General features: G+C 41.1%; 1 protein-coding gene across 1 annotated transcript; it reads right to left on the bottom strand.

The window, feature by feature from the left end:
* Positions 1 to 36,157: 36,157 nt before the first annotated feature.
* Positions 36,158 to 42,215, bottom strand: LOC124869527 (cytochrome P450 7A1). Its single transcript, XM_047367416.1, has 8 exons — positions 41,708 to 42,215; positions 40,447 to 40,687; positions 40,148 to 40,357; positions 39,786 to 39,980; positions 39,489 to 39,688; positions 37,061 to 37,191; positions 36,728 to 36,906; positions 36,158 to 36,624 (listed from the first exon to the last, which is right to left on the bottom strand). The coding sequence occupies exons 1-8, from the start codon at positions 41,788 to 41,790 to the stop codon at positions 36,322 to 36,324; spliced, it is 1,542 nt and encodes a 513-aa protein (XP_047223372.1). The 5' UTR covers positions 41,791 to 42,215; the 3' UTR covers positions 36,158 to 36,321.
* Between the last annotated feature and the right edge of the window lie 29,874 nt (positions 42,216 to 72,089).

The following is a 72,089-nucleotide window of genomic DNA, read 5'->3' as shown; positions in this document are numbered from 1 at the left end:
TATCCGGTTACGTCACAGGAAGGCCCAGCCACCGGAAGTCCCGCCCTAGGATGTCCCAGCCACCGGAAGTCCCGCCCACCTGTCAAAATTTTCACACCTCGTTTGATTGAAGGATGTCCTTAATGTCTTTGACGTGCCTGCATTAAGGTGATTGTATCTTTAAAGTGGAGAAACTGCATGTAAAAACATCTAAAAACATACAATTCCATAATACAGTAAAATAATACATTTAAATAATAACAGCCTTAAACACATCCCTCAGTTTTAATTGGTTGGTTCTAGATTCGTCCCCTTGGGATGACAACATCCGGTTAATGACGACATACGGTTACGCCACCGGAAGTCCCGCCCTAGGAAGTCCCGCACCCACCTGTCAAGATTTTCACACCTCATTTGATTGAAGGATGTCCATTTAGTCTCTTGTGGTATGTCAGGTAAACAGGTCCATAGTCATTGAGAACCGATTGATGAGTTTTATTTGGTTTTTGGAACAAGACAGAAGGTCTTCCACAACACTGGAACTCCTGGGTCAGGCTAAGGTTGAAGAGGTGCTGTAGAATCCTAAAGAGGTGCTCTGCACAGGCCTTTACAACTTTAGGGCTGACACAGTCTGGACCTGCAGCCTTATTCTGTTTCAGTCTTTCCAGTTTCCTCTTCACTTGACTTCTTGAGAAACACAGGTAGAAGGGGAAGGCAAAGGAAGCAATAGCATCTTCTGATTTGGTTGAAGACAGACATGTCCATGGCTGAGGTGGACGATAAAATATTTGAGTTGTGTCAGGAAAGCTGTGGGTCAAAGGAGGGTGGAATGTCTGTTTGGTTGGGGGCAGTAGAGAAGGATGCTGAGCTTGCTTCTAAACTGAACTTATTGAAGAATGTGTTTAGTTTATTGGCTCTGTCCAGAGATCCATCTATCCAATCGTCCTTTTGATTGAAACTTGTGATCTTCTTGATTCCTGACCACACATCTGATATTGGAGCTGGTCACCATTAGAGCTTACTCTCCAGCTTTTTCTTGTAAACCTACTTGCAGTCTCTTATCTTGACTTTAAGTCTCTTCTGTATGCTTCTCAATAATTCCCTCTGTGACCTCTCTGAAGCAGGCCCTTTAGGTCACTGGTAATCTAGGGTTTGTTATTGGGAAAGCATCTCACCGTTCTGGTGAAAATGGTTTTATCCAAACAGATGTTTCTCTTGTCGGCCACAAACACAGCATAGATGTCCTCTCCATGTGGCTGTATCCCATTCTGTAGCCTCTAAGCAACCTGACAGGGCTTCTTCAACTTCCCTTGACCATCTTCTCACAGTTCTCTTTATTACAGGTTGCCACTGAACAAGGGGCTTATATTTCAAGCAGAGACAACAAGATTGTGATCTGATTTGCCAAGATGAGGTCTTGCTTTAGAGATGTATGAGTCCTTGACATTTGTATAAAACAAATCAAACCATTTGTTTTCTCTGGTAGAGTAGCTGACAAACTGTTGAAACATTGGAAATGTAGCAATGAGTGATGCATGGTTAAAATCATGGTGGAATTTAAACCGTTACAAAAATAACACTGGTGAACTCTCTGGGTGAATAAGGAAGAAAACCTATGGCCAACAGTTCAGTATCTGGGCTACAGACCCTATACAATCTGTTGTTCGCAAACACAGTTAATCAACCTCCTTTGCATTTGTCGCTTTTCTTTAAATCTATACCTGCTCGTATGTTCAGAAAGCCTGGCAGGGAGACGCTGGAATTGGGGATATTCCCAATGCTCTGGTTGTGTCCTTTGTAGGGCTTGGAGTGTTAACACTTTAAGCCTCAACAGGAGTTCATCCAACTTATTTCCAAATTATCTCACATTGCCCATCATAGTCGATGGGAGAGATGACAACCAAACAAAAAGTTATCTCAGGTTCAGTTTGCACATACTGAGCAAGACACTCACCTTTGCATTGCTCTAACCACTTTGACTAAACAGCTCTCACAACAGATGGCAGCCATACAACAGCAGCTTGCTGCTCTAACAGCAAGTCAGAACATTGTCAAACTGCCTGTCCCTGCCACTCAAAAACTCTATGAGAAAAATAAATCTGTTAAGAATTTGAAACCCTCTGCTTCTAGCCCTAAACCTGGGTTCTGTTTCTGCTGTGGAGAGGATGGCCACATTAAACTGCAATGTGACATATGAGCCTAATTCAGCATTAGTCGGTATAAAGCGGTACCAATTTAATGATAAATGACACGAGTGGCTAAAGCAAAATTTCTTGACCCCAGAACATTTAAACTAGTCCCAGTTCCTGTTGGGGGGCGAACGGGAGCTGAGCCGGACCAACCTTGTCCCGCAGAAAATCAGACATCTGTCAAGTGTTTAGAATTGCAGTCAAAAACAAGACCAGATTACCAAAGGGATTAATCGGATCCAGATGTATAGCAAAAGTCAACATTGCTGGTCACAAGTGTCAATGTCTTCTGGATAGTGGTTCTCAAGTCACCACAATTTCAGTTTCATTTTTTAATGAGCATCTCACTGATCAGTCAGTCCACCCACTGAATGAACTGCTTCATGTTGAGGGGGCCGTAGGTCAGCGTGTCCCATGCCTTGGTTATGTTGAAACAGCTGTGATGTTTCCAAAAGATTTCCTTGGGAGTGACTTAGCAGTTAAAACCCTTGCTCTTGTTGTTCCTGATGTGAGACCCAGATCTCAGACTTCTGTACTCATTGGCATGAATACACTTGAGGTTCTGTATGAACAGTTTTGCTCCAGTGACTGTCCAACATTTTATCCTTCCTTAAATAGATTCAGAACAGTTCTGCAGACCCTCCAATTAACACACCAACAGAACTGTAGTGATCATTTGGGTGTTGTGACCCTCCTTAGCAAAACTCCTGTGCTTGTTCCAACTGGCAGCACAGTTGTGGTTAAGGGCTCTGCCAAACTTTCCAGTCCAACCAGTCAGTGTGCTGTTATTCAGCACCCAGTTTCAGGCCTGCCGGGTGGCATGTGTGTCAGTAACTGTCTTGTTGCCCTTCAAGCTGGCTCATTCAATAAAGTTCCAGTTGTCATGTCTAATGAAACAGAGAAATACAGCTTTATACCAGCTTCAAGTGTTATTGCTGAGCTTGGGGCTTATGCATGTATCATTTCAGAGCATCATGTAACCAACCCTAAAGCTCAGAAAATGGCAACAGTACCTCTGAACAGCACCTTTGGTGAATCACCAATACCATCAGAGTGGAAAGAACGGATCATAACAAGATTGAATGCCATTTCTGAAGTTTTCTCCCACCATGACTTGGATTTTGGGTGTACCAAACAAGTAAAACATCACATCAACCTTCACGACAATACTCCTTTTAAACAATGAGCAAGACCCATTCATCCACAAGACATAGAGCCTGTGCGTAAACACCTCTGTGAACTTTTGGATGCAGGTGTTATTAGACAATCAGAGTCACCATTCTCATCACCAATAGTTGTTTTTCCGGAACAAGAATGGAGACATTCGTTTATGTATCGATTATCGCAAACTGAATTTACAAGCAGTTAAAGATGCCTATGCCTTGCCTAATTTGGAGGAATCATTCACAGCACTCACTGGATCAAAATGGTTTTTGGTGCTTGATCTAAAATCTGGTTATTATCAGATAGAAGTGAATGAAGCAGATAAAGCCAAAACTGCCTTTGTTACTCCACTTGGATTCTGGGAATTCAATCGGATGCCTCAGGGAGTTACTAAACCACCATCAACTTTTCAGAGACTAATGGAGAAGTGGATGGGTGACTTACACTTGAAAGAGGTCCTAGTGTTTTTGAACAACCTGATCATATTCTCAAACTCCTTGGAGGAGCACAAAAATCGTCTGCTGAAAGTTTTAAACCGGTTGAAATTCAATTCAATTCAAAGATACTTTATTAATCCCCGACGGGAAATTAACTAAAAGAGTTTGGGTTAAAACTTTCTCTGGAAAAATGTAAGTTCTGTCAGACATCTGTATGATATTTGGGCCACATTGTTTCAGAGAAAGGAGTTGAGACACACCCAGAAAAGGTTGCCGCCCTGCAATTGTGGCCAGTTCCGACTAACTTGAAGACCTTGAGATCTTTTCTGGGCTTTGCCAGCTATTATAGACGGTTCATAAAGGGATATGCTACAATCGCTGAGCCTCTCAATAATCTCACTCGTGGATACTCATCAACTCAAAAACCCTCTAGAACTCAAAGCTCTAAGAGCCCAAAGTTTGATCCAAAGCAATCTTTTGGTTCCAGGTGGAGTCCTGCGTGTCAGCTGGCTTTCACCACCCTGATAGACAAACTCACCACCGCACCAGTCTTGGGTTTTGCTGACCCTGCATTGCCTTACATCCTCCATACAGATGCCAGCACCACAGGACTGGGTGCTGCCCTCTATCAAGAACAAGAAGGAAAACGCAGGGTGATTGCCTATGCCAGGAGAGGATTGTGATCCAGTGAAAGTCGTTATCCAGCTCATAAACTTGAGTTTTTAGCACTAAAGTGGAGCATAACTGAAAAGTTTCAAGATTATTTGTATGGAGCAAACTTTATAGCCGTCACAGATAGTAACCCACTTGCTTACATCTTGACTTCGGCTAAACTGGATGCTACCAGCCCATCGTTGGCTGGCTGCTCTCTCCACGTTCTCCTTCAAGTTACAATATCGAGCTGGAAAACAAAATCTGGATGCTGATGCCCTTTCACATCGTCTCTATGAAGACACGTCCCCGGATGAATCTGCTCAGAAAGATAAAGAACTTCTCATTATTTTTCTCAACATCATCTTGTAGACAACAGCAGTGATGAGCTACCACCTGAAGTCATTGATGCAATTTGTCAAAGCTGTCTGTTTCGGACTCAGGATGAGAGTGTTCTGATTGAATCCCTTTCCATCAAAACAGCTGTACTTCCTGAAAGCTACTCAGAAGAATTACATGGCCTTCCCATTGTTTCTGCTATACCTCAATCTGAACTCCAAGAAAAGCAGAGAGCAGATCCTAGTATCCGGGAGGTCATTTATCAGTTGGAATCTGGTGAAAAGGTTCATCCAACAGCCAGAAAAGAGCTTCCTGAACTTTCTCTCTTCCTCAGGGAATTAAACAAATTGGAGCTGATTGACTTCTCTATAGGATGCGGTGTGATAAAGAACAATCGTCATATCAGCTGGTTCTTCCAGCAGAACTGCCTCCCTCTATTCTCCATAGCCTACATACAGGGGTTGGACAATGAAACTGAAACACCTGGATTTAGACCACAATAATTTATTAGTATGGGCCTCCTTTTGCGACCAATACAGCATCAATTCATCTTGGGAATAACATATACAAGTCCTGCACAGTGGTCAGAGGGATTTTAAGCCATTCTTCTTGTAGGATAGTGGCCAGGTCACTACGTGATACTGGTGGAGGAAAACGTTTCCTGACTCGCTCCTCCAAAACACCCCAAAGTGGCTCAATAATATTTCAATCTGGTGACTGTGCAGGTCATGGGAGATGTTCAACTTCACTTTCATGTTCATAAAACCAATCTTTCACCAGTCTTGCTGTGTGTATTGGTGCATTGTCATCCTGATACACGGCACCGCCTTCAGGATACAATGTTTAAACCATTGGATGTACATGGTCCTCAAGAATGGTTCGGTAGTCCTTGGCAGTGACGCGCCCATCTAGCACAAGTATTGGGCCAAGGGAATGCCATGATATGGCAGCCCAGACTATCACTGATCCACCTCCATGTTTCACTCTGGGCATGCAACAGTCTGGGTGGTATGCTTCTTTGGGGCTTCTCCACACCGTAACTCTCCCGGATGTGGGGAAAACAGTAAAGGTGGACTCATCAGAGAACAATACATGTTTCACATTGTCCACAGCCCCAGATTTGCGCTCCTTGCACCATTGAAACCGACGTTTGGCATTGGCATAAGTGACCAAAGGTATGGCTATAGCAGCCCGGCCGTGTATATTGACCCTGTGGAGCTCCCGACGGACAGTTCTGGTGGAAACAGGAGAGTTGAGGTGCACACTTAATTCTGCCGTGATTTGGGCAGCCGTGGTTTTATGTTTTTTGGATACAATCTGGGTTAGCACCCGAACATCCCTTTCAGACAGCTTCCTCTTGGGTCCACAGTTAATCCTGTTGGATGTGGTTCGTCCTTCTTGGTGGTATGCTGACATTACCCTGGATACCGTGGCTCTTGATACATCACAAAGACTTGCTGTCTTGGTCACAGAAGCGCCAGCAAGACGTGCATCAACAATTTGTCCTCTTTTGAACTCTTGTATGTCACCCATAATGTTGTGTGCATTTCAATATTTTGAGCAAAACTGTGCTCTTACCCTGCTAATTGAACCTTCACACTCTGCTCTTACTGGTGCAATGTGCAATCAATGAAGACTGGCTACCAGGCTGGTCCAATTTAGCCATGAAACCTCCCACACTAAAATGACAGGTGTTTCAGTTTCATTGTCCAACCCCTGTAAAAACATGGGCCACCTGGGAATGGATCAAACCCTTGACCTCATTAGGACCTGATTTTATTGGCCCAGAATGGCCATGGATGTGGAGAGAAAGATAAAAATGTGTGGTCGTTGTGTTTGTCAGAAAAGCTTGCCAGAAAGAGCTGCTCCTCTTGTTAACATACGAACCTCACGCCCATTGGAACTTATCTGCATGGATTTTCTCAGTCTTGAGTGTGACACCAGCAATACTAAAGACATTCTTGTGTTGATAGATCATTTCACCAAGTTTGCCATTGCCATTCCCACACCAAATCAAAAGGCAAGAACAGTAGCGAAATGTCTTTGGGATAATTTTATGGTGTATTACGGAATTCCGGAAAGACTACATACAGATCAAGGGCCGGACTTTGAGTCCATACTAATAAAAGAGCTGTGTGTTATGACTGGAATCCAACAGTGTCACACAACACCATAACACCCCAGAGGAAACCCTGTTGAAAGGTTTAATCGCACACTATTGTCAATGTTGGGAACTCTGGAATTGAAACAGAAATCAAAATGAAAGGAGTATGTTAAGCCTCTCGTTCATACATGCATACAACTGTACCAAAAATGAAGAGAACTGGATATACTCCTCATGATCTCATGTTTGGTCGCTGTCCTCGTCTCCCAATTGATCTTGCCTTTGGAATCCCTGTGCGTACGGAGAAATGTGAACCACATTTGCAGTATGTACAAAGCCTGAAATCATGATTAAGAGAGAGCTATCAACTGGCCTCAAAGAATGCTAAAAGAAGTGCTGAACGAAACAAGATTCAATTTGATTAGCGTGTTATACCATCCAAACTGGAAGTTGGAGACAGAGTGTTGGTGCGAAATGTGCAACTCAGAGGTAAACGCAAACTCTATGATAAATGGGAACAAGATGTTTTTGTGGTTGTGAAATGTGCTGGGGATCTTCCAGTCTACACAGTAAAACCAGAATGCAGAGACGGCCCAACCTGTACATTGCACAGAGATCTTATCCTCCCATGTGGCTTTCTCCCTGCAGCAGAAGCTGAAACATCCGCTGAGACAATTCCAGTAAGAAAACTCCAAACATGTCAACAAACCAGAAAACGGCAAGAATTATCTGACTCTGAAGAAGAGGATACATCAGGAAGGACCCCTGCCAATTTTGTCTCTCAGCCAATAAAGTTTACGGTTGAGAAAGCTTTCAAAAAGATATCATCCCACAGCGGTGAAGAGAACTCTCTTACCCCAATACCTTTACCAATAAGTGAACCAGCTATTCACATTCTATCAACTCCTGAGAGAGAGAAATCATCAGAGTCAGTTGTTGAAGAGCCACTTGAGTCAGAGTCAGTTGTTGAAGAGGAACCTGTTGTATTTGGAGAAGAAAGTTCACTTGAACACTCAACTGCAGACTTGCATGATCCTGCAAACCCTGTAGCCCTTGAAGTTCCATTGGATGAGGGATCTGTTCCTGAGATGGGCCCAAGCAGATCACCAACCTTTGATAGTTCAAATATGATCAATAATGACCACCCTCCGAGGCATTCAACACGTCATAGAACTCCACCTAAACGACTTCAATATGCTACTCTAGGCAATACACTGATATCAGTCGTTCAAACTTTATTGCACAGTATGTCTGATGCTTTAACTTTGACTACCACAAATTCTAAAGATTCAGTGGTGCACGTTGTTTAATGTTAACATGCAACGGGACTTGCATACATTCAAAGTGGGGAGGGTGTAACCCAGGGTAAAACAAAACCCAGTTATTTAGAAATATCCAACCACCTTGAACGCATCACCATTGTGAATTTGCTGTGCGTCAGTTAGGTGATCCCACATGTCCACAGTTTGCCAATAGCATTGCATGAAGCCCAATACAAGCCTGTTCTGGCTTTCCTAAGTCAGGTGTGAGGGGAAAAGCTAGAGAGACGGCGTGCTACAGGTTCGTACCCCTCTTTTCCACTTTATGTACTGTTAAGCTCACTATACCACTATGATTTAGATGTCAATTGCCAGAGAATCTGGTGCAGTGCGGGTTTGTTGTGCATCGAATTGGTTTATTCTTGGGCTGCACGGTGGCGCAGTTGGTAGCCCTGTTGCCTTGCAGCAACAAGGTCCTGGGTTCAATTCCCAACCTGGTGTCTTTCTGCATGGAGTTTGCATGTTCTCCCTGTGCATGCGTGGGTTCTCACCGGTTACTCCCACAGTCCAAAGACATGCCTGTTAGGTTAATTGGTAACTCTAAATTGCCCTTAGGTTTATGAATGAGTGTGTGCATAGTTGTTTGTGTGTTGCCCTGTGATGGACTGGCGACCTGTCCAGGGTGTACCCTGCCTCTCGCCCATAGACTGCTGGAGATAGGCACCAGCTTCCCTGTGACCCACTATGGAATAAGCAGTAGAAAATGACTGACTGGTTTATTCTTAACCCAACTTTTTTTAGTGTGTACTTTTGTATATTGTGGCTGATGTATTTAAAACTGGTGCCTGTGATTGGGAGTTTAGATGTAACATTGCTCTTCAGCAACTTTCCGCTGTGTTCTCAGCTCCCTTTTTTCATGCTTTTTGACCTTTGTAGCGATTTTTTTGTGGTTGCTATTTTTAGGCTCTAGTGGCCTTTATTTTTTTTATTTTTTTGACAGTAGGTAGACAGGAAATGGTGTGGAATTCGATCCTACGACAGCCTGAGTCGAGTACTGAGGCCTCTGCACATGGGTCGTGCGCCCAACCACCCATGCCATCAGCGCCACGCCCCCTTTTTAGCAATTTTGAAAATTGAAATAAATATAACTATCATGACCTACAAGCCTGAACACACCTGAAGAGAAGACACAAAAAAATATGGTTAGGTCTAGCTTAGGCGACACACAATGCACTGAACTCAGTCAAAAATGTTGCATCTACTCAGCATTATAGCATGTATGTTTTTTAATTTGTTTAGAAGAAATGGAAAGCCTCAGTTAATCTTCACATGCTCTGAGATGGAAGAGTTTTTTAAAATATTTATAATATTTATATAGCACCAATTCACAACACATGTTGTCTCAAGGTACTTCACAAACGTCAGGTACATACATTCCAATGAATCCTAATCATTGAACAGTGCAGTCAGAGTTAGTTATTTATTCAAATTGTATAAAAAGTTTTTCTATCTAAGGAAACCCAGCAGATTGCATTCAGTCAGTGACTTGCAGCATTCACTCCTCCTGGATGAGCATGTAGAGACAGTGGACAGTCACTGGTGTTGACTTTGCAGCAATCTCTCATACTGAGCATGCATGTAGCGACAGTGGAGAGGGAAAACTCCCTTTTAACAGGAAGAAACCTCCAGCAGAACCAGGCTCAGTGTGAGCGGCCATCTGCCATGACCGACTGGGGGTTTGAGAGAACAGAGCAGAGACACAAAGACAATACAGAAGCACTGATTCAGGAGTACTTAATATGGGAAGGAAAAGTAAATGTTAATGGATGTAGCTCTTTTAGTCGTTTCATCTAGAAAGAAAGAACATATAAACTCTGAGCCAGTTTTCAAGGTTAGAGTCTGAAGAGAGCACATATAATTAGTTACAGTAAAAGCTCAGTCAATTGCTATTCCTAGGAGAGAGAAAGGGTTAAACACTGAAAGACAGGGCCATGTGGATCATCGGTAGAAGGTGAGCATTAAGTTGTTACCAGTAGAAGCTTGGACGATGCTCCCCTCCAGAAAGGTGTCACAGGTAGACACAGAGTCAGGCCAGGTGTAGCTTCTAGGAAGAGAAAAGAGAGAACATAAAGTTAGAAGGTGAAATAACAGCAAATAAGGCAAAATTGGAGAGTAGTATGAGAATGTAGCGAAGAGGGTGAAAGTGGTCATTATGTCCTCCAGCAGCCTAAGCCTATAGCAGCATAACTACAGAGATAGTTCAGGATAACCTAAGCCACTCTAACTATAAGCTTTATCAAAAAGGAAAGTTTTAAGCCTAGCCTTAAAAGTAGACAGGGTGTCTGCCTCACGGTCTAAAACTGGGAGCTGGTTCCACAGGAGAGGAGCCTGATACCTAAAGGATCTACCTCCCATTCTACTTCTAGAGACACTAGGAACCACCAGTAAACCGGGTAACCCCGGCCCAGGTCCCGCCCACCTGCCCCGAACCCAGTCCCCAACAACCCCCATCCACCTCCGGAGAGGGGGCTATGTACAAAAGAGGGGTCCACATGGCCCAAAGCAACCTGACAACCGAAGCCGCCCCAGAACGGAGCAGTCCCGACCCCCCAACGAGCCCTGATCTCAACCCCATGAGTCTCCCACCCCCAGTGAACCCCAACAAGAACAAGAACCTCCCCACAGGGCCACCCCCAACAAGGACACCGATATTGAACACATCCCCCCGAACCCAAACGGCACGAATCCCCACCCCCACAGGGACACACCCCCACAGGTGAACTCCGTGGCCGAGAAGCCAATGAAGCCACACCCACACAGCGCAAGCTCCACACACAGCCCCGCTCTAAGAACCCCCGCCGCACCCCGCACCCCCACCACACAGCGCGCCGCAACGGCAAGGCAAGGGCCCTGCGCAGCGCCACCCCCGCCCACCGGCGCAACAGGGCAGACCCCACACCATGATGGGACAAACTCATCCACCCAGAGGTCCCCGGCCAGCAGCAGGCACCCAGGGCCAGTGACCCCACCACGCCCCCTTCAGCAACAAAAAACACTACATCACTGCCACTGCAATGACCGCCCTCGATGTCTACATGCAATTATGTCCTTAGAGGTGAGCGCAGGCACCAGAGGTTAGGCTACTAGGATATCCTTCCCTCCTGATGCCATTGAGTGCGCCCACCCCCAAGACCCTACATGTGAATGTCATGAAAATGTTATAAGTGAGAGTGTCTAAGTTGTACAATAAAATTGGGGCACAGGCTGCCATGGGACCGCAGAGATGGAAAACCCTTGTGGGACTCCGATGGCGCACCCGCACCCCAAGGCCCTCCATGAGTGGTATTGTGATGGAGCTGGCAGAGGGAGGTGTCTGGGGATGGGAAGGGAAAGACTGGGGGGCAAACCGCTCTCCCAGGGAGCCAGCTCCCCGGCTGACCCCAATAGGCACCCCCGTTTGCCGAGTCCCAACAAAGGAGGGAGGCATAGGCACATCTGCCGGGCAAAAAACTAGGGACAGGTAACAGGCCCCGAGAACCAACTGAAAACCGGGACCAACGTCCCCAGCCCCCCCCCCCCCCCGGAACCACCCAGCCCCTCAGACCCCGAACCCCAGCCCCGTTACCCAGTCCGTCGCCCGAAGTAGCCACCGACCCCCAACAAAAAGGACCCAGCCACAAGCGGCCAAGAATGCGGCCCCACTCCAAACAAAGGAGAAGACCAGCCAGCCCAGCACAACCAAAATACGCCACACAAAGGAGGGCACATGACCAGCACGCCCAGCCACCCCCGAACCCACGGGGCAGAGCCAACAGAGCGCCCACCCCCCGAAGCCCGGCACCAGACAGCAGCCACAACCAGGCAAGCAGGGCAACAAAACACATCCCACTCCAACACCAAGGCCGCCACCAAGGCCGCCACCAAACCTACCTGTTCTAAAAGGCAGGAAAAAACATCTGGAGGCCTCAGAGAAATCTCATTCTCGGCCAATCTGAACAAGAGATCTCTTGAATATAATACATATCATTATTATCTATTTGAAAGACCTTTCATGCCAATCAGGTCCTGGTTCATCATTCCTATTCACCACAATATATGTAACAGAAGACATTGACCATGTTGAAACTCTGGAGCTGAATATCACTAGAATGGATGCTCCTTTTCTATCAGAGTGCATAAACAGCTTGAAACAATTCAGGTCATTTAAACGACATAAAGACAAAGTTAAAGTTATAACAGAAATTGAAAAAACATCAATTAAATTCTCAGCAGCAAAACAGTGTAGTTCAGTCTCCTTGGTCTTCCTGGAACATTCTTAAGTCTCTTAGATTGGTCTTTTCAACTTTATTGTTCTGCCATCGCATTTATCCTGGTTCAGGGTCCCACAAAGTCTTCAGGTGTCCATAGGTCTCTGATAGCCCAGAATACAGAAAATACTGACCAGTATCTTGCTAACCCATGACATTAAATTACCACATGTCTAATTAAACATCCTCCGTCCGTATATGATTGTATTCTTGATGTCTCCATAGTCCGATTCCTGTTTGTGTCCACTTTCACGTCCGATTAACTGTTCCACATACAGGTCCTTCTCAAAATATTAGCATATTGTGATAAAGTTCATTATTTTCCATAATGTCATGATGAAAATTTAACATTCATATATTTTAGATTCATTGCACACTAACTGAAATAATTCAGGTCTTTTATTGTCTTAATACGGATGATTTTGGCATACAGCTCATGAAAACCCAAAATTCCTATCTCACAAAATTAGCATATTTCATCCGACCAATTAAAGAAAAGTGTTTTTAATACAAAAAACGTCAACCTTCAAATAATCATGTACAGTTATGCACTCAATACTTGGTCGGGAATCCTTTTGCAGAAATGACTGCTTCAATGCGGCGTGGCATGGAGGCAATCAGCCTGTGGCACTGCTGAGGTCTTATGGAGGCCCAGGATGCTTCGATAGTGGCCTTTAGCTCATCCAGAGTGTTGGGTCTTGAGTCTCTCAACGTTCTCTTCACAATATCCCACAAATTCTCTATGGGGTTCAGGTCAGGAGAGTTGGCAGGCCAATTGAGCACAGTGATACCATGGTCAGTAAACCATTTACCAGTGGTTTTGGCACTGTGAGCAGGTGCCAGCTCGTGCTGAAAAATGAAATCTTCATCTCCATAAAGCTTTTCAGCAGATGGAAGCATGAAGTGCTCCAAAATCTCCTGATAGCTAGCTGCATTGACCCTGCCCTTGATAAAACACAGTGGACCAACACCAGCAGCTGACACGGCACCCCAGACCATCACTGAATGTGGGTACTTGACACTGGACTTCTGGCATTTTGGCATTTCCTTCTCCCCAGTCTTCCTCCAGACTCTGGCACCTTGATTTCCGAATGACATGCAGAATTTGCTTTCATCCGAAAAAAGTACTTTGGACCACTGAGCAACAGTCCAGTGCTGCTTCTCTGTAGCCCAGGTCTGGGGAATGCGGCACCTGTAGCCCATTTCCTGCACACGTCTGTGCACGGTGGCTCTGGATGTTTCTACTCCAGACTCAGTCCACTGCTTCCGCAGGTCCCCCAAGGTCTGGAATCGGCCCTTCTCCACAATCTTCCTCAGGGTCCGGTCACCTCTTCTCGTTGTGCAGCGTTTTCTGCCACACTTTTTCCTTCCCACAGACTTCCCACTGAGGTGCCTTGATACAGCACTCTGGGAACAGCCTATTCGTTCAGAAATGTCTTTCTGTGTCTTACCCTCTTGCTTGAGTGTGTCAATAGTGGCCTTCTGGACAGCAGTCAGGTCGGCTGTCTTACCCATGATTGGGGTTTTGAGTGATGAACCAGGCTGGGAGTTTTAAAGGCCTCAGGAATCTTTTGCAGGTGTTTAGAGTTAACTCGTTGATTCAGATGATTAGGTTCATAGCTCGTTTAGAGACCCTTTTAATGATATGCTAATTTTGTGAGATAGGAATTTTGGGTTTTCATGAGCTGTATGCCAAAATCATCCGTTTTAAGACAATAAAAGACCTGAAATATTTCAGTTAGTGTGCAATTAATCTAAAATATATGAATGTTCAATTTTCATCATGACATTATGGAAAATAATGAACTTTATCACAATATGCTAATATTTTGGAAAGGACCTGTATTCCCTTGTAAACCATACAAAACTCTAAACACTTAAAGAATATGAAACCAACTAATGCACTTAGTATCAAAACTTAAGTTGTGCACAAAGAAGATTGTTGTGACTTCAGGGTTAACCCAGGCCAAAATAACAACCAAACAGATCTGCCTTTTATGGATAAACCTTACCTGATAAAATAAATTGAAACCAAATACATTCAACTTACCTTCCTAAATTAACAGAAACAGGAGAAAACGTTGTTCAACAAAAATGGCAGTCAAACCCTTACTAATCTCTTAGTTATTACATCATACATGTTATCCAAACATTAGACATCAGGGGCCTTGTTCAGATCATAGTTGTAAAAGAGGTGTCATATGTAAATAGGGTGTTGTTGCATCGTTAGTATCACCTTTTCTGTATTTCCTTAGTGTCCTTTTCCTGCATTTCCTCAACGTCCTCCTTTATCATAGTCCAATGCGATGATGACATGAAAAGGGGTGTGACGAATTTCACAGCAGTGCTCAAACTCCAGCCCCGAGTACATAGGAATCTCAGAAATAAAAATAATTATGAGCAGAAATAAAACTTTGAAACCAAATTTAACAATGTAAACCTTCTAGATTAGAATTGTGCTGCAGCAATAGAATAAATGGTCAAACTATTTCCATTCAGAAAGAACATTCTTCTAAAAGCTCTCTTAACGAGAACCCAGGTCCAGTCTCCACATCAACAAAGGGTAACGATCTGCAGGTCAATTTGGTTCCCTCTCATCACCTGTAAAAAGGCTACTGATAGAGAGATCTGAACTGCTCCTTTTAGCAGTGGTAATCAATTATATTCACTCAGGTTTTCATGCAAAAGAAAGAAACAGAAGTTAGCAAGGATAGTTCAATCTATCACCTTTTCTGGAAGGCATCCTTTGTATCATTCTACCTCACCCTATCAGCACAGATATTGTTCTAAACAATGTATTGCTCAGATACTATCCTGAAAAGAGATAGATTGGCATTGCTAACTACTGTGTTTTTGTACAGTAAGTCAAAATAAGTTGAATAGTCTTCAATTTGATCCAGTGCCTGAAAATAGTATGTCTAGTGCGCATCCCTTCAGAAATTAGTCATTTTATAAAACCGCGTGTGACCTCACGTCATGTGTTATTTTATTCTTAAATCGATCTCATAAACCTTTGACTTAACGCCTCTTTGATCAGAAAGATACATAAGGACATTTAGATGACATTTAGATTTAGGTAGAAAAACTTTTTATCCAATTTGAATAAAAAGCTAACTGACTGCACTGTTCAATGGTTAGGATTAATTGGAATGTATTAACCTGACTGTTGTGAAGTGCTTTGAGACAACATGTGTTGTGAATTGGCGCTATATAAATAAAACTGAATTGAATTGAATTGAATGTGTTATGCTGTTTTTTAAATGAAAGATGCATGTTTGAGATGAAAAAAGGTCTGCAGATTTGAACTGCCCCTAAACTATCACTGTGGGGCTGCCGAAGCAAATCAGGAGGACAGAGAATGGTGGCCAAAGCCAGTCTACCTCTATCTCGCTCCACATCTGTCCGTCTCCTCTACTTCTTTAGACAAGTTTAGTTTGCTTTTGTCTTTTTTCGGCTTTTATTTGTTAATTCTTCCTTGTTGCTTTGCAGTTCATGCCATTTTTATTTTAACATAACCCTAACCCATTGACTTCAGCTTCTTCAGGTTATATTTTCTTCAGTTTGCTCCAGTATCATCTAGCTCAGTTAGTCGTCTTTTTAGGGTTTGTCAATTCTTGCATTTCAATAACTGTTTCAACAAGTTATATTGAGGTAACTTCACTTAGTTAAGCTATTTTCCACTGATAGTTTTCCTTTTTAAACAGATCAGATGACAATTTTCCTTTGCTAATGTTTCTGCTATTTTGTTAATTTATCAGATTTCAGCTGATATTCTATGGTCAACTTAGTCTTGTTTCTGCAAGCTTTCATCTGGAGAAGTTTTCTTGTTCAAGTTCAATATTATTGAAATAAATATCTGGACTGCATAAGGCTTGATTAGGATACAAAGAGTAAAATCAAGACTCTTTTGATGTGAATAAAACAATATTAAATAGTTACTAAAACTAACAACAATAACAGGAAAATAAATATATTTAAAGAATACTAAATTGTTTGGAAGACTACAAATAATTTTTTTAAGAAAACAAAAATGAGCAATCAACAGTGATTATCGGGTGTAAAAACCCTGATTATGTTTCAAAGATCCCAAAGATTTCTAAGAAATGCTTTGACCTGTCACTATGTGAACAAATGGAGACTCGAATTCTGGATTATAAGGCAAAAGACAAAAGTAAGAAAAGAATGGAAAAAAGAGAACACGAGTTGAACATTTTAAAGTTATTCAAAGAGGAAGGTCAGAAATACAGACAAAATTTGAAACAGCAGTTGACAGACTTGAAAAAATATCATGATGGAACTAAAAACAATAATCTGAAGCCAGCAGGAATATCCCTTCCCTGGCTGGAACTATTAATATCATGGGAAATTTTGATTACAGAGGTGAAGAAACAGAACAGGAAGAAGCTCAAATATTACAAGGTGACTTATTGCAGGACATCAGTGATGAAGTAATGAGAACTAGAGAATGCCCACTTAGTCCACAGGGTGTAGCTCCGGTAAGTAACGGACCTAACATGCAGAGTGCACCTGCGGGAAGCGGACAAACTCCATCTGCAACGCAGAGAGCACTCCCAATAAATACAGATTCACCAGTTGCAATTCAGGGCATACATCCTCAGCATTGTAGTACAACAAGGAGACAGCCTTCCAGAAGTGTACAGTTGCCCCAGCAGGGGACATCAACAGATTCAACAGTACAGCAACCAGGTAAGACAAGAATAATTGATTGTTATGCGGAACACACTGGAAGACCAGGAGGAGATTCGTACTGGATCAACTTGGATCATACTGGGCTTGATTTAAGATGTGAAATAGATAGAACTATCATTCAAGAAATAGAACAACAACTGGACAATCACTATTCTAACCTAAATGAACCAGAAGTATCAGCTGAAGAACAAGCAGAGGCTGCAAATGTGGTAGTGCAGCTTACTGGGGGGTCACAAAGAAATAGAGAACAAAATGACAGGCGGTACGATTTGCGCTATCGGTCTAATATTCATCCACCTGATAGATACACAGAAGGAAGACAGATGCCAATTGTGGTCAAAGGAAATACAACCCAATATGTTCCTTGGGCCTCTGTGGACCTGGCCGGATTGGTCTCGCGGTTGCCGGATGTACACGAAGGTGCAAATAAGTTGATCAGAAAATTCGAAGAAACTGTAGGGAAACTGCTGGCATTGGGAGACATTGAAGCAGTTTGGGCACAGTGTCTTGGGACTCCAACCATGGAGAATATTTTGAAACGAAACTATGCTTGGATGATTCATCATCGAGCGGATGGAATTTAATTCAATGCTTTTCGAAATGTGCTCTGGAGAGAACTGCGAGCAGAATACCCAGCAAGGGTGGACCCCAGAGCACTGAAAGGGGAACCACTGGGTGACAACAAGAACCCAGCAACATACATCTCTAAACAATTGGAGAAATGGAAACAGGATGCAGAACAGGACATTTACAAGAGTCCTCTACTCACAACCATATTTTGGAATACCATCGTAGAGAGTATGCCAGCACCTGTGCGGAGCAGACTCGAAGATGTTGTTGGTCTGACATCAATGCCACACAAAGAGTTTAGAGATCATGTGGTACACAACGTCACAAAATACAGAAAAGAAGAGCAAAAGCTAGATGAACAAGACAAAAATATACAAAGAAAGCTGGCCCAACTGCAACTCAGAGAGCTCCAGGGAAAGGGTAAAGCTAAAACACAAGCTGTAATGTTGAAAGGGGAAGAACGCCTCAACGCCTCATCAACAACACCTGCAGCACCTTTTCCTGATGTGGTGCATACATCACAGGTGGGTCCTCCAAACTTTCAAACCGCCCTGCCATCGCATCCGGTAGTGAATGTCTACCCCACGGCATGGAATTCACAACCATTTGGAGCACAAGGAAGACAGCAAAGAGGATCCCCGTGGGCAAACGGGACGAAATGCTGCACCCGGAATACCGGGGAGATGTTGGACATGTAATGAACCTGGACATCGTGCTGAACAATGTTTCCAAGGGCAGCATCCATACATGGGGCGAGCACGTGGCAGGGCCAGGCCGGGTCCTCCCAGAGGTCCAACTAACACGCCAAATTTTGGCTACTAGGGGTGTCCAGAGAGCTCTACAGGGGAGAATCAGTACCCAGTGGTAAGTGTGGGTGCTGAAAATGAGCCATTGCTAAACATTCAAATAGAAAATAAAGAAACACCAATGTTAGTTGATACAGGAGCAGCTTACACATGTGTGAGCCCAAATTATGCAATTCATCTCCTCATGTCTGATAAATTTGTATCGACGGTAGGGTTCTCGGGAACACGACAACTAATTCAAATGATGGCTCCTGTACGACTGGTGGCAGATGATGAAGAAATAAAACCAATTTTAGTCTCTAATCAAACCCCAAATTAATTTGTTGGGCAGAGATGCTCTGTGTAAATTGAAACTAAAACTTTGGTGTACCCCTCAAGGAGTATATGTTCAAAAAGAAGGTCTGGATCTCCAAATGTTCATGCAGGTGCCTGGGAGACATTGACAGTCCAGTTGGAAATGTGATTTCTGAGTGGGGTCAGTACATTCAACTCCAACTTCCAGAAGCTACAAAACCTCGTTTGGACTACCATTGTACAATGTACTACGATTTTTCTAAAAGCAAAGAGTTTGAGGAAAAATGGGACAGCGAAACACAAGGATTAAATGTCAAAAATACATTGTTATTGGTACACAAGGGGCAGCAATAAATGTGGACACAGACGACTTCATTTCCAAATGGTATAACGTTCCGGAATCGTTGCCACACATAACCTTGTTTGTAAATAAAAATGTTCATGCAAAAGACTTGGGACCAATAATGAAAGTTGCTACTACAACAAAATGGGAAGAAACAGACAATCCGTCAATTTTCCAATCACACGATGCATCAATGCTTAAGATTGTGAGCAAAACATTGATGAAATTCAAACCACAAGTGGTGACAGTGCCTGTAAATGACACAAACACATTTGAAGAAAAGGAGTTGTCAAAAGGAGGTATGATGTTTGAGGACATGTTAAAACATGTTCCAGATCACATATGGTCAAAACATGATACAAATGTGGGTTTGTTAAAATCAGCCACCCCGTTTAAGGTTGAGTTGAAACAAAATGTAGACCTTCCATTCCGTCCATAGTACCCGTTAAAGGCAGAAGCAGATCAAGGCATTAGCAGAACTATTGAAGGACTGCTAGAAGCAGGAGTGTTGGTGGAAACAAGCAGTGAGTGCAACACACCAATATTTCAAGTCCAAAAGACAGATGGATCAAAATATCGCCTGGTTCATGACTTGAGAGTCATCAATCAGGTTGTTCAGGATAGGCCGGCAGATGTGCCAAATACACACATGTTGCTAACAGCTATTCCACCGGAAGCACAGTTTTTCACAGTCATTGATCTCTGTTCTACATTTTTCAGCATCCCTTTAGCAGAAGAGTCTCAAAATTTGTTTGCATTTACATACAGAGGAAAAAAGTAGTTACTCTCGCTTACCACAAGAGTTCAAACACATCCCTCATGTGTTTAACCAAATCCTAAAACAAGATCTTTAAGGGTTAAGACTGAACAGCACATTGCTGCAATATGTAGATGATTTATTAATCTGCGCTCCCACATTGGAAGACTGTCACCAAGAGTCAATGAAAGTCCTTCAGAGATTGGCAGAAGGAGGTCATAAGGCCTCAAAAAGAAAAACTTCAATACTGTCAGCCTCAGGTAGAATTCCTGGGCAGGATGATCTCACAAGGAACCATTGGCATTTCGCCTTTGCAACTCGAAGGTGTCAGCAAAGTACCATGCCCACGAACGGTTGGTGAGATGATGACATTCCTTGGGATGACAGGCTTTAATGCAGACTGGATAGAAGACTATGCAGAAAAAACAGCACCGTTAAGAGAGCTTATGAAAGAATCAGGAAATCAGTCATTAAAAACCATGTTAAAATGGACATCTAAGGCTAAAATAGCTTTTGAAACACTAAAACAGGAAATGCAAGTGGCACCCACTCTGGCAATGCCAGACTATGACAAACAATTCTACCTATATGTGGCAAACAGAAAAGATATGTATGTCTCAGCACTACTGATGCAGGAAACCTGTGCAGGCCGTCGAAAACAAGCTATTGCTTATTATAGCACAAAGCTTGACAATGTAGCACAGGGCTGGCCACCATGGTATCAAGGGCTAGCAGCAGTCTACTACGCCTATGAGAAAGCATCGACCATAACAATGGGTTACCCAGTCACGATTAGGACTCATCACAAAATTCTAGAGTTAATCAATCAAGGGAAGTGTGTTGTAACCCAGGCAAGATGTTTGCAGTACATGTTGCTTTTGACATATCCAGATATAACGTTTCAAAGATGTAACACCTTAAATCCAGCCAACATGATTCCCCTCGATTGTAAAGGAGAACCACATGAGTGTGTTGCTGAAACAATGAAATACACAAGACTAAGACCAGACGTGGAGTCAACTCCATTGACGAACGCGGAAATCACTTACTTTGTTGACAGCTCATGTTTCAGAGATCATCTCGGGAACCATGCGGGATTCGCAATCGTTGAACAGAGAGGTAATGACTTTGAAACTGTCAAAGCTGAAATGTGTGAGTAACCATGCTCAGCACAACTAGCAGAATTGAAAGCATTAACGGAGGCATGTAAACTGGCAAAAGGAAAGATGGCAAACATTTTCACAGACTCAGCTTATGCTCATGGAGTTTGTTATTTGTTTGCCTCTCTTTGGAAGCAAAGAGGGTTCAAAAGACCAGATGGAAGTCCAGATCTACATAAAGAGCAGCTTCAACAGCTAATTGATGCAATGATGCTCCCCTCAAAACTGGAAGTGATAAAGTGTCAGGCACACCGCAAAGGTAATGACGTAGTCATAAGAGGTAACAACGCAGAAGACAAAGCAGCAAAGATGGCATCCCGATGCCAGATGGCTATTTTGGCACCTGTAGTGTCATTGGAACCTTTGATTACGCCAGAAGACTTGTTACTGATTCAACATGAGGTACCTTCAGTGCCATAATGGTTAGACTCCGCAACTTAAAAGAAGAAATGAAGGAGGGACAGCTGGTTGTGGAAGAGTCTGGAGGAAATATTTGGCAACTGGGGAGCGTTGGCAGTAAAGACAGGATTAACCTTGCTAACTGTATTAGTTGTGATATTCCTGGTTGTGTGTTGCGTGTTGCTTATCATCAGACAGTGGATCTTGGGAACTGTGTACCGATGGATGACTGATGATGGGAAACATCAGAGTGTCGGGTTCTGGGAGCCTGTCTGTTTTCTGCTTGCTGCTAACCTTATTCGTCCAGCAGAGGGTGTCGAGCTACAGGAGGAATGTGGACAGGTGTTTCCCATCTTCTGATCGCCGTGTACGCTACTTAAGCTGTGGCTGCCTGCTACTCGTCGCCTGAGTGTTGAGCCTATGTGGTAACCATCTCGAGCCAGTTTTTGGGTTTTGATCTGCTCTGTTCCTTTCTGACATTTGTGTTTTCGCCTTAGGTATCAGTAACCTTGATGTGCATCGATCCTCTAACTATTCCTCGAGCGCTTGGAGCCTTTTGGATTACCTGTCTGGAATTCTACGTACACTCCTGGACTGAGTAATCTTCACCTTTTACTGGATCTGTGCTACATTATGACAAGCGTACTTCTCCTGCAGACCTGTCCACCCTCCTACGTAACTCCTGCTTCACCTTCCGCTCGCTTTCCATAGAAAGCACGTTTTGCTGTGAGCTCTACTTCAGTTCTCCTAAACCCCGTCTCCCCTGGCGGATTCCGTTCACTCTCTAGTAAGAGCATTTATCATTATTCATGATATTTATATTTATATATTTATATATACATTGCCGTCCTGTTTTCTTATCAGTTCTTTTTTCTCGCACAGTTGGAGAGACCAGATCCCTGTCATCCCCGTGTAGAATTTAGAAACAATAAACTTCTTTTCACTGTTTGATGCTCTCTACTTGTGTTCTTTCTGCATGTGGGTCAGATCAGTGTCAAAAATGATGTCAGAACACTCAGGCCAGACAGACCCAGCAGAGAGTCTCAGTAGAACTCTATCTGAACACTCTCACCAGATTCACTCTCATGACTCTGCTCTTCGTTCTCTTTCTGAACAGATCCAACGGAATAATCAGCAGCTAGATCATATTGTCTCGCTACTCCAGCATTCTTTAAGTCCTCAGACCTCCGGTTCCTCTGAGGGCGCTGTAGCAGCTTCTACTTCTCAACGTCTTTCACACTCACGCGACGTCACTTCCCCTGTTCCGGAGAAGTTCTCCGGTGACATTGATCATTGTAAGGGGTTTTTGTTACAATGTACTCTTGTCTTTAACCGCTCTCCTGCTAGTTTTCCCCATGATGATGCTACGATTTCGTATGTACTGGGATTACTTACAGGGAGGGCCTTACGTTGGGCTGAGGCTCGTTTTTCTGACTGTAATCAGTTTGATTGCTCTTTTGATGACTTCATTCTTGAGTTTAAGCTGGCTTTCTCCTCTGAGACCGACCAGACTAGCGTCTCTCGCCAGTTGTGGGCCTTAAATCAGAGAAATAGACCAGTCTCTGATTTAGCCCTAGAATTTCGTACTCTTGCAGCTGCTTCTGGCTGGAATGATAGTGCTCTTAGAACAGCTTTTTCCAGTCCCTAGATGAGCCACTGAAGGATGAATTAACCTTGATTGATGAACCTAAGACCCTTAATGAGCTAATTTTGTTAGCTACACGGATTGACAGTCGTATGCGTGAGAGAAGGAGAGCCCGTTCTGAGCATTTCCGGGCTCGTTCTTCTTTTTCTGCAAGATCAACACCCAACGCTAGGTCTCTTCCTCAAGTAGTTCTGCCTGAACCTGAACCCATGTTGATAGGTCGCACTCGCCTTACCCCTGAGGAGAGACAACGTCGTAGACAGGGGAACCAGTGTTTTTACTGTGGTTCATCCAATCACCTTATTGCAGCTTGTCCAACCTGTCCTACCCGGCCAAAAGACAGGGTCCGCTAGTTTTTTCGGGGGAGCTAACGGACCAGTTTAATGATTTTGAAGCCCCTAGACTTTCCCTACCAGCCACCTTGATTGGTAGTCAGCAGACTAGGAATCTTTTAGCACTCGTTGATTCCGGCTGTGAGCAGAATTTTATCGATAGCAAGTTGGTAGAACTGGCCCAGATTGAGATTGTACTTCTGGATACGCCACGATTAGTTTCTGCCTTAGATGGACGGAGGCCACATAGAGTTACTCACAAGACCATACCGATTGAACTGGTTCTCTCCGGAAATCATAGGGAAATGATTTATTTTTATGTATTTCTGGTTTCTCAGTCTTCTTTAGTTCTGGGTTTTCCTTGGCTGCGTAAACACAACCCTCATTTAAACTGGTCCAAACTCTGCATTGAGGCCTGGTCTAATTATTGTTATTCCAATTGTCTTCAGTCGGCCTTACCTGTTAGGAACTCCATTGTGCCTAGTTCTCTTAGTGATGACTGTCCCAACCTTTCCGGGGTTCCTACAGTATACCATGATTTAGGACTAGCCTTCAGCAAGAGTAACGCTCTCTCTCTACCCTCCCTATGACTGTGCCATTGACCTTCTTCCTGGGGCTCCTCTACCCACCAGTAGGTTGTATCCTATCTCTGGACCTGAACGAAAGGTCTTGGAGGATTACATTAATGACTCCCTAGCTGCTGGTATTATTCATCCCTCTTCCTCCCCAGTGGGTGCAGGGTTTTTTTTTGTTGGAAAGAAGGATGGTTCCCTTCGTCCCTGTATTGATTATCGGGGCTTGAACCAGATTACTGTTAAGAATAGGTACCCACTTCCTTTACTTTCCTCTGCGTTCGAACCAGTTCAGGGTTCTACTGTTTTTACTAAGCTTGACCTTAGGAGTGCTTATCATTTAGTTAGAATCCGCCAGGGGGATGAGGGGAAGACAGCTTTTCAGACTCCTTTGGATCATTTTGAGTATTTAGTCATGCCTTTTGGACTTTGCAACGCCCCAGCAGTCTTCCAGTCGCTGATTAATGATGTGTTAAGAGATTTTTTGAACATCTTTGTTTTTGTGTACCTCGACGATATTCTGATCTACTCCAGAGACCTTGAAGAACACCATCATCATGTTCGACTAGTCCTTCAGCGGCTGCTGGAGAACCGATTATTTATTAAGGCTGAGAAATGTGAGTTTCATCAGTCCTCTGTTACATTCCTGGGTCTCATCTTAGAGGGTGGACAGGTTCGTTCTGATCCTGATAAGATCAAGGCAGTCTTGGAGTGGCCAATTCCCGAGACAAGAAAACAACTTCAACGCTTCCTGGGATTTGCTAATTTTTACAGGAGGTTTATACAGAACTACAGCCAGACCGCAGCACCTCTGATGGCTCTGACCTCCACTAAGTTGCATTACACCTGGACTTCGGAGGCAGATACTGCTTTTCAAGCTCTAAAAATTAAGTTTTCCCGTGCACCAATCCTTATCCACCCTGACACTACCAGACAGTTTACCATGGAGGTTGATGCTTCTGACTTAGGGGTTGGAGCTGTTCTGTCCCAGTCTGCTGCTTCTGATGGTAAATTACATCCTTGTGCTTTTTTTCCCCGCAGACTAAGTGATGCAGAGCGCAATTATGATGTCGGTGACAAGGAACTGTTAGCCATTAAATTGGCTCTGGAGGAGTGGCGTCATTGGCTTGAGGGAGCCTGTTTACCTGTCATTGTGTGGACTGATCATAAGAACCTAGCCTACTTACAAGCTGCTAAGCGACTCAATCCCCGTCAGTCTCGCTGGTCCTTATTTTTCTCCCGCTTTAATCTGGCTATTTCCTATCGCCCAGGGTCTAAGAATACTAAACCTGATGCTCTGTCCCGTCAGTTTTCTGCTGATGAGGTTGAACTTAAACCGGTCTCCATTCTGCCTTCTAGCTGGACGGTGGGTTCTCTTAGGTGGGAGATTGAGGACTTTGTTACCCGCGCTCAGCGGGAGGAACCTGATCCAGGCACTGGTCCACAAGACAAGATTTTTGTTCCCACCATTGCCCGTTCTCGTGTCATCCATTTGCACCACTCTGCTAAGTTTTCTGCTCATCCTGATACTAGTAGAACCGTGGTCCTTATTTTGAGAAGGTTCTGGTGGCCTACTGTCCACAAGGACGTGAAGGAGTACGTTCACGCCTGTATTATCTGTGCTCGAAATAAACATTGTAACCAACCGCCTGCAGGCCTTTTACAGCCTTTACGCATTCCTGGTCGTCCTTGGTCACATATTGCTTTAGACTTTGTTACTGGCCTTCCTACCTCTCAAGGAATGACTACCATTCTAACTATTGTGGACCGCTTCTCTAAGGCCTGCCATCTGATCCCACTGAAGAAGTTGCCTACTGCTTTTCAGACCGCCTAGCTGTTGATCAAACGTGTCTTCCGGCTCCATGGTATTCCTCAGGACATTCTGTCCGATCGTGGTCCTCAGTTCCCTTCCCGAGTTTGGAAACAGTTTGCTTTAGCCCTTGGAGCTAAAGTCTCCTTGACTTCTGGATTTCATCCCCAGTCCAATGGCCAGGTGGAACGAATGAACCAACAACTCGGATCCACTCTCCGTAGCCTTTCATTTTCTAATCCTGCTGACTGGTGTAAACACCTACCTTGGGTTGAGTATGCAGTTAATGCTCACAAGTCCTCTGCTACTGGTTTTTCTCCTTTTGAGGTTTCAGTTGGCTATCAACCTCCCATTTTTCCTGCCAACCAGGGTGAGGTTTCCGTCTCCTCTGTTCAACACCATATTCGCCGTTACAGGGCTGTTTGGAACTCCACTGTCCGGGCCCTTCAGCGGACTGCTGAACTCAACAAACGTTTTGTTGACAGAAGACGTCGACCAGCTCCTGTTTACCGCCCAGGGCAACAAGTCTGGTTATCCACCCGTGACATTCCTCTAAAATCTATTTCTAAGAAACTTTCTCCTCGTTTTATTGGACCCTATGTGATTGACTCTTTAGTCGGTTCCACTGCAGTTCGTCTTCGGTTGCCTCCTAGTCTTCGCATCCACCCCACTTTTCATGTTTCTCAGGTAAAGCCAGTGTTCACCAGTGCTTTGTGATGTATTTTGTTTTCAATTATCCATATGTACTTGGGAACTTGGAGCCATGATGGCCGGAAATCCGGTGGGACTGCCCGTGTCCAAAGGGACCCTGATAAGATGGATATTGAGGACGTTCGAGCGTCACAAAAAGGTGATGTAATTTATCCGTAAAAAAGTCATATAAACAATTTCTGTTAAAAGCATATTACTTGTGAAGGTCAATATTATGTGTTTTAATGTTTAAGTAGGGGTTGAACTGCCATTTCTGTTTAACAGTTTTCTCCTGGTTATGTTATATTAGGTAGGTAAGCATTTTGTATTTCTTTTTGAGGTTCATTTGGTAAGGTAAGGGGTATTCATGAAGAATAGGCCTTGTTGGTTGTTACTTTGGCCTGAGTTCACCCTGAAGCTATGATAATCATTTTAACCTTATGTAAACATGTTATATCTGTTTTGACAAGAGTCATTAGTATTGTGAGGGCTATATGTGGAAGATGATGTTAATGTGAGAAAAAGGACTATAAGGATGTGGTTTGGAAAAATACTGGTCAGTGTTTTCTGTATGCCCAGGGACAAAACATCGGGAAGCTGCCATCCAAAGACTCTGGTGTTTCGGGGACCCTTCTTACGTTTATGTGGAAGCGTAAAGCTCTGTTTAACTAGATCAAAAAAGTGTTATTATTGTCTTTACCATAATAAAATGAACTCTGTGATAAATTCACTCTGAGTGGAGACATGCAAGCTGTCTGTCTGGAAAAACAGATTATATTAGAGAAAGGTTCTTGGCGAGAGGAATGATTAATGGGCTTGTTATTGCAGGAAATCTTGTGATATGCTGGCCCGTGCCAGGTCAATTTGACCTGAGAGGTTGCATCCAGATAAGTGATGAAATTGTTAGTGTAAAACTGTCACGTACGCCAATTGGATGTTTTCCAGATGTTTGGCTAAATGTGTATTCCTGGAAAAAGTAGAGAAAAGCAATGTTGAAGGTGCCAAGAAGGTTTACGTAAATGAGTATGGTGATGTCAATTGGTCAGGATGCAATACAATACACACTAATGCTTTGTATCTGTATAAAAACTGTCCTGTAAAGACTGAAGGGAGGATGACTTCTGGAATTTCTGATGAAGATTATTCTGTGCGCTTTTTGAAGAATAAAGTCCCCTCTCCTGAGGATTGTTTCAAGGGAGAATATTTCTGGGTACTGTTTTAATTATTTTAGCTCAGTGATCAGACCGCCCGCTCCTAAAGTTTATTTACATTCTGTGTCATTGGATGTGTGAATAATGTTGCATCTTCATGATACTTAGAATTGATACTTACTTAACCTAACCACTGCTTCTCTATTAATATTCAAATTGTATGATACTTCTTCTCTGCTACCTGTATTGTCAGTTTACTTTCATTTAAAAGCTGGCATCCAGTAACAGAGATCACAGCTCCGTTAGGGTTTGTTCCTCCACACATTCTCTTATGTAAAGATTAATTTTAAGTTCTATGCCAAGCATTTGGCCCTTATTCGTCTGTATTCGGGGTGCAAATACTTAATGGAATGTGCTTTGTGCAAGGAATATGATGTTTGGCGTTGGAGAGACAATGCCTGGAAGTTCTCAAAACAGAAGATAACCAATTCCAAAGGGATTCCTCCCTCCTATAATATAAACGTCATAGTTTTGCTGACAGTCTGAATCAAATACCACTACAGTTTTTCACTAACAAAGATTAAGTTATTTTATAATTGTCTGTACACACAGTCAAAGAGTTCACCATATAGCTGTTGAAAGACATCCAGATCACATTGTACTTTCTCTACTTGAGTAAGAGATGTGAAAACTACATTTTGCCATAAAGGGAACATTGCTTTTTCCTAATATCGTCCCTTCAGTGACAAACATTTATTAAAATTCATTGTTTAAAGAGAACAAACCTATTTTATTATGTACATATACAGGGGTTGGACAATGAAACTGAAACACCTGTCATTTTATTGTGGGAGGTTTCATGGCTAAATTGGACCAGCCTGGTAGCCAGTCTTCATTGATTGCACATTGCACCAGTAAGAGCAGAGTGTGAAGGTTCAATTAGCAGGGTAAGAGCACAGTTTTGCTCAAAATATTGAAATGCACACAACATTATTATAGGTTATGTGTTTTTATCTCTGTCTGGGATCTAATCCAAAAATAATTTCCTGACCCTACTCGCCTTCTGAATAATGTTTCCTGGAAACATCTGCTAAAGTTTAGAATTGAAGTAAAATCACATAACACTTACATTAAGCATCAGTTCAACATTGACATTCTCAGCTAATATGTTAGAGGTTAAACTTCCCACAGAGTTTTCTTGGGATCTAGGGTAACACATTAAAAACATTAAAACTGTCATAATCCGCCATTACTATTGTTATATTAATTTCGTCTGAGCTTTGTTGTGCATTTGTATTCCTAGCCCTGAATTATTTTATTTTCTCATCCGTTAGTCCTTAACATGTAGTGTATAAAGTCTAATCTCCTTAGATTTATTAACTAATTTAAAATGTATTCATGCAAGAGGATTAGGAACGAATTATTGTCACGTATCAGTCGTGTTATTATAATTGTGGCTCATGGTTCTACTTCCAGATTTCTAGAAGTATTGTTCTGTTGTCATTTTGAAGAAAGTAAGGTTGTTTCTTATGCAACAGTATTAAAGAGTTGTAATTCCTTGACATATTTCATGCTTCCTGTCCTACAACACATGAAATTGAGCCAAATGCTGTCTGCTTCCAGTTGTTGTTGGACGACTTTTATCTCAAGAATGTTTCCTAAGTGCTCAGAGTTCTTACTGTCTGTCTCTGATCATTAACCTTAAAGAAATCTTATAATCACTAACCGTAAGTTTGATTTTTTGCTTAAATCGTCGTTCGTTCAGCTGTTTCCCAGTTCATTCATTTCTCAAATTAAATTGCATATTAATCATATTGGTTTTGCAGTTAGTTCCAGGTGGTGGTTTGTAAGTAGAGGCTTCTAAAATAAAGAAAAATAAAGAAGCCAAATTCCTTTTCCAGAAATCCTCAATAAACCAAATAAATAATTACTCCTTCGACGAAAGACTCAGAACTGCCAGCTCGGTCGTTTGAAAAAGCTTTTCTGTGGAATTTTATCCACTAAAAGCGTACTTTTAAGCAAGTCATCTCCAGTCCAACATCATAAACAACTATCTGAACTTGTGAAATGTTTCTCAATGTTCCACAATTCTCTTCCTTGATATATAATTTTTTTTTTATGCCTCTAATCCTTGGGAAAACTGGTTGCTAGCACTGATGTTTTTCAGAAATCTTACACTAAGCACAAATACTTAAAAGGTAGAAAAGGAAGAATATAATGGACAATTATGGACATTCTATAAATTTCTTGCGCATTTTTAAAGTAATTTAGACTCCAAGGTAACTGCAGACCACTCCGCGCTCACTTGAATTTAAACTATTCAGTTATTCAATCATAAGTCTGGACTTTGTGAGCACTGAGAGCCCTACAGCCCCAAGGAGTTCCTAAAAACCTGTCATACTTCTGCGAACAAATGATCAAAAATAAAGAACAAAAGAAAAAATTGGATAAACAAATGTTAGTGACAATAAACCCACATGTATGACAGACGGATTCAACACTTAGATGAACACAGACACAGACACATGGACAGACATTTAGACAAACATTTAGACAGACATATGCCGGCATTTGACATTCATACTTTTTACATAATACATACATTTTCTCCCCACATTAGTGTGTGTCTGTTCTTTGTTTCGGTGTGTGCGCTTGTGTATATGTGTTGTGTTTGTGTGCTATGCATGTGTACGTATTCGTGCGTGGGTGCTGTGTGTCACACGTGCTTATGTGCAAGCACGTGTGACACAGCGTATTTTCGTCATATGCTGGTGGAAAGCAAGACACGGCATGTGTGCAGGCGCACACACAACTTGCAACCGGATATTCCATTCCTCGAGCCTGCAGTGAGCTTTTTCCTTTTTTTTTCTTGCTTTCAGTCAGTTTCTACCAGAAACTCCTTCCCTATTTAACATATGCGTTCATTCTCATCAAAGTGCATACGTTTCTTTAGGTCTATCCCTCAAGAGTGAAAAAAAATTCAAGCATTAATTTTAACCAGTAACACAGCTATATCTACATTTGACTTGGGCATAACTCAACACTTAACCCATAGGAACCATAAAACAAATCAAAGTAAAGCTTCTGGTGCGCACCACAAAAGCTAATTTGTTATTTTAACACAGCAAATGAATCTTAGAAAGCATTTAAGGTAATCAGACAAATAAGATTTAAACCAGCCTATCGCTGTTCCCCTGATCCCTACAGCATATTCCAGCCTTTTTAAGAGAATATTGTGATCGACTGGATCAAATGCAGCACTGAGATCTAACAGAACCAGAACAGACACAAGTCCATTATCTGAGGCCATAAGAATATCATTAGTGACTTTCAGCAGAGCTGTTTCAGTGCTATGATGAGCTCTGAAGCCTGACTGAAACAGTTCAAACAGGTCATTGCTGTGTAAATGCTCACACATTTGATTAGCAACTATTTTCTCAAGAATTTTAGATAAGAATGGAAGATTGGATATAGGTCTGTAATTTTTCAAGTCATCTCGATCAAGCGAAGGTTTCTTAAGTAAAGGTTTAATTACAGCTACCTTAAAAGCCTGTGGTACATATCCATTTACTAAAGATAGATTAATCATATCTAAAATGGGGCTGGTAAACAGAGGAAACACTTCCTTAAATAATTTGGTTGGGATCGGGTCTAACATACAAGTTGAAGGTTTAGATGAAGCTAATATTTCTGATAACTCAGGAAGCTCCACAGGATCAAAACAGTCCAAACACAAATCAGGTTATACAGTTACTTCCAATGTTGTCTCACTTGCTGAGGATGAAGTAATCATCTTCGGGAGTATGTCAAAGATTTTATTTTTAATAGAATCAATTTTATTTAAGAAGAATCCCATAAAGTCATGACTGCTGAGAGCTAAGGGAATGGATGGCTCTGTTCTTCCTGGACTACCACCGTTAGAGTAGCACCACTTATCTACACGCATTACGGTTTAACACGTTCGCAACAATTATTCTGAACCTTTTCTCTGCCTCCAAGAATTACAAAAACAGCTTACTCAGAACTAACATCACAGCCAGAGTGTTTTTACAGGAAAAACACTGGAGATTTTTTAATAGGGATCGCCCTACCTTTTAGTTTGTGGCTGCTGCTGTGATGCGTTGTCCTTCCGTCGCAACCCTATCCAAAAGTGGTTTCCGCTTACAGGGCACGGGCGGGAACACCAATTTGTCCGAGTTACCGCACCCTGTTGATGGTCGGACACCTCGGAACCCCTCCAGTCCTTGGACCCCGGAAACAGTCACACACTCTATCAAAAGACTCTTAAAGGAATGACTCTCAACCAGTTTCTAACTTTTAGCTCCTTTAATCTAAATTAAAGCAGAGGAATGATTACAGAGATCAGCGCTGTGGCTCCTGTCTCCGACCGTCGCGGTCTGTTAGAGCATGACTCTGTGTAAGTTTAGCAACTGTACTAAAGAGAAACCTAGGATTATTAAGGTTTTCTTTTATTAATGATGAGAAATAAGATGTTCTGGCTTGGCAAAATGTCTTTTCATACAACAGTAGGCTATTTTTCCAGATTAAGTAGGAATCTACTAGGTGGGTGGAGCGTCATTTTCTCTCCAATTTTCTAACATCGTGCTTTAAAGTATGCAGCTCTGAATTAAATCAGGGAGCCAGACTCCTATGAATAATTACCTTCTTTTTCAAGGAGGCTGCATTGTCTAATGCATCACGCAATGATGAAGTAACACTATGAGCAAGAGAATCAATTTTTGAAGAAACAAAATTATTGCCCTCCACTGTGTTTTTCTGTGATAATGAGGAGATTAAAAGTGGAACAGATTCTTTAAAAGTTGTTACAGCATTGTCTGATAATGATCTACTATAATGAAATTTTCTTTCAGTTGTGGAATACTCTGTTAAATTAAACTCAAAGGTTATTAAAAACCTGTCAGACGGGACAGGGTTATGAGAAAATATTGTTATGTCTTTACACTCAATGCCATATGTCAGCACAAGGTCCAGAGAATGAAGACAAAGGTGGGTAGGTTTGTTAATGTTTTGAGCAAAGCCAATTGAGTCTCAGATAGCATTAGAAGTTATATTTAGGCTATCACTTTCAGTGTCAACATGAATGTTAAAATCCCCCACTATAATAACTTTATCTGTATTTAACACTAAATCAGATAAAAGGTCTGAAAACTGATCTAAAAATTGAGAGTAAGGACCTGGTGGATGGTACAAAACAACAAACAGAAGTGGTTTTAGTGCTTTGCAATTTGGATGAGGAAAACTAAGGATTAAATATTCAAAAGAGTTGTAGCTATTGATTGGTCTGGGACTAATAAATAAATCGGACTGAAAAATGGTTGCTACTCCTCCTCCTCGCCCAGTAGTTGCCAGGTTTCTGTGAAGCAAAATAAATCAATATGATTGTCCCAAATCAAGTCACTAACTAGCAATATCTTTGAAGAGAGAGATCTTATGTTCTGTAAGCCACATTTAATTGGTTTTTTTTTCAGTCTGAGTTGTGTTTATTTTTATGAGATTTTCATGATTTCCTTCTTTTAGATTATTTTTTAATCTATTCAATTTTGGCCGTGGGTGAAACACTGTCTTAATAGGGTAATGGGTGGGTAGCAGTACAGAAGCTGAAGAGAGGAGTGTTAAACTACGACCCTGCTTCCTGGTCTGAACCCTGGGTTGTCAGAGTTCTAGAGAACTAATAAATTCGGCCAGATTCCTAGAAAGAAGAGATACTCCATCCAAAGTGGGATGGATGACGTCTCTCCGGATCAGACCAGGTTTTCCCCAAAATGTTCGCCAGTTATCAGTGTAGCCCACATTGTTTTCTGGACACCACCTAGACAGCCAGCGGTTGAATGACAGCATGCGGCTAAACATGTCGTCACTGGTCAGATCAGGGAGGGGACCAGAGAAAATGATGGAGTCCGACATTGTTTTGGCAAACTTACATACCGAAGCAACACTAACTTTGGTGACCTCTAATTACCAGAGTTGGCTTCTCAGCGGGTGTGTTGCTGAGCAGGGAATATCTGTTAGAAACACAGACGGGTTGGTGGCGACCTGTGGGCTGGGATCTAGGACTATACTTTCTACGTACCGTCACCCAGCCGACCTGTGCGGGCTCTGCTGAAGGACTGCTATGGGGAGCTAACCAGTTAGCCACGCCGGGCCTCCAATTCCGACACCCTCCCCTCCAAAGCTACAAAAATGCTACATTTATTACACGTACCATTATCACTAAAGGAGGCAGAGGAGTAACTGAACAACTGACACAGAGAGCAGGAGAGAGGAGGAGACTCAGAGAGAGAAACAGCAGAACGGGTAGCCATAGTGGAGTTAAAGCTAACGCTAAGCTAGCGACCCCTTACCACTACTAGAAAAATCATGTAAGACACAGAGAGTCCCCAAACGTTAAAAGCAGCAACAGAAAGTATGTGTTTTAACGTGCTTATGTATTAGAACAAGTAAGAGATATCACATTAGAGAGAAATCAGATCAAACAAGAGAGACTTCACACACCAAACAATCCACCGAGTGCAACACTGCAAACAGGGAGTGACAAATACGCCTTACCACACCTTCACTGCCAAGTATATATAACTTCTGAATAAATTCAGAGTAAATTCAGAATATTCTCTGAATATTCTAAATTGTGTACGAATCGATTAGGAATCAGTTGACAATTCACCAAAATAAACTAAGAATTGTTGCAAAGGTTGAAAATAAACACTGAGTGTGGTGACTGAGTAACAACTTATATGCTTTGTAGAGTCTGGATATACCTACTGTATTTTGCAGAAGATATCTTGTCCCAAGAAAAATCAAGGTGTGTCATGCATATGAGCATGCATTAAGGCAGAGATTGAATCCAGCTGTTGTTAAATAATCTGACATAGTCACAGGCTAACACATTTAGAGTCAGGTTCAGTAAATTATAAAAGTCCCACTATTTATTTACAAGATGGTCAAATTGGCCACATCACTGGATCAATGTTCTAAGGCACCAAATCATTTGTAAGATCGGTAAAATTGTCCATGCTACATAAACACACAGAAAAGGAGCATTTGTATGTCCCTGCTAATAATTAAAGGATAAATAATGATAAACTTTAGCTTTAAATACCTGAATTTACCAACACATCCAAGTGCTTCTTTATTCTTTTAAGTATTCCAGTTTTATGTGGCTACACAGTAAGCATATTGCAAGTAAGCATGTCTATGGACTGTGAGAGGAGGGCAGAGTATCAGGATGAAATCATACAATTGCAAGCATGTTATCTTATCATGGATTTCTGCTTTTTGGAGTAGGCAATTACCTGGCATATTGAGAAATTCGGAGCTGTTCAGCAGCTTTTCTGGCCATTGTAAGGCTGCCTGGTATGTATGATGGGATCTGCAGAGCGATCAACACACTGAGATGTTACGTGAGCTAAATTGCAGACTGGATGTGATCCTTACACAAGATCGCAGGCAGGTTGTGGTTCCTGGACTCAGGGGTAAAATTGGATAAATCTTGGAGAAAGTTATATGTCAGATCTGGCTGAAAGAACCTGGAATTTGGCTGTTTGGATTCACAATTGAGAAGAACCAGCGAGACTTTCAAGGCAGATGGAAAACTAAGAGTCGGCCTGACCCAAAACAATTGTTGTTATCTGAATCTGGCTCCCTGTATGGCCTTGGATGGCTGGCTATCTTCAACTTCTCCAGGATGTTATGTAAACCAGATGCTCTGCTCCCTCTACCCCCTTCCTTCCCTGAGGACATCTGTGGACCTGATCAGAACTGAATAGGATGGTTGATAAACACTCCATCATACTATTAAGGACAATGGCCTCTGTGACAGTGCTTCAAGGACTTACTTGCACACACTCACATGCACGCACACATGCTCAGGATAAACATACACCGCCTTCACCGGATCCCCTGCATGATGTTGTTTCGAATATGTTTTGCTTCCTTGTGCTGAGGTTTTTTGCAATCTGTGGGAAATATGATTTTTTTTCCCTCTTCTTACCTAATGGGGCCTCTTTTCTCATCTAGCAAGGGCAGCGCCTGTGAGTGGGCAGCAAAGCCTCGGTGACCCGTCCCCCCCTGTCTTGTGTCATGTTGTATGTCTGGATGGGTTGTACTGGAATTCTAATTTCCCCTCGGGGATCAATAAATAATTTTTGAATTGAATTGAATCACCACACAGAAAGAACTAATTGCAGTCTGGAAGTGGATCCATTGAGCTTTTAGGTAAAAGTGCTAATTACTTTTTATGCCACAAGCTGCAAAAATTTTATTTTTTTCAATTATCATTTTAATGAATTCTTTATCAGTGATTTTGTTAATGTCCTTTATTATTTCTTTTTTTTAACCTGCGGGTTTAAAGCATTGTGCTTTGTTGAGTTTGAAAGTACTAATTATTGCTATTTATTATACATAGCTCTTAACATGAGAAGTATTGAATATAACAGAATGCCTGTACAGACCTGGAAATATTTGACCATTTCTGATGATTCCATTTAACCCATTTTCTACAAACTCATTTAATGAAATAGAACGTAAAAGAATTAGTCAATCTATTTACATACATGGCAGGATTTCTTCATTGTACTTTCATATTTACACTATATACACTAAGTAATTCAGTCAGCCGGCTCAGCAATGAATGAGTTTAGTGGTTCTGCTTCCTCTTATATCTAAAGTCCACATCATAGGTAGGTTGGAGAATTCCCAGGCCAGCACGGGACTGGTCTAAAGGAGGAACTCTGATAGCAGATTCTAATAATTCCATGTCAAAGTAGGACAGCATCAGAGTAAGAAACTGCTTGATCTCATACACAGCAAAAAATCTTCCAGGGCATTTTGTGACTCCTGAGCCAAAGGGCATGTAGAAGTAATGTAGCCGCCGGCCATTACGATAAAAAGTGGTTTTCTCCTGACCTTTCTCATTCAGGAAACGATCAAACTTATACTCCTGCAAGGGGGAAGAGAAGGAGAAATGAAGAGCAACAGAAAGGAATAATTTCACTTTGAAGATAAGTCCTCTTTTAGGACGTCATGATAATGTGGGGTCTTACATAGGGATCCTCATAGATTTCTGGATCATAGTGCAGCATGGGTGGATACAGGGCTATGACATCATCTTTCCTAATACGGTAAGCTTCTTGGTTGTCAAGGTGAAGCAGGAAGTCCTCTTTGGCAACCCGAATATTCAAAGAGGCACTGGAAAGCCGCATGGCTTCTTTCACAATGCTGTCTATAATTAATCCATACATGAAAAACATACACTATTCAATATTTACAACCCTGCTTAAATGAATGGAACAGTAAAAATATTCCAGAATTTAATTTTCTTTGTTAGAGTTTACAATCATTTTATAGAAACAGAATTTAGATTTCACTAATCTTACCCAAAACAGGCATATTGTCCAGCTGGTCTCTGGTCAGATTTAGCATGGGCTCATTGGGGTCTACTATTAAACTCAAATCTTTCAGAACGTTCTGCACTTCTTTTTGAGCTGCTTTCATAGCGTCTGGACTCCTGGACACAGGTATAAAATTATTTTTGTTGTATTTCTTTACCTATTGTTGCCACTATCCCATGACAAATTCTTATTTTTTAACAAACAAGTAAAAAAAGCTTTCAATACAATGTTAGCGAGAGTTGGGTTTCTAAACAGATTTTAGCTACACATGTAAAGCAATACATGCCAGTACAGTAATATTTTAACCATTTTGTATATGCACACATGCAATAGCATAATTTCTAATTGTGTAATAAGTTATGTTATCAGATGGTTATAATGTAATTGTAATAGAATAAAATGATACTTTGAAAATTAAATAACTGTTTTAACACATGTGTCATATGACCACTGTTGTCTTCCCGAATTCTTGCCCATTCCACTAGGTGATATAACTACCAATTGTACCTCATACTTATAAGTTAAATGTTTACCTATGCATGAAAATATCATTTCACATATCACAGCAAATAAGCAGTATTCTACAGATATTTTGTACAATATACTATTCTCAAATCAGTTCCAACCATTATATGAGAAAGGGTACTGCATAGTACACCCTTGTGTCATTAAATGAAAATAAGGACTATGCCATCTAATATACCTAGCCTAGCTCTAATGAGCGAACAGCACAAAAACAGCAAAAAAAAAATCATTTAATTCCAAGAATCAAAAAGCATTATGTGTTAACTGCAGCTGTACTAACTATCAGTTGCAGTTAATACATTTTCAAAGAATTTCTTTGCAATTGCATAAAAAACAGTATGTAACCTATGTATGTGGATTACGGGCAAAATGTCATTACATTATTGGCTCAAACACTTCATTGCATTCATTGTTGGGAGGTTATTATTATTAGCTCTATTAAATTTTAAAATGGCCAAAGTAATATTGAGTAAGGGGGAGTTAGGTTTAGCCTAAACCCGCTTAATTATGGTTGAGGTGCAAACACACCCTCCATTTCTGTTACCTGTATGACCCTTTCTCTTTTCCAATGGTTATGGTCAATCTGACAGTTTGACAGAGAGAGGTATCCCAATCCTTGTGGTTTTTAGTACAACAATGGTCATCAGTGGGCTCTAGATGGACAAACTTTATCAGTTTATTATTTTACTTAGTGCCCCCTACACGTGGCCCGTTCTGAGGTGGCCGGGCTCCGGTACTCGGTGGTTTGGTCTGGGCTCCCCGGTGGCCCCGCGCCGTTCCGGACCCTTTGTGGAGTGCCTTGAGACGACATTGTTGTAAATAAGCGCTATATAAAGACATGAACTATCTCTGTAGTTATGCTGCTATAGGTTTAGGATGCTGGAGGACATAATGACCACTTTCACCCTCTTCACTACATTCTCACACTACTCTCCAATTTTGCATTATTTGCCGTTATTTCAGTTTTTAACTTTATGTTCTCTCTCCACCTGACCTGACTCTGCTGGCAACAACTTAATGCTCACCTTCTACAGATGATCCACTTGGCCCAGTCTTTCAGTGTCTAACCCTTTCTCTCTCCTAGATATGGCAATTGACTGAGCTTTTACTGCAACTAAATATATGTGCTCTCTTTCAGACTCTATCCTTGAAAACTGGTTCAAAGTTTATCTGTTCTTTCTTTCTAGATGAAACGACTAAAGGAGCTACATCCATTAACACATTAACATTTACTTTTCCTTCCCATAGAAAGTACTCCTCTATCAGTGCTTCTTTGTTCTCTTTGTGTCTCTGCTCTGTTCTCTCAAAACCCAGTCGGTCGTGGCAGATGGCCGCTCACACTGAGCCTGGTTCTGGTTCTGGTTCTGCTGGAGGTTTCTTCCTGTTAAAAGGGAGTTTTTCCTCTCCACTGTCGCTACATGCATGTTCAGTATGAGGTATTGCTGCAAAGTCAACACCAGTGACTGTCCATTGTCTCTACATGCTAATCCAGGAGGAGTGAATGCTACAAATATCTGAATCAATGCAATCTGCTGGGTTTCCTTAGATAGAAAAACGTTTTATTCAATTTAAATAAATAACTGAATATGACTGCACTGTTCAATGGTTAGGACTAATTGGAATGTATGTGCCTTACTTTTGTGAAGTGCCTTGAGACAACATGTGTTGTGAATTGGTGCTATATAAATAAATTGAATTGAATTAATAACATTATTGGCAAGTTTTAAGTTGCTGGTCAATGTTACATTATTGGTTGCTAGAGAAAGGCTTAGAATTTAACAGTAGTTAAATCAAATGTCTTATCTGTATTACAGCAAAGCATAATGGCAACTGTATTAATCTGTTCATCAAATGTTCTGAACTCTAAAGAAGGGAGCCATCTTCCCACCTTATCATGTAAAATAGACTCCAGAACGTAGCAGGCAGTGTGTTAGCCTGTGAAGCCCAGAGCAGAGCAACATGGGTTCTAGCTTTGCTCACGTCATTGAACGTAGATAAGGAGTCATTCAGTATCATCCTCATAGAGATCAGATCAGACATGTTGTGCCTCTTGGACAAGTTTTCAGCATGCATGGTCTTTGCTAGGTTCTGCATATTAAACAGCATATAAGTTAAACTTAACTGGATGACAAAGTTGTTAGGACTTAATATTTGGGTATGGCAACATTGAATACCGAGCACTAACCTCTCTGGCACTGTAGGCACTTTTGAAGACATGGATGGGCAAGCCAGCCACAAGGGCTGGAAAAATCTTGTCAAACTCCTTAAAGTTCTCCAAAGTGTTGAGGACCAAGGCTTTTTGTGCTGCCTGCCGGGTGTGATACTTATCTTCTTCAAGCTCTTTACCAAACAACGTCAGGTAGCCAGCTTCAAACATTACCTAGGTAACACCAAGACAGAAAGAACCATGTCAGGACAGCCTAAAATGTTTCCGTTTAAGCACAACTCTTATTCTTTAAAAACACCTTGCCCAAACTCTAAAAAAAAAGCCATTGAATGATGAAATTGTTGAATTAAGTGTTCTCACCCTATACTTTTGCTACCCACCTTGTAGCAGAAAGCAAAAATACCATCCACCTGCCAATGTTCCTTACTGGGACTAAGTGTGTCTGACTTAAGCATGACATCTTGCAGGTGCCCCATCATAGTTTCTATCAGGGAGGGCAGAGCTTCCCCCTGCAAGGTCTTCAGAAATGTTTGGTGGAGGTTTTCTGTGGTGTAACCATGACGAGGGTCAAAGCTGTCATGACCAAATGCCTGGAGAATGAAGATCAGGGGGATTACTGAAGTCTTTCTTGCTTAAGACATTTATTTCTCAACACTTTATACTTAGAACCGTTTTCCACCTTAACAGATGTTGCAAAATGAAATTTTGTCCAATCAAGGTGTCTTCCTTGTCTGATGACTGAATGGTAGGAGAAGGGGTCACACAAGAAGTGGATGTACTGGCCTGCTATCTTGCAGGTGAAAATATGACCATACTTCTTCTGGCGGCTGCGAAGGAACTGAAGAGGGTTTGCCCCAAATTGCAAAGCACAGCCCAGATAAGGAATGAAACCATTTTCAATAACAGGCTCACCAGCTTGCCTGCAGAAATTGCCAAAATAGGAAGAGTGTTTATTAACAAATGCAAATTACAATACAAATTCAATTGTGTACATTTGGTTGACTTTGCTGTACACTTACTTGCAAATTGCATTGGTGATTACATGCTTTAAAAAAAAACATCTACAGTGGCATATTGTATTGTTCTGTCATGATTGTAATAGTAAACCACTGATTTTCATTCACAGAAAAATTAACACTGGTGAATTTGGTAAATTCGTGGTAAAAAAAAAAACAACAGTGACACTTGTATATCTTTAAGAATATTTATATATTCATAGGTGCAAAACCTACTTCACTCTCAAAAGAGAATAATATTCCACATTAATTGCAGAAAACAATAATCAGCTATTTGATGCATCTTTGTACTGCTGAAGATGTCTGAAAATGCCAGTGTGTCATAAAATTACTGAGCCCTTGTCAATTTGACTGTTTTTTAAACAAACATTCTCCTAACAACCGAGCATTAACATTGTTCCAAACATTCTTTTTCTTGCTCAATAGCAGTTCTGATGACACATCACTGCATGACAACTGTCACTGTGACACCTTTTATATTGAAGTCATTCCAGTCCAGCCTGCTTGACTTACATTTAAAATACTACAGCAGGAATCTACATTTACTCTCTGATATTGAGTAACCATTTATTAAACACCAACAGCTGAACGCTAATAGCACAGTAGTAGTTTCCGTGAATCAACAATCTAGTAAGTAATTTAAATATCCTAATGGTGAAACCGGAATGTTGACATTCATAACAACAAAGTTACCTGGAAGAAGAGATGCAGTGGGACCTTCTTTGTTAAATAAAGGGTTTATTTCTATTATTATTAATAAAGTAATATTATTACCTCATGACCACCTCAAGATCATTTTCAATAATAATGTTTTGATTGATTAGACAAAAATGTTAAATAGAGATATTTCTTGAAAAAGGATAAAGTAAGAAAAATCTAAGTACCGTTAATATTGCATTCTGTATTTAATCAGTGCAGTCTTACCTGTGTCTTATCCCCAGTGCAAGCCACAGAAGGCAACAAAATCCAACCACTACTCCCCAGATCAAAGCAATGCTTATCATCATTGTAATGTTACAATGGTGATGATGATGACAGTAATAAAGGCAGGAACAAGATCCAAATCAGAAGGTGACCTTTTTTGTTAGCACTGCTCTAAACAGAACACACAGATTATTATTTTGATTAAAGTTGATGGTCCACAATAGAAGAATGCTCATAGATGTTCTCTGTTCTAGTGCAGAAATAGTTTTAATAAATTGCTGCTGCTGCTGCCTTTCACTGCTGAAGTGAGTGCATGAGTCAGTTGTGATGAAACAGGCAGCAAGTGACAGCTTTTATTACCTCCTTCTTATGGGAGGGCCCACTGAAGTGGTGAGCTTTTAATTAGCGTATGATTTGCCTCAGGCAAATATCAAAAGGGCGTTAAGTGAAAATAAATTGTCTTTATTATTGCCTTTCTCTCTGCAATAGTTATTGTTTGCTTACTTATTTGGTTTTGTTTTTCAAAGAATTATCTAAAAAGTTTATATTTTCATGGTTTTGAGATTGGGATTATTATTATTATCAGAATTAAAATGTTTTATTATTTTATTAAAGAGTTTTGGTCTAGATAATATTACAATTTTTCTCTCAAAAAGAAAAGTTTTTATTGGATATAGGGAAAAGAAGTTGCCTGGGCCGTTATCTCACTGGGATCTCTCTAGGAACTAGAATTCCATGCATAGCGTGTGTAATAGTAATGGCCTTGACCAGAGTCCATGGACAGCTTTACTAAAAGATAGGGCATCAAGGTTAGTAAATAGATTCAAGGTCTCATCTGTGTTTCTGTTGTGTTTAAGGTAGATCAGTGTGATCTGTTAAAACATGTTAGGGGGGGTCATTGAAACTAGTTTGTCTAGAAAGGCAGCTTCTAAAAAAAACAGACATCATAAAAATAATTGCTAAACTTCTGTAGTTTCAGAAACAGTGAGCAGTAGAGCTTAAATTGAACTGTGCCTCTGGTAGAAATAAACCTTCAACCCCAACATGACACCTGATGAATCTGTTCTAGATAACTGAAGGGGAGATGAAGGTGTAAGCAGAAAAAAAACTTCAAAAGCTTTGAAGTCCCTGTCAGTGTGATAGATTTTATCTATGGTATTCAACAGTCAAGGTTTAACATCTGCATGGGTGGAAAGCAAACTCAGCCGGACTTCACAAGCTGCAATCAAAAAGGAAAATATAACTAATAAAGTTATCTGATTATTTTATTCTTGGATTAAAACGATTGGATTTTACTAGACCGTTAATATTTGCTCCTTTTAAACTTGTCATCAGTCTGGGACTTGACATTAAAATGCTGCTTTTCAGCCATGGTAAAATACACATCCTTTAGAGTTTTATTTATCTTAGATAGATAGTCTTTATGACATTAAATTACATTTTCCAAGCTGCAGATATAGATAACTTAGGCGTCTCACAAAAGTATAGCATCACAAACAAACATTTTCACAACATTTCCCACATACACAGCTACGTAGATGTAACATATATGGCACACATCCCTCCCTTTGTTTCTCTCCCTCCCCAATAAACCCTCTTATAAATATAAGAAACAACACATCACAGAAAACACAAGGAAACCAGGATACAGTAAAATGATGGAGTCTCTAACAGGTCAGCAAATACAGTGAACAGATTCTGCACTGTCTATATAACTTTGCAAGGTCTATGTGGCTGCTAAACAAGCCCAAATTATCATCCCTCCACCACTGAGCTTGACAGCTGGTATTTGTGAATTTTGTGCTGTGTTGTGTGTCATTATTTGAGGGTGTTTTTGTTTTGGGTCTTGCCTCTGATCATTGTTTGTATTTTCCAGATGGTGATTTGGTTCATTTCTTTGGGTTTAGTTTCTCAATTGTTTTGTCTAGAGTGAATTTTATGTTCTGGTACATGTGGAAGATTTTTCTTTGGTTAGATAGTTTCATTGCATGTTAAGCACATACATGTTTTGGTTAACACTCCCTGCTCCAGTCAGCCCATATTCAGCTCCATTCAGTCCACCTGTGTTATGCCAATCAGTATCTCAGTTTTCACCTGTGCTATGCTCTTATTGAGTGAATCCCACAATTGAGATCCTGTTTCTCTTTATTGTGTGAATGCCTTCAGCATTCACACTTTTTGTTTTTCTTCGTCAGTGAGAATGCATACCTGCATTCACACTTATTCACACTTAAGGTTTGTTTAGGAGTACCAAATCTGTCCTTCCCAAAATCGCTTAAAATTGAAAAGTTTCTAAATTATCCACTTTTCTACACTGTCATATCTCCTACAAGGATTTATGTAGACACACCAAAATCTCCAGGATTGTTCACCGATCCCTGCTGATACCTACGGTCTAAACATTATTTGGATACTTTTTATTGTTTTCTCGTGACGTAATTTTGTTTGACAGTAAACAAATTCACCTTCACTCAGGTTAAAAATCGTCAAAATGATCCACTTTTTCACAGGGTCACAACTCCCAGACAGATTTTTGTAGAAACTTGAGAAGCTCCATGATTGTTCAGCAATGCCTGCTGATTCGTATGGTGCATGAATAAAATCGATAGCCCTGATATTTTCCGAGTTATTAGACGTTGTTCGAGAGCATGTTCAGGCATTTTTGTGTTTTTCTCCATTTCTCCCTTTATTTTCACCTAGTGTTGTGCCTTTAATATTATATTTTCAGCAAAAAAGTGTTAATATTCTCGTTCCCCTGTCTGTTCTGAGAAAAATGTTCCAAGAATGACGTCGATAGCCCTTACGGTTTCCGAGTTATGGCCAGTCGTTCGGGAGCATGCACCTCCATGTTAAAAGCCCAGGCCAGGGGGAGACGATAGTGAGGTGCTGCATTAGAAATGCTGCAGGTGTCAAGTTACACTGACACTCTTTGCTGATTGGCTGATTCATTCCTCACTGTTCTATTTATAGGTCTGTGTATCTCCTACTGTATATGTCTGGATATGATTCTGTCTTTGTTTCTGCATCTATTCTCTCTGTGTCTCACACTCGGACACACACACACGGTCACACACACACACACACATCCATGGATTACTATCTTTGTGAGGACTTTCCATTGACTTCCCTTCATTGTCTTCATTTCTATGGCCCAAATCTAACAATACCACTAACCCTTTGCCAGTATGACACACACACATACACACACACATCCATGGATTGCTATCTTTTTGAGGACTTTGCATTGACTTTCATTCATTTTCATTCATTTCAATGACATAAATCTGATCCAACCCCTAACCCTTTGACCATCTTCATTGGAGGCAACTACATGGCGGCCATTTTGTGTGTGGCACTTAAACAACATGTACTGATGTTCCAACAACTAGACAACAGTGATTAAATTTAAAAGGCAATTTCATAGACTTTGGCATATAGGCTGTTAACACATCAGAACCTAGAACGAATTTCTATCAGAACCAGACCCAAACTCCATCAGAACCAAGAGGAAATCACCATCAGAACCTGGTAGGAATATCCATGAGAACCAGTTAGGATCACTCTAACAGAACCAGGTCCAAATTTATCAGAACCAGTGAGAAAGCACTACTCTGTGATCTTCATAGGTCCCAGGGGAGCAACAAAACAGCAGCCACTTGATGTCAAGTGCTGTTCAAATACCTGAACAAGAATTAATCATTTTAAAGGGCAATTTCATAGACTTTTGCATATGGGCTGTACTAAGCATTATAGATGGACTGAGTTAATATTAGCCAACATGCTAGTCTTACTACATTGACATTTAGGTAGCCTTAGCATTTTAGCTATTTTCAGCTGTTACACCGCTTTTTGCCTACTAGAAGGGGTAAATGAATGTCAGCTTTCATTGTAGAGATAGCCAATATGTTACTGTTAGTATTTTAGCTTCTCTCTTTCTATCCTTTCTGCTTTTGTGCCTCCCTTTCTTGTCTCTTTTTCTCCTTTCTGCCTCTTTCTATTCTTTTTGCTTCTTTCCACCCTTTTTCCTTTTTCTCTTTCTATCTTTTCTGTTTCTTTCTCTTCTCTATCTTTTCTGCTTTTTTCTTTCTGTCTTGTTCTCTTTCTTGTGTTCTTTAATGGTGTGTTGATCATTTTTACCATGTCATAATTTTTTCTGCATCTTCTGCTTCATTCATTCAGCATTCATATTTTCTGCTTCTTTTTCACCTTTCTGCCTCTTTCTGTCTTGTGTTCTTCAGCAAAGTGTTTTTTTATTTTTGCCAAATGTTTACTTTTTCAAATTTCTTTGGCATGTTCTGCTTCCTTCATTCATCATCACATTTTCTGCTTCTTGTAAATCCTCTTTCTCGTCTTTCTGCCTCCTTCTATTTCATGTGTTCTTCAGCTAATTATCGCTTATTACTTTTTAAAAAAGTTTTTAGCATCTTCTGCTTCGTTCATTCTGCAGAATGCATTCTCACGTGCTGTTTCACTGAAACAGCAATTTTTCTAGTTTTTATTATCAGTGAGAATGCATACATGCATCAGAGCCAGGAACAACCCTCCATCAGAACCAGGTCCAAACTTTATCAGAACATGGAACAAATCTCCTTCAGAACCAGACCCAAACTTCATCAGAACCAGGAAGAACTCTATCTGAAACTGGTACAAATCTCCATCAGAACCAGATATAACCCTCCATCAGAACCAGGTCCAAACTCGATCAGAACAAGGAAGAAAACTCTATTGGAACCACGTCCAAAATCCATCAGAACCTGGAACAAATCTCCATTAAAATCAGACCCAAACTTCATCAGAACCAGAAACAAATCTCCATCAGAACCTGGTTACAATCTTCATCAGAACAATGTACAAAACTCCACCTAAACCAGTTCCAAAGTCTATCAGAACTACGTGAAAACTATCAAAACCAGGAAGAAAACTCTACCAGAACCAGGTCCAAATCTCCTTCAGAACCAGGAGGAACCTTCTATCAGAACCAAGTCCAAACTGCAACAGTACCAAGAGGAAATCCCCATCAGAACCTGCTAGAAATATCCATCAGAACCAGTTAGGAAAACTCCATTAGAACCAGGTCCAAACTGGGTCCAAACCCAGTAAGAAAGCACTACTCTGTGACTTACAATGGTAAGACCATCTTCATAGGTCGCAGGGGAGCAACAAAACAGCACCCACTTGATGTCAGATGCTTAAACAGCTTCTACTGCTGTACTAATCATTTTAAAGGGCAATTTCATAGACTTTTGCATATGGGCTATACTAAGCATTATAGATGGACTGAGTTAATATTAGTCAACATGCTAGTCTTACTACATTGACATTTAGGTAGCCTTAGCATTTTAGCTAATTTCAGCTCTTACACCACTTTTTGCACAGTAGAAGGGGTAAACGAATGTCAGCCTTCATTGTAGTGATAGCCAATATGTTAATGTTAACATTTTAGCTTCTCTGTTTCTATCCCTCTGCTTCTGTCCCTCCCTTTTCTTGTTTCTCTTTTTCTCCTTTCTGCCTCTTTCTTCTCTTTCTATTCTTTTTGCTTCTTTCCCCCCTTTTTCCTTTTTCTCTTTCTATCCTTTCTGTTTCTTTTTCTTCTCTCTCTTTTCTGCATTTCTCCTCTTTCTGGCTTGTTCTCTTTCTTGTGCTCTTCAACAGTGTTGATCATTTTTACTGTCACATTTTTTCAGCAACTTCTGCTTTGTTCATTCAGCATTTATATTTTCTGCTTCTTTTTCACCTTTCTACCTCTTTCTATCTCATGTGTTCTTCAGCAAATTGTTTTTTTTATTTTTGCAAATTTTTACTTTGGCATGTTCTGCTTCCTTCATTCAGCATTCACATTTTCTGCTTCTTTTTATTCCTCTTTCTCTTCTTTCTGCCTCCTTCTATTTCATGTGTTCTTCAGCTAATTATTGCTTAATACTTTTTCACATTTTTTTAGCATCTTCTGCTTCGTTCATTCTGCAGAATGCATTCTCACGTGCTGTTTCACTGAAACAGCAATTTTTCCAGTCAGTGAGAATGCATATATGCATTCTTATTGTTTTTTTTATTTTTATTATTATATTTTCTGTAAGTTTTTCCGTTCGTAACTAGTCCTACAATTTTCAACCGATTTCAACAATTCTGGTATCAAAACGTTCGGCTCGTTCTGGAGAATTATGCTATGACCTTTGGTAACTTCAGCTATTATAATTTTTGAAATATTCAGCTTTTTATGCCAATGTTTGTCCCATTGAAATGAATGGAGATTCAGCAAAATTCCACAAAATTCAGCTAAACCTTTGTGCTCTTTCACAGCTTACTACTTCTGCATACTTTCAGCTAGAAACACCATTCAACTTTTAAAATGTTCACAAGACATTAAGCTATCTTCAAATGATTCAGCTTTTTGATATCTTTTACGGTTCTTCTACAATCGCGATTCAACTTTTAGGCAAGATTTTTGACGTTTTTGATTTTATAATGTAATCCTATGGCGGAATTCGTCAGTTGGTAGAGTGTACGCTGTAGGTTTTTGAATAACCTGAGAGAGAACGAACAAACTCTCCTCACTCGCTCAATTTTCACTCTACTGGCACAAATTATGTATCAAAACGTAGCATGCTCTTTCGCGATTCAGAAAATATCACCCTCATTGATGTGGGACTAACTGATTTCACGTAACACGCCCGGGAGCAACGCAAAGTCAACACACCCTCAATGGAAAACCTATAGGAATTTCAGAAAAAATCAGAGCAAAAAATCCTTAAACTCACACATTTTCGAATCGCCGCCTCTCATAAACCGTTCAAGTTAGAGACATGAGCTTTGCACCAATTCATCTTCAGACCTTGCTGGCGCTCACAGTGAATACATTTTATTGATATCTTTTATTGTTTTGTCATAAAAAAGGTTTGTTTAGGAGTACCAAATCTGTCCTTCCCGAAAAGTTCTTAAAATTGAAAAATTTCTAAATTATCCACTTTTCTACACTGTCACATCTCTTACACGGATTTATGTAGACACACGGAAATTTCCAGGAATGTTCACCGATCCCTGCTGATACCTACGGTCTAAAAATTATTTGGATACTTTTTATCGTTTTCTCGTGAGGTAGGTTTGTTTGAGAGTAAAAAATTCACCTTCACTCAGGTTAAAAATCGTCAAAATGATCCACTTTTTCACAGGGTCACAACTCCCAGACAGATTTTTGTAGAAACTTGAGAAGCTCCATGATTATTCATCAAGGCCGGCTGATTCATTCGGTGCATGAATCAAATCAATAGCCCTTATAGTTTCCGAGTTATTAGACGTTGTTCGAGAGCATGTTCAGGCATTTTTGTGTTTTTCTCCATTTCTCCCTTTATTTTCACCTAGTGTTGTGCCTTTAATATTATATTTTCAGCAAAAAAGTGTTAATATTCTCGTTCCCCTGTCTGTTCTGAGAAAAATGTTCCAAGAATGACGTCGATAGCCCTTACGGTTTCCGAGTTATGGCCAGTCGTTCGGGAGCATGCACCTCCATGTTAAAAGCCCAGGCCAGGGGGAGACGATAGTGAGGTGCTGCATTAGAAATGCTGCAGGTGTCAAGTTACACTGACACTCTTTGCTGATTGGCTGATTCATTCCTCACTGTTCTATTTATAGGTCTGTGTATCTCCTACTGTATATGTCTGGATATGATTCTGTCTTTGTTTCTGCATCTATTCTCTCTGTGTCTCACACTCGGACACACACACACGGTCACACACACACACACACATCCATGGATTACTATCTTTGTGAGGACTTTCCATTGACTTCCCTTCATTGTCGCTTTGCCAGTGGGTACACACACACACACAGACACACACATATTCATGGATTACTATCTTTGTGAGGACTTTGCATTGACTTTCATTCTTTTTCATTTATTACAATGGCCTAAATCTGATCTGATCCGTAACCCTTTGACCATCTTCATTGGAGGCAACTACATGGTGGCCATTTTGTGTGTGGCACTTAAACAACATGTACTGCTGTCCCAACAACTAGACAACAGTGATTAAATTTAAAAGGCAATTTCATAGACTTTGGCATATAGGCTGTTAGCACATCAGAACCTACAACTGGTCCCCAAACCAGACCCCCTCCGGCCCTTGGCTGCGTCTAGTAATCCTGTCCATAAAAGTTATGAACAGGACCGGTGAAAAAGGGCAGCCCTGCCAGAGTCACACATGAACCGGGAACAGGTCCGACTTAATGCGGACCAGGCTCCTAATAAAGGCACCCGATTCCATACTTCTGGAGCACGCCCCAGAGGGCACCACGAGGGACACAGTTGAATGCTTTCTCCAGGTCCACAAAACACATGTGAACCAGTTGGGCAAACTCCCATGAACCCTCGAGTACCCTGTAGAGGGTATAGAGCTGGTCCAGTGTTCCACGGCCGGGACGAAAACCACACTGCTCCTCCTGAAGCTGAGGTTCGACTATCGGCCAGACTCTCCTCTCCAATACCCTGGCGTAGGCCTTACCAGGGAGGCTGAGGAGTGTGATCCCCCTGTAGTTGGAACACATCCTCTGGTTCCCCTTCTTATGAAGGGGGACAACCACCCCAGTCTGCCAGTCCAGAGGCACTGTCCCCGACCACCATGCAATGTTGAAGAGGCTTGTCAACCATGACAGCCCCACAACATCCAGAGATTTGAGGTACTCAGGGCGAATCTCATCCACCCCCGTAGCCTTGCCACCGCGGAGCTTTTTAACCACCTTGGTGACTTCAGCCTGGGTGATGAAAGAGTCTAACCCAGAGTCCCCAGCCTCTGTTTCCACCAGGGAATGCGTGATGGCAGGATTGAGGAGATCCTCGAAGTACTCCTTCCACCGCCCGATAATGTCCTCAGTCAAGGTCAGCTGCCTCCCACCCCCACTGTAAACAGTGTTGGCGAAGCACTGCTTCCCCCTCCTGAGGCGCCGGACGGTTTGCCAGAATCGCTTCGAGGCCAACCGAACTCCTCCCAGGCCCGGGTTTTTGCCTCTGCCACAGCCCGGGCCGCAGCACGCTTGGCCTCACGGTACCCGCCAGCCGCCTCAGGAGTCCCACAACCCAACCACAGCCGATAGGACTCCTTCTTCAGCTTGACAGCATCCCTTACTGCCGGTGTCCACCACCGGGTTCTGGGATTGCAGCTGCGACAGGCACCGCAGACCCTTACGGGCAGCAGCATCGACAATAGATCCGGAGAACATAGTCCACTCGGACTCTATGTCACCAACATCCCCCGGAATCTGGTCAAAGCTCACCCGGAGGTGGAAGTTGAATACATCACTGGCCGAGGGCTCCGCCAGGCAGACCCTCACTATGCTCTTGGGCCTGCCAAGTCTGTCCGGCTTTCTCCTCCTCCAGCGGATCCAACTCAACACCAGGTGGTGATCAGTGGACAGCTCAGCCCCTCTCTTCACCCGTGTGTCCAAAAAATGCGGCCGAAGGTCTGATGATACGACAACAAAGTCGATCATTGACCTCCTGCCTAGGGTGTCCTGGTGCCAAGTACACTGATGGACACCCTTATGTTTGAACATGGTGTTCATTATGGACAATCCGTGACTAGCACAGAAGTCCAATAACAAAACACCACTCGGATTCAGATCGGGGAGGTCATTCCTCCTGATCACGCCTCTCCAGGTGTCACTGTCGTTTCCCAAGTGGGCGTTGAAGTCCCCCAGCAGAATAATGGAGTCCACGGGAGGGGCACTATCCAGCACCCCCAACAGGGACACCAAGAAGGCCAGGTACTCCGAACAACAGTCAGAGACCTATCCCCAACCCGAAGGTGCAGGGATGCGACCCACTCATCCACTGGGGTAAACCCCAACATGAGACGGCTGAGCTGGGGGGCAACAAGCAAACCCACACCAGCCCGTCGCCTCTCTCCGTGGGCCATTCCAGAGTAAAAGAGAGTCCAACCCCTCTCAAGGAGATGGGTTCCAGAGCCCACGCTGTACGTGGAGGTGAGACCGACTATTTCTGATCGATATCTCTCGACCTCCCGCACAAGCTGAGGCTCCTTCCCCCAAAGCGAGGTGACATTCCACATCCCTAGAGCCAGCTTGGGGGATGGCCTCGCGTCTCTCGTTCGGGCTTGGCCCGGCCGGGTTCCGCGAGGAGCAACCCGGCCACCAGGCGCTTTCTGGCGAGTCCCGACCCCAGGCCTGGCTCCAGGGTGGGACCCAGGCTCCGCGGTACCGGGCGACGTCACATGCCTCGATATATTAGTCCTCATGAAGGATTCTTGAACCGATCTTTGTCTGACCCGTCACCTAGAGCCTGTTTGCCATGGGAGACCCTACCAGGGGCATTTAAGCCCCAGAAAACAAAGCCACTAGGATCATTTGAGCATTCAAACCCCTCCACCACATTAAGGGGGAGGTTCAAGGACGGGCATTTTATTTTATTCAACATTTATTGTTCTTTATTAAAGGAAGGGTTGTTTTTTGTACAAGTGATGATTGAGCACGAACCTCGTTATTTACAGTGTTTAGTGCTTGACGTACAGTGCAAGGTCGAAAATATCACCTAACAATTTGAGTAAATTTAGTACGAGAGTAAAAGAACCCAATGCCAACTCATTTAGTTCATAAGAAAAAAAGGGGTACAGTGATGTATATATATAGTTCTGAAGCCAAAAACACTGCGGGACCACCATTGTACCGTGATGATTCTGGTAAAATGTAACAAAGCCATATATTTTTATGCCAGCCATACCCTGCGAATGAGTTCTGTCCATTACAAGTTCAGAATTCCCTTATACTTATTCTTTAGCTGTTATAGATCTTCACCTATTCCTTTATCTACTCAAAACAAAACAAATAAAACCTCAAAGAAAATTACATTATTAAAAAGCTATTGTACTTAGGAGTAACTCTATATATCCTCTTGTATTGCTGTCAGGGTTGGTGTAGCGGAGGACCCCAGAATGCAGACGAGCAGGAAGCATTGTAGCGAGGTAAAACATAAAGATTTAATGAATGAAACTAACTTCAGCAGGTGGTGTCAAAAACAGGCATGGAGAGGCAGGCAAAAGAGGTTTGGCATGAACAGGAAGTGACATCCATCGAAATAACAGAGTGAATGTTTCCACAAAGAATGAACAGAATGGTGTATAACTAGAGCATGGTGCAGGTGAAACGTAGAGACTGATGACATGGTGCAGGTCGATCAAATGAAGTTAATTGCTTGGGCTGACAGAGGCAGGGAGAACAAAATGTGACTGAGCAAAACAGAAATCCAAAGATACAAACTAGAGCAGCACCAGGAAAATAAACAGAAAAAAGAATCAAAACATAATCTAGAAGAATAACTAAAACCCAAACATAAACCAAATCACCTTCAAATCATGACAACTGCAGTAGCTAAGAGAATGAAAATTAAACAGCCAAAGTAAGAACATTAATAAAAATATGAAATATTTATTTAAAGATTTATTCTCTTTTTTTCTGTGCATTTTATCCTAGTATTGCCTACTAGGAATGACTTAACTTGATATGCTGATAATTGTGCTAGTTTTTAGGTCTGCTTGGCTTACTTAAACTTACTTAAACTGCTCAGTTTAAACAAATCATGCATATTTTGTCAAACAAAAATCATGTTGTTTAGACACAATAAGCTGTTTATTTCCAAAAAATACTATCCCACCAAGACGATGTCTGTGCAGAAAAACTGTTGACAAATCCAGCTTACCTACTCAGTGGATGTCTCAAACATGTGAATCAGAGCAAGACTCTGACACACTGCAAAACAAAGAACAGTGGTCATATGACAATGGAAAAAATATACACCATTAGGTTGCTTACAAAGGCCAACCAGGCCAATCAAAACAACTTAAATCTCTATATTGACAGCACAATAACTGTTGTCTTCTGCAGGAAATACATTACCACTAGTAAATACAACACACAACCCCACAAAGCTAAACTATCCTTTTTAATAAAATGCACTTAGCATTTAAACGATTTGGTTGAGAGATGGATTTTTGCAATAGAGGAATTGTAACAGTTGCCAGTGTACTTCTTCAAATCTGCAGAGTCCATTTATCATTGATTTGAAATTGAGCTGGTGAATTGCTAAAAAAAAAAGTAACAGCCACTATCCTTGACAACTATAACTGTGTCAAGGTCAAGGTTGAGGATAGCAAAATTCCTTTGTATTAGTTGTCAGATTTTTATCTGATAATCATATAGCTCTGAGACCTTTGCACAGCTGACAGTGGACTTAATTTAGGGCAGGAATGAGTGCATGGATTTAATATATAAAGATACACTTCAAAAATATATTTATTAATAATATTTTTCCAGTGGAAAAAATTGATTGGCGTAAAGAAGTTGATAAAAGAAAAATGTTTAGATTTTAAATTTTAATATAAGTCAGAGACAATCTGCAACTTAAGAATAAAAATACTTTTTTTTATATTATCTGCACTTTTTTGACGCAGACATACAAAACATTATTTAATTTCAATATTAGGACTCTGTGTTGGCTTGTACTGTTTTGATGTGTGTTGTTTTATTGAGGCACAAGTAAGACAGCTGCCTTTCACAGGTCTGCTTTCTTTAAAATGTATCTCTGTTATGTGTCTTTCCACCAGGAGCCCATTGTGTTTTCATACTTCTACTACAAATCCTTATTGAAAATACCACAACAAGCATACAGTTTGTCATAGCTTTTAATGATTTACATCTCAAAATGACTACTGGGGCTGGGGCCAAGGATCATTGAAGTGACTGCACATAACCCCATGTTGCATATCACGTGCTCCATAGCTCTAACTTTGGGTGAAAGCAGTACCTAAATGAGTAAATGGGAAATTATCTGTAGTATTTTTATCTTATAGTAGCATTACTTTGTTTTCCACAACGGTGTTGACAGCACAAACACATAGTGGATGAAGATGGAAATAATCAAATCCCATGAGCTTATCTTCCAGCAGCCCTCTAGACTAATGTTATAAAAATATATTGTATTTCACTTTCACATAATTATTGTGGTAGCAGAAAGTCAGTCATTTACAATTTCAGTTTTGTGTGGTGAAAAATGTTTTGCAATAAATCTGCTTGGATCTGCTTGTTCTGGGTAATGTTTTTAGTTATTTTGAGTATATACTACAATAACCTGGAAATGTTCACCTCCTTTCAGGTCACGTGTGGGCAAATGACATCTCTTATCTAAAACGTATGCTTTCCAGTATGACAGACACATGAAGGCATTCACTCTGTTTGGTGGAACTGACTTTAAAGATGTAAAATTTACTAGATCTCAGTTGCTAAACATTTGAAAAACAAGACGTGCTAATAGCCTAGTTATACAGCATTTTATAAAAAAATAGCAGAGAATAAATAAAACACTCAGTTAAACTAATATGAATATCTTAACGGTATGTTAAATGGTCTTTTTAGAATTTCTACTCAACAGTGGTTCATGAAAGTGCCAACAAATTGAAACACTTGGTACATTGAATGACTTTGGTTCTTATTTCCACAGTACAATTGCCTGCCTCAACATCAATAATGAATCCTTTGAGCCCTATGATCATTAAGACCCGTTGTGAATACAGTACATTTTGGTTTGTTGGGATTAGGATGAGAGGGGATTGCCCAGTCTAAAAATCGTTGACTCTTGTCTAGGCTCCTTAAGTTGTTCCTTGGCATTATTTTTGTACTTGGTTAGGCTTGTTGCACCTAAAGTCACCAGCAAATTGTGGTTTGTATGCATTAGTGTTTTCATTGTCCGATGAGCTAACCCCTCCCTCCTACTTCCCTATTTCTGAGGGGATTGCTCAATCCAGCTCTCCATCTAATGGGTCCGGACTTCCCTAAACCTGAAAGGTCTTACTAAGCAGGTTTACTGAAAGTTCTGTTTAAGCTGGTGTCGGGAAATGACACGCCTAGCCTCTAGCAGCCTACATCCAGAAGTCTTGTCCTTCTTCAACTGGTGGTCTGGATGACTGAGTACCCCACAGCAGTCATCCACTCCTCGAAAGTCACTTCTGTTAATGGCTGCTCATTCCCTAATATTACAACTGGCTCTTGGTATTCAATTCAATTCAATTCAGTTTTATTTATATAGCACCAATTCACAACAAATGTCTCAAGGCACTTCACAAAAGTCAGGTACATACATTCCAATTAGTCCTAACCATTGAACAGTGCAGTCAGATTCAGTTATTTATTCAAATTGGATAAAACGATTTTCTATCTAAGGAAACCCAGCAGATTACATCCAGTCAGTGACTTGCAGCATTCACTCCTCCTGGATGAGCATGTAGAGACAGTGGACAGTCACTGGCGTTGACTTTGCAGCAATCCCTCATACTGAGCATGCATGTAGCGACAATGGAGAGGAAAAACTCCCTTTTAACAGGAAGAAACCTCCAGCAGAACCAGAACCAGGCTTAGTGTGAGTGGCCATCTGCCACGACCGACTGGGGGTTAGAGAGAACAGAGCAGAGACACAAAGAGAACAAAGAAGCACTGATCCAGGGGTACTTTCTATGGGAAGGAAAAGTAAATGTTAATGGATGTAGCTCTTTTAGTCGTTTCATCTAGAAAGAAAGAACAGATCAACTTTGAGCCAGTTTTCAAGGTTAGAGTCTGAAAGAGAGCACATAGAGTTAGTCACAGTAAAAGCTCAGTCAATCGCCATATCTACGAGAGAGAAAGGGTTAAACACTGAAAGACAGGGCCATGTGGATCATCAGTAGAGGGTGAGCATTAAGTTGAGCCGGTTTAGGCTAAACCGGACTCCCCCTTACTTCATCCAACAGGGAGGGAGGAAGGCTCCCTCCCTGATAACCTAAGCCACTCTAACTATAAGCTTTATCAAAAAGGAAAGTTTTAAGCCTAGCCTTAAAAGTAGACAGAGTGTCTGCCTCACGGACTAAAACTGGAAGCTGGTTCCACAGGAGAGGAGCCTGATAACTAAAGGATCTGCCTCACATTCTACTTCTAGAGACTCTAGGAACCACCAGTAAACCTGCAGTCTGAGAACGAAGTCCTCTGTTAGGAACATATGGACCAATCAGATCTCTGATGTATGATGGAGCTAGATCATTCAGGGCTTTATATGTGAGGAGAAGAAATTTTAATTCAATTCTGGATTTAACAGGGAGCCAAAGAAGGGAAGCTAAAATAGCACCAAGGTTTTTTACTTTATTACCGGAGGTCAATTTAATGCCATCCAGGTTAAGGACTAAGCAGTTTATTTGTAAAAGACTCCGGTCCAAAGACGACAACTTCTGTCTTGTCTGAATTTAGAAGCACAAAATGTAAAGTCATCCAAGTTTTTATGTCTTCAAGACATGCTTATAGTCTATCTAACTGGTTGGGTTCATCAGGATTCTATTCTGGACTTAACAGGGAGCCAATGAAGGGACGCTAAAATAGGAGAAATATGATCTCTCTTTTTAATTTTCATCAGAACTCCTGCTGCAGCATTTTGAATCAGCTGAAGGCTTTTAACTGCATTTTGTGGACATCCTGATAGTAAAGAATTACAATAGTCCAGCCTTGAAGTAACAAATGCATGGACTTGTTTTTCAGCGTCACTCCTGGACAGGATATTTCTAATTTTAGCAATGTTCCGGAGATGAAAGAAGGAAATCCTAGAAGCCTGTCTAATATGGGATTTAAATGACATGTCCTGGTCAAAAATAACACCAAGGTTTTTTACTTTATTATCAGAGGTCAATTTAATGCCATCCAGGTTAAGTGATTGACTAAACAGTTTCTTTTTTAAAGACTCCGGTCCAAAGACGACAACTTCTGTCTTGTCTGAATTTAGAAGCAAAAAATTTAACGTCATCCAAGTTTTTATATCTTCAAAACATGCTTGTAGTCTATCTAACTGGTTGGGCTCATTAGGATTTATGGATAAGTAAAGCTGAGTATCATCAGCGTAACAGTGAAAATTTATCCTATGCTGCCTGATAATTTGACCTATTGGAAGCATATATATAGTAAAGAGAATTGGCCCAAGTACTGAACCCTGTGGTACTCCACAATTAACCCTGGAGTTTAAAGATGATTTATCATTTACATGAACAAACTGGAATCTGTCAGACAGATAAGATTTAACCCAGCCTAGCGCTGTTCCCCTGATCCCTACAATATATTTCAGCCTTTTTAAGAGAATATTATGATCGACTGTATCAAATGCAGCACTGAGATCTAACAGAACCAGTACAGACACAAGTCCATTAATGGGTTAGGTTAGTTTTAGTGACTCAGCATGAGCCCCAAGGGTGCTTTTTTAACAAGTTTGGCTTAAGGCAACCTATAAAAACCTCCTAAAATCTCTTAAAACCAGGCAAAAACACTTTTTACCACCAACAAAAAAAAACAAAATAAGGTGACTCAAATAATTGAATGTCCACAGTTTATATGCTTTCTTTAATTAGTAATGCTCTTGCAGGGGTCAGTAACAGCTTCAATTCAGCAACACCTGATTACATCAATAATAAAAATGAATCAACTTAACCTGTCTTTCCCTGATGCTGAAACTATTGAGTTTGGAGAGGCTTTGAAGACAGAGGCTCATCCATGCACCTGATGGAGAAGTTTCTTCGGAAACAATGAGCGGATTTCTTGAAAGAAAGGCAACTTATTCTTCAGTTTTCTTCCTCTGAGTGGACAGACACCGATGCTCCAGGTTTTGATGGTTAAACTGAAACTTTGTGTCATATGTCTAAATTTTTCACCGATCAAGTTCACTTCAGTTGTCACAATCTGTGTTGTGCTACTGTGTGTGTGTGTGTGTGTGTCTTCCTGTCTTCCCAGAGAGGCTTTGCTGGTGGGCGTGGTGTGCACACTGGAGCGTTTTTAAGGAGCTGCAGGACAAGCATCCTTCGCCTGATGCTCCACATTGAGTGGTTGTGTGGATCACAACTCCGGATTCACTTCCTTCACCTTCGGACAGAAAAACCCTGGAACCCAGCTACCAGCTGCCTCTGCAAGCTCCAACTATCCTCCAGCCTGCCCGCTCTCCAACTTTACTGGAAGCACACCTTCTGACCCTCCGTATTGCTGCCTATGGATTGTGCCCCAAGAACCCCCCCCCCCCTTTGATCAGCTACCTGGAGATCACAAGCCCGAGAGTGTGGACTAGACGACCAGAGAACGCATCCTTTGGGAGAATTAAAAAGACAGTTTTTGCCTCTTGAGATAATAAAACTTTTGAAACTTGCATGTGGATCAGGAAGATCGGTTCTAATATGAAATCAGTTGTCTTGGTAAAAAGGCAATAGATCAAATCAGATTCTCAATTTCAAGGCACAGTCCTTCCAGGGCACACGGGTTGATCCTCTTTTTAATCCAGTTGATCAGCTGATCTGTGTCTCTGGTCCTCTGCTTCATCTGTAGCATCCAATCTAGTTCGCTGGTCTTCTGGGAGGAAACAACCAATTAGTTCCTTTATTCTTGCCCATTTTATAAAGCATTTTCACCAAACTCTTTGTGCTTATTGGCCAGTGGTTGTTGCCATGGCAGTCCCATTGGTCACCCGTGACATAAGGTGATCTTTTTTTTGGAATTCCCCAAGTTGTGTGCTTCACATCGGACATGCCATCATCACCTCAGTCCTGAGCTGTCTGCAAACTCTCTCCTCTGACCTGGTCCTCGCCTCAGTCATCAGCCTTGTACTGTAAGCTACAGCTCTCACTACCCGAATTCTTGAACATCTGCTCTATTCCTGTCTCACTCAACATTACACTTCCTCTTAAACAGAGGCTTTAATTCTTATATCGGTGCTGCTCAAACTTTTAGTTACAGCCTTTACTTTACTCACAGTTTAAACCATTACTTCAACTTCATCCTTTCTTATTCATACATGACAACTGATTATCAATATACCTCATATATTGTTGATGAATAAAATAAAACATTAGAGTTTAAAGATTATTAATCAGTTCATAATCATATTTCAATCATATTACTAATCATGATCATATGTGTTTTAACTTGATAATTAAAGATCAATAATTTCATTTAATACTTCTAGAGAATAGAAAATCATCATACATCTTTTCTTTGCTTGCACTTGTAGTTTATAGTTCAAAAGATAAGACAGATAATATCTGACTCCATATAGGCCTCTCCAGTCATTTAATCCCAGAATGTGAGAATTAAACTTATTTTATTTTTTATTGATTCAACTGTGAACATTTAATAAATGTTGCATGGATTACATGGAAAGATCTCCCCTTATTTTGACAGTGTGCAGATACATAACACTAGTCAAAGCAACGTCCAAATGAATTCAAAAACGGGCTTCTAAGAAGATTGCACTATAGAGGGCTGATTAATTGTATTTATGTCACTTGTCGGTGACCTTACAGTAGTGCATGGCTCATTAGGGGAATTTCTCATTCAAATAAATAGGTAACACCACATGATCAAAAGTGGGTTTCAAAGTATATTTAAAATTTACCTTTGCAATGTAAATATACTGTATAACTCCACAGATTAATAGGCATACAATGACCAGGCATTTTATCATGCCCACCCGCCTAATAGTGTGTTGGTTCCTATTTTGTTGCATAACCGGCCTTGGCCATCCATGGTATGGACTCCTCTTGACACCTGAAGATGTGCTGTGATATTTGATACCAAGATGTTAACAGCAGATCCTTTAATCCTGAAAGTTTTGAGGTAGGGCCTTTATTGACGGGTCTTGAATGTCCACCAGAACTGTAGTTTCTGACCCAGTCACCAAACCCTAACAGTTGGTTTTTGTGAAACTCACAAAAACCGTCACGGTTGCCAATTTTTCCTGGTCCTATCATCAGCTTACAGGACAAAATCACTTGCTGTCTAATATATCCCAAACACTTCTGTTGTCAGAGATCCTAATGTTATGCCTGATCAGTGTTTGGTTTACATATCAAAAGAAATGGTAGAAATCCAGCCCCATATACAGGGGTTGGACAATGAAACTGAAACACCTGTCATTTTAGTGTGGGAGGTTTCATGGCTAAATTGGACCAGCCTGGTAGCCAGTCTTCATTGATTGCACATTGCACCAGTAAGAGCAGAGTGTGAAGGTTCAATTAGGAGGGTAAGAGCACAGTTTTGCTCAAAATATTGAAATGCACACAACATTATGGTTGACATACCAGAGTTCAAAAGAGGACAAATTGTTGGTGCACGTCTTGCTGGCGCAACTGTGACCAAGACAGCGAGTATTTGTGATGTATCAAGAGCCACGGTATCCAGGGCAATGTCAGCATACCACCAGGAAGGACGAACCACATCCAACAGGATTAACTGTGGACGCAAGAGGAAGCTGTCTGAAAGGGATGTTCGGGTGCTAACCCAGATTGTATCCAAAAAACATAAAACCACGGCTGCCCAAATCACGGCAGAATTAAATGTGCACCTCAACTCTCCTGTTTCCACCAGAACTGTCCATCGGGAGATCCACAGGGTCAATATACACGGCCGGGCTGCTATAGCCAAACCTTTGGTCACTCATGCCAATGCCAAATGTCGGTTTCAATGGTGCAAGGAGCGCAAATCTTGGGCTGTGGACAATGTGAAACATGTATTGTTCTCTGATGAGTCCACCTTTACTGTTTTCCCCACATCCTGGAGAGTTATGTTGTGGAGATGCCCCAAAGAAGCATACCACCCAGACTGTTGCATGCCCAGAGTGAAGCATGGGGGTGGATCAGTGATGGTTTGGGCTGCCATATCATTGCATTCCCTTGGCCCAATACTTGTGCTAGATGGGCGCGTCACTGCCAAGGACTACCGAACCATTCTTGAGGACCATGTGCATCCAATGGTTCAAACATTATCCTGAAAGCGGTGCCGTGTATCAGGATGACGATGCACCAATACACACAGCAAGACTGGTGAAAGATTGGTTTGATGAACATGAAAGTGAAGTTGAACATGTCCCATGGCCTGCACAGTCACCAGATCTAAATATTATTGAGCCACTTTGGGGTGTTTTGGAGGAGCGAGTCAGGAAACGTTTTCCTTCACTAGTATCACGTAGTGACCTGGCCACTATCCTGCAAGAAGAATGGCTTAAAATCCCTCTGACCACTGTGCAGGACTTGTATATGTCATTCCCAAGACGATTTGACGCTGTATTGGCCGCAAAAGGAGGCCCTACACCATACTAATAAATTATTGTGGTCTAAAACCAGGTGTTTCAGTTTCATTGTCCAACCCCTGTAGAGTTGTGCTCCTGGCCCATATGTGATCTTTATCAAAGTAAAGGTTATGCCTTTCTAAAAAAAAAAAAACTTGCTTATATGTCATTGGCAATTTAGAGACCCTTAAAAAGAGTGAAAAGTTGTGTTTAATAACTAAAACTAATTAATTATAAAGCATAATTACAGTCTCCTTCTGGGTTACTGAAGATGTGTTTGATCTATGGGTGAAGTAAGACTTAGACTGGTCACTCAAAAACCCATCATCAGGAGTGGCTTTGTTCAGAATCTATGGAAATATTAGTTCAAAACCTGAGGACTTTCAAACTTGTATTGCCTAATACAAAGAGCTTAATGTAAACAAGAAAACAGGGTAAAATTTCTTACTACAGAAACAAACCGGGACACAAAAACTTTTAAACAGCTTTAGTGCATGCTAGGAAAAGATTTGGACACTACAAAGTGTTGGCAAAGGGGCCTTAATTAAATTGGGGCCTTAAGCAGAGTTAGATTTGGGGCCCTATTTCCTGTTAAGAATATCACCACCACTACTACCGTTTCAATACAAATTTTGTGAAATCTGGAAGAGGGGTCCACATGTAATTAGGTGAGCTTAAACCAGTCACAGATAATTGGTTATTATTTGGTGAGATGTATTTGTGAACAAACCAAACTCAAACACAAAGAAAATATAATACTCGTAGCTTCAGATTGTAACTATGTTAACACAACAATAAAGATTAGTCTTTGCACTTCAATTACTTTAAATCTTGAAATAAAAATGTAAGCAATTTAAAATATATTAATTTATCTATGCTGAAACTGTCAAATTAAATTTAATGGTATTCTCATTCTCAATAAGCAAATATAAAAGTTTTTGGGGGGGGGGGGCTAAGCAGTAGCTTAGTTTGTTTTTCCCTTGACATTGACACTACAGATTTCCCGCTAAATAACTGGAGCCTGTTTTTAAAACGTATAGCCTGTACAGCTGTGCTTTTACTAAAACTGGAACTCCAGCATGATTAATTTAAATGCTGATATATTTACTGTTTATTTAACTGTGATTGGTTTCTTTAGTTCAATATGAATATAAAAGCATACCTTTGTCATCAGGATAGGTGACCTACAGTTGATAATGAGTTATGTGTCCCCACATAATATATTTATATTAGGTTATGAAGCCAGATACTGATATCCATGCTGACATCATGCTCATATTGCCTCACATTTAAATGCAGTTCCTTATCCAGGTTGGATGCTTCTGTGTTGGCAAGATTTCCAGGTTGATATGGCATGAGGTCCAAATTGCATTTAGCAGAGTAAGATAACCAGAGAGAGAGAGGGAGAGGGAGAGAAAAAGAAAGATAAATGGATCAATAGAAAAATAAACTGGCAATCACTTACCTGTAATAAATAAACAAATCCCTTTAGTCAGCCTTTCAGTCTGCATGGCCTTGAAACTCTAGATAAACTCTAGTAATGTAGTCTGTGTGCCACAAAAATATTTTAGGACTTCATAATGTGTGTTAAAACAGATTTGAACAAGTAAAAATATTAAATTAAAATCCTTTTAAAACAATCCATACCCTTCAAATGCTTCCATATTTTCCAATGTTTCAGCCATAGCTTTAATGTTTTTTATTGGTATTTTAGGTGACAGAGAACACAAAATAGTGCATAATTATGTGAAAGTGAAACGAAAATGAAACATGATTTTCATATTTCTGAAAAATGTGGGTTGCATATTCGTTCAGCCCTCCTGAGTCAATACTGTGTCAAGCAACCTTTTCCTGCAATTATAGCTCCATGTTTCTACCAAAGTTGCAGATCTAATGACTAAGATTTTGCTCATGCCTCTAGGAAAATAGCTCAGAATGTTTGTACTATCAATTTTTAATTCCTGGCGCAAATTTGATTTACAACCCCATATTCAATGAAGTTGGGACATTGTGTAAAACGTGACTAAAAACTAAATACATTGATTTACAAATCCTGTTCAACTTATATGCAATTGAAAACACTACAAAGACAAGATATTTAATGATAATAAACTTTACAGTTTTTTTTGTTGTTGTTGCAAATATTCACTCATTTTGAATTTAATGCTTGCAACACATTCCAAAAAAACTGGGACAGGGCATGTTTACCACTGAGGGACATCACCTTTCCCATTTAACAACACCAACAAGCATTTGGGGACTGAGGAAGCTACTTGTTGGAGCTTTGTAGGTTCTTTCCCATTCTTTCTTGACGTACAACTTTCATTGCTCAGCAGTTCAAGGTCTCCCTTGTCGTATTTTGCACTTCATAATGCACTTTACATTTTCAATGGGAGACAAGTGTAGACTGCAGGTAGGCCAGTCTAGTACCTGCATTCTTTTACTACTGTGTTGTAACACATGCAGAATGTGTCTTTGAACTGTCTGGTGAACCAAGCAGGAATGGCCCTGAAAGACATTTCTAGGATGGCACCATATGTTGTTTCAAAACCTGCATGTTTCAGTATTAATGAGGCCTTCACAGATGTGTAAGTTACCATGCTTTAGGTACTCACACACCACCAAACCATCACAGATGCAGGTTTTTGAATTTTGTGCCCACAATCTGGAAAGTCCTGTTCCTCTTTGGCCCAGAGGACACAACTTCCATGATTTCCAAAAATAAGTCAAAATGTGAAACCACAGCACACTCTTCCACTTTTCGTTAGTCCATCTCAGATGAGCTTGGGCACAGATAAGACAGCAGTGTTTCTGGGTGATGTTGAAATATGGCTTTTGCTTTGGTAGAGTTTTAACTTGCACTTGTAGATGTAACAACAAACTGCGTTAACTGACCATGGTTTTCTGAAGCCTACCTGGTAATAGGCGTTACACGTAAATAAAACTGAATTAAATTGAATTGAACTGTAGATGATGAAATTAGATGATGCAAATTCCTTGCAGTTGTACAATGAGAAACGTTATTCTTTTTACTTCTTTTACTATTTGCTTATGCAGGTCTGCACATAGTGATGAACCGCACCCCATCCTTGCTTGCGAACAACCGAGCCTTTCAGGGATGCTCCTAAACCCAATTATGACACTCTCCTGTTTCCAATTAACCTGTTTTAAACAGGTGTTTTAGAGCATTCCTGAACTTTCCGAGTCTTTTGTTGCCCCTGTCCCAGCTATTTTGGAATGTATTGCAAACATAAAAGTCAAAAAACAATAAAGTTTATCAGTTCGAGCAATAAATATAGCTATAATGGCTTTGTAGTTTATTCAATTGCATATACGTTGAACAGGGTTAGCAAATCATTTAATTATGTTTTTATTTATGTTTCACACATTTTACCCAACTTCATTAGAATTGGGGCTGTAGATCATAACTTTGACTCTGACATTTTGACAAATCAACATGCTTTGATTTGAACCAGTCCATTGTAGCCTTCCCAGTATGTTTGGTATTGATGTGCTGCTGGAAGACCCCAGTGTCAGGTCTTTGCAGCTTTTAACGGGTCTTCTACAGGATTGTCCTGCATTTGGCTGCTGCCACCATGCACAGTGTGCACAGTGTGTTCAGGATAATGTGTAATTTTTGCATGAAGGCCAAAATTGTTTTTCCTGATCAGTGCTCCTTTGGCCACACTACATGCTCATCCGGGAGGAGGGAATGCTGCAAGTCACTGACTGGATGCAATCTGCTGGGTTTCCTTAGATAGAAAAGCTTTTTATCCAATTTGAATAAAAAGCTAACTCCGACTGCACTGTTCAATTGTTAGGATTAATCGGAATGTATGTACCTGACTGTTGTGAAGTGCCTTGAGACAACATGTGTTGTGAATTGGCGCTATATAAATAAAACTGAATTGAATTTAATTGAATGTTTGCTGTGTACCCTGCACAGCTATTTTGGACCTCAACATTTGTATTTATAACATACTGTCTTTGACTGTGTGGCTAAGCAGATAAGCTTGCTGCTTTGTGATTATAGTGTTTGCTCCAAGGGACTGCCCCTTGGGGAAAAAGGGGTATTTTGGGACCATTTCTTGATATATACAGTGGGGAAAATAGTTATTTAAATCAGTGCCAATTTTGCAGGTTTTCCCACTTGCAAAGCATGTAGAAGTCTTTAATTTTTATCATAGCTACTCTTCAACTGTGAGTGATGGAATCCCAAAGAGAACCCACGCATGCACAGGGGAGAACATACAAACTCCATGCAGAAAGACCCCCTGCCGGGAGTCAAACCAAGGACCTTCTTGCTGCAAGGCAACAGAGCTACCAACGGCGCCACCGTGCAATATGTGTGTATGTGTATTGCAACCTTCTTTATTTTATAAATTCACAACCTCAACTAAATTTATGTCAAACACATCACTTTTGTTAGAAATAACCATAAAAACTGTGTGACCTTTTTTTGGGGCTGCTTCGTCGCTTCGATCATAGGGGTTAGGGTAAGGGTTAGAGGGTTAGGGTTAGAGGGTTAGGGTTAGGGGAAGGGGACTGACTCCTTCTCCCGTAAGAGAAGGTCGGTGCACGGTCCATCCCCTGGGGCACCCTAGGCCCTTGGTTCCAGGCTTGCCTTGGACGACGCTGGCGTCTTCCGTAGCGAACCGTAGTCCACCCGTCCTCATCCATAAAGTCACCCATAAGGGTGATAGTTAAATGTTATATTATAACTAATAAAACAAATTAAATTGATGAGATTAGTAAAACAAAATGAATACAAATGGTTTTTAACAAAAAGTAAACAAAAAAAACTTAAAAAATTGTTTTGTGAATTTTTTTTAAAAAGGTATAAATCAAAGGTGTGCTTGTGCGACGTTTCGGCTCTCGAAAGAGCCTTCTTCAGGCTATAGCACACCAAAAACACGAAAAAAGCAGGTCTGCAGTCTCAATGATGTTGCTCCAATGCTGTGAAATTGTGAAAAAAAAAAAAAAAAAAAAAAAAAAAAAAAAAAAAAAAAAAAAGGGTTAGGCAATTTTTCTCTCTCGGTGACTCTCCCCAACTCGTCCAGCGACTGAGTGGTTGAAACTGGAAAGTCAAAGGTAATGCACTGGCCGTCGCACGCCGTCCGCAGCTCTCATGTCCTTGGCCGCACCCAAGCAGAGGAAATAGTAGTAATAATAGTAATAATAATAATAATAATAATAAAGAGCTAAAGTCAGAGTTGTATAACATGCTAAGGCTGTAGAAGCTCTCCTTCAAACAAGCTAACTTACTAAATAAATGCTGAGGTCCTAATCCCACTGTAAGATAAGTCCTGAAAGGCAGGTTACTGAAAGACTAAAATTGTGGAAAGATTCTATTTCCCAGTGTAAAATACAGAAAAATCAGTAGTGAGGAAAAGAAGAACAGCAGTCGAAAACATGAAATTGAAGAATAGCTCAGGATTGAAGCAAAATTAAGTTAAAAACGCCTATAGTTGAACCATAAATGGTAAACATTTAATATGAAATATTGAATGGTTAGAGATTAAACATTAAAGGAGTAGACACATCATCAGTAGTGGACCTCTGGGTCATTGAGTGTTTCGGCCATTTATCACTATATAAACAAATATATATTAAGAAAATTATATAAAAAATTATTAATCAGACACAAACTCAATAATTTTAGGTTTTTAGGCATCAAGCCCCAAAATACAATAAGCCAAACTTTTAAGTTTAGGCATTAAAACACCCAGTGAATTTAGGTTTTAGGCAATAACCCTGAAATCTTAGGTTTAGGGTAAGACTTCAGGGTAGGCCATAAATTGAAAGATAAAAAGTATATAAACAAATATATATTAAATATTATATAAAAAATTATTAATCAAACACAAACTCAATAATTTTAGGTTTTAGGTATCAAGCCCAAAATACAATAAGCCAAATTTTTAAGTTTAGGCATTAAAACACCCAGTGAATTTAGGTGTTAGGCAAGAACAAGCATTAAGGGTATGAAACTCAAGGGATTATTAAGGATTACACATAAAAAAGAAAAGGGGAAGAGAAGAGTAAGTCGAGGAGGACAGAGGTCAGGGAGAACCGCCTGAACGGGCTGCATTCTCCCCCGCCGGATCGGGCCGTTACTCTGCCCCCCTCTACTCCCTCAAGGCAAGACCTGAGGGAAAAGAGGTGAGGAAAGGGTGAAAAACCTACCAGTAAAAATCCCTAAACTCCTTCCAATGAGTAGTATACTATTACTAGTATTTGGATCAATATTATCACCATTAACAAACCCAGTAAGGTCACAAATTGCAAAGGTGAGAAAACAGCTAAGTGTGAGTTATGTACCTAGTACATGATCCCTATAGTCAACTGAAAAGAGCACTATGTTCTATTGTGGCTGTACAACATAAACTATGCAGTTAAAAATTGATAAAAACAGTTACTGAAAAACTAAAATTGTGGAAAGATTCTATTTTACAGTGTAAAATACAGAAAAATCAGTAGTAAGGAAAAGAACAGCAGTCTAAAACATGAAATTGAAGAATAGCTCAGGATTGAAGCAAAATTAAGCTAAAAACGCCTATAGTTGAACCATAAATGGTAAACATTTAATATTAAATATTGAATGGTTAGAGATTAAACATTAAAGGATTAGACACATCATCAGTAGTGGACCTCGGGTGTCATTGAGTGTTTCGGCCATTTATCACTATACACTCTAACCCGAGGAAGGCCCAGCCAAGATTGATCAAGTCTTGGTGTGTGTCATATAAATTAGGTTTTGCATAATCTTAACAGGTAAATTTGAAGGTCGGTTGTAGAGCGAACATCACTTGTGTTTTCAGGAACAGTCACAGCAATCTGCAGTTTTGTACCGGTTTAAGTTTGAAGATCGGTTTTAGAGTGAACATCACTGTTATTTTCAGGAACAGTCACAGCAATCTGCAGTTTTGTACCGGGTTAAGTTTGAAAATCGGTCTTAGAGTGAACATCACTGTTATTTTCAGGAACAGTCACAGCAATCTGCAGTTTTGTACCGGTTTAAGTTTGAAGATCGGTTTTAGAGTGAACATCACTGTTATTTTCAGGAACAGTCATAGCAATCTGCAGTTTTTTACCGGGTTAAGTTTGAAAATCGGTTTTAGAGTGAACATCACTGTTATTTTCAGGAACAGTCATAGCAATCTGCAGTTTTGTACCGGGTTAAGTTTGAAAATCGGTTTTAGAGTGAACATTACTGTTTTGTACAAGAGGATTGGCAAACACCATTATAACACAGATCTTTGTCTTAGTTTCTCTAAAGTTTGGTGAAAATAGCACAAAATGAGGAATAGTCATAACAATCTGCAGTTTTACACAGGGTTAATAGTTAAAGTTGCAAATCGGTTTGTAGAGTGAACATCACTGAGGTTTACAGGAACAACCATAGCAATCTGCAGTTTTGCACAAGTGTAATAGTTAAAGTTGAAAATCGGTTTTAGAGTGAATATCACTGATTTTCACAAGAGGATTGGCAAACACCACTTTCTGTTTAATTTTGTAAATTGCGGTAGAAAGAGCTCAAATTGATGGCCCCAAAGGACAAACAGGATCAGCCACAGCAAACTGTGACCATCCTGCCAGCCTCCAGGAGGGGCAACCTAAAATGGCAACAGCAAACTGTCACCATCCAGGCACCCCAGATGCCAGTTCAATTTTGAGCAGCTTTTCCAGCGTTTCATACACCGCATAACCTCTGGAATGCTCAGTTGATGGACCATAACAGTTCACAACCACTGTAACAAGGTGAGAAAACTTACCAGAAAGGTGTGAATTCAGACCTGCTTCTTGAATGAAAACTCAGAAACGGCCCAGGGGTCACTAAACCAGCTAGCCAGTTCAGTCCTGGTGACAGCAATTGTTACACTTCAAGACCTAATTAGTCTCCTTGGTGTGATAGAGTAAGGCCACCTGAGCTCAATTATATAAAGTATAAGGGTTCAGAGAGACCATAGTAGGTTTTTTAAAAATGAATTAATCTTTAAAAAAAACGAAGTTGACAGCATGCGCAATGCATGCTGGGTAAGTGAAAAACGGACTTTTATTTTTGCAAGATGAAGTGGACTTAACCAGGTGTAAACCATCTGTACAGTAGAAACATGAACAGAAATATAAAAAGAGAAAAGCTGAGATGGGAAATATCAGGTGTATAGGTCAAACTAAAGTAAGAAAACTTTGAAAGTAAGCAAACCCACCAGGTGTGAAATAAAGCATGAATCAAGCTTTTAACAGGCTTGTAAGTTAGGGTTAAACCCCGGTGTTCAGGTGTAATAAATAATTCCAGTGAATTTAGGTTTTAGGCAATTACCCTGAGACCTTAGGTTTAGGGTAAGACATCAGGGCTAGGCCATAAATTTAAAAATAAAAAGTATATAAACAAACATATATTAAGAAAATTATATAAAAATTATTAATCAGACACAAACTCAATAATTTTAGGTGTTAGGCATCAAGGCCAAAAATACAATAAGCCAAACTTTTAAGTTTAGGCACTAAAACACCCAGTGAATTTAGGTTTAGGTTTAGGTTTAGGTTTAGGTTTAGGTTTAGGGTTAGGGTTAGGGTTAGGGTTAGGGTTAGGTTTAGGTTTAGGGTTAGGGTTAGGGTTAGGGTTAGGGTTAGGGTTAGGGGGGGTTAGGGTTAGGGTTAGGGTTAGGGTTAGGGTTAGGGTTAGGGTTAGGGGGTTAGGGTTAGGTTAAGGCAAGAACACCACCTGAGGATCGGTCAGTCGGCAAATAACTGGTGAACGGAAAGTGGTAGAGGGATGGAACCAGTGTCTAGGGGGGGGTTTTGGGGGGTTCCGGACGTCCCAGTGAAGACCCCATGTCGATAGCACTTACGGTTCCCGAGATAGTCCAAAATTGGGCAAAAAGGATCGGTCGCTGAGGACATAAGTCTCCGTAGGATGGTCCGACAGGGCTGGGAGTTTGCCCAGATGCTCAGTTCCTCGTGGCGAGTAGATAGACACCCTACATGGCCTATTTCTGAGAGGTGTGAGGATCGGTCGCTTTTTGTCCCAAGTGTTTAGAGTGTGGTAAAGTGTGGGAAAAGCGGTTGTGGGCGTGTGTGAGGGCCAGTAGGCGTTCCTGTGCGTGATTGTGAGTGTCCAAGTGTGGGTTGGTGTGTCCAAGTGTGAGTGGGTTAGTGCAAGTGTGTGAGTGGGTGGTTCCAAGTGTGAGTGGGTGGGTGAGTGGGTGTGTCCTGAAGTGAGTGGGAGTGTCCAAGTGTTAGTGGTAGTTTGCCAGCAGTCCTGTGACCTTAGGTTTAGTAAAAAGGTTAAGGCAAGAACACCACCTGAGGATCGGTCAGTCGGGTTAGGGGGTTAGGGTTAGGGTTAGGGTTAGGGTTAGGGTTAGGGTTAGGGTTAGGGTTAGGGTTAGGTTAAGGCAAGAACACCACCTGAGGATCGGTCAGTCGGCAAATAACTCGGGGGTTAGGGTTAGGGTTAGGATAAGGGATGAAAGCCAAAAAAAAAGTTTGCACGTTCTCAATAACTCGAAAAGTAAAAGTCCTAGGGAGCTGAAACTTGGGCTGTAGCACCCTCTAGGGGGGACCCAGGTACCCTGTGAATTTGGTGGATGTAGCCCCTTCCTTTGACATAGCTGCCATAGACACCCACTGATTGAAAAAAGTTGCACGTTCTCAATTACTCGAAAAGTATAAGTGGTAGATGGACCAAAGTTGGTGTGTATACTCCCCTGGGGGGCTGCCAGGTCCCCAGGAAGTTTGGCGTCTCTAGGTGACTCCCTTCATATAGCTGCCATAGACTCCCATTGATTTTGGTGCCAAGTCCAAGTCTGGGTAGGAAGGTCGTATGGAGTTGGGAGTTGGTTCTTGGTGCTCAGGGGGTCCCCCTGAGTAAAAGGAGGGGTGACATGCCGGGGTCCTAGAACCTTTGTGAAATGGTGAAAAATGGGTGCAAGTGTGGGCGTGGCCAAGTGTGAGAGGTGTATGGCAGAGTGTTGTGGGGTGTGATTGTGGGTGTTTAAGAGTGTGTTGTGTATCAAAGTGTGAGTGGGTGGTTCCAAGTGTGTGAGTGGGTGGGTGAGTGGGTGTGTCCTGAAGTGAGTGGGTGTGTCCTAAGGGGTGATTGGGTGGGTGAATATGAGCAAGTGTTAGTGGTAGTTTGCCAGCAGTCCTGTGACCTTAGGTTTAGTAAAAAGGGTCATGTGAGGTGATAGATGAGTGTTTTGGGTTTAAAAGAGGTGAAGTAGGTGTTTTGAGGTGACTTGACCTTTGGTGACCTTTGTCCGTAAC

The sequence above is a fragment of the Girardinichthys multiradiatus genome, chromosome 6 (assembly GCF_021462225.1).
Source record: "Girardinichthys multiradiatus isolate DD_20200921_A chromosome 6, DD_fGirMul_XY1, whole genome shotgun sequence".
Lineage (NCBI taxonomy): Eukaryota > Metazoa > Chordata > Actinopteri > Cyprinodontiformes > Goodeidae > Girardinichthys > Girardinichthys multiradiatus.
This window is presented reverse-complemented; position numbering and strand designations above follow the sequence as displayed.

Bases quoted from the DNA above. Each gene is read 5' to 3' on its own strand.
- LOC124869527 (XM_047367416.1), bottom strand. From the start codon at position 41,790: ATGATGATAAGCATTGCTTTGATCTGGGGAGTAGTGGTTGGATTTTGT. The intron at 36,907-37,060 runs GTAAGATTAGTG...GATTAATTATAG, and splicing joins GGACAATATGCCTGTTTTGG to ACAGCATTGTGAAAGAAGCC. The intron at 36,625-36,727 runs GTAAGACCCCAC...TCCCCCTTGCAG, and splicing joins AAATCTATGAGGATCCCTAT to GAGTATAAGTTTGATCGTTT.